Source organism: Dipodomys spectabilis, unplaced genomic scaffold (genome assembly GCF_019054845.1).
Source record: "Dipodomys spectabilis isolate Male_0828 unplaced genomic scaffold, ASM1905484v1 ptg000173l, whole genome shotgun sequence".
Taxonomy (NCBI): domain Eukaryota; kingdom Metazoa; phylum Chordata; class Mammalia; order Rodentia; family Heteromyidae; genus Dipodomys; species Dipodomys spectabilis.
The window spans coordinates 4,548,307-4,609,254 of NW_024870850.1; the positions used below are offsets into that span (position 1 = coordinate 4,548,307).

Genomic DNA, 60,948 nt, shown 5'->3' on the forward strand with positions numbered 1-60,948 from the left:
TGGGTCCAGGAGGAAGCTGTCTGTGTGTCCATCTCTGTTGTCTTTGCAGAACTCTGTCCAGGTGTGGAACCTCTGGTGTCTCCAGTGTTGGAGGGGATGCTCATCTCAGCTGTGGTCTCAGGAAGTTCTGAGGTAGCAGAGATAGTAAACTGAGTTTGGGGAATAGAACTGGAATCTTGCACAGTGGACACTGCTGTGTCTGAAGATGTTGGACTTGTGTGGAGGCTAGAGGAGATCCAGGAGGTGCCTGAGATATCCTGTCCACTTGGAGTCTGACTTGGAGTCAAGGTACTCAAAGGTGTTGATCCTGTGTCCATCCCCTGCGTGGTGTCCTGGAGAGTGGAGGTGAGGAGTGGGGTGATGGTCCCAGGGGAGGAAGGAGCAGGAGATGGTGAGACTGTGGGGTCAGCAGTTGTGAGGGTCCCTGTGGAGCTCAGATGTGGCCCAGCTGGAGTTGGTGTGGAGGACAGGACTTCAGGGGATGAGCTTGATTGCAGGGTGCTGTGTGAGTGGGGCAGAGTCTGGGATGCAGTGGGGAGGGCGCTGGTGGCTGATGTGTCCCATGCACTGGTGCTGAGGGAGCCAGATTCATTAATCCGTGTGTGGACAGTGGTGGTCTTTTCTGCAGAAACTGTCTCATAACGAGAGGAGGACAGGTTGGTGATCTCTACTCCAGTGGTTCTGTGAGCCGAGACTGTGGATGGAGTGAGGCTGGGAGGGAGCATTGGAGCAGAGGAGAAGTCTGCAGTGGAGAGCTCAGGGAAGGAGCTGGTGGCAGCATCAGAGAGGCCAGCAGTGGTGTCCAAGGCTGAGCTGGGCTGTGTGGGTGTGCTGCTGCGGGTCACTTCTAGGGTCGATGAGGAAGTTGTCTTGGTGAACATCTCTCTTGTCTGAGAGGATGTTGGTATTTGTGTGGAAACTCTGGTGACTGCAGTGGTGGAGGGCATTCTCTCCTCTGGAGTCTCAGGAAGTTCTGAGGAGCCAGATACAGTAAACATGGTTTTGGGGACAGAACTGGAATCTGTGGGTGTCTGAGGTGAGGCTGTGGATGGATGGAGGCTGGAACTGAGCATTGGAATAAAGGAGAAGAAGCCTGCACTGGAGAGCTCAGGGGAGGAGCTTGTGGTGGCATCAGAGAGGCCAGCAGTGGTGTCCAGGGCTGAGCTGGGCTCCTCTGTTGTGCTGCTGTGGGTCAGTGCCTGGGTCCGGGAGGAAGCTGTCTGTGTTTCCATCTCTGTTGTCTTTGCAGAACTGTGTGCAGGTGTGGACCTTCTGGTGTCTCCAGTGTTGGAGGGGGTGCTCATCTCAGCTGTGGTCTCAGGAAGTTGTGAGGAGGCCGCGATAGTAAAGTGAGTTTGGGGAATAGAACTGGAATCTTGCACAGTGAACACTGCTGTATCTGAAGATGTTGGACTTGTGTGGAGGCCTGAGGAGACATAGGAGGTGGCTGAGATGTCCTGTCCATTTGTAGTCTGACTTGGAGTCAAGGTGCTCACAGGTGTTGATCCCGGGTCCATCTCATTTGTGGTGTCATGGAGAGTGGAGGTGAGGAGTGTGGTGATGGATGTAGGGGAGGAAGGAGCAGTAGAAGGTGAGACTCTGGGGCCAGGAGGTGTCAGAGACCCTGTGGAGCTTATATCAGGTACAAGTGGTGTTTGTGTGGAGGACAGGACTTCAGGGGATGAGGTTGATTGCAGGGTGGTGTGTGGGTGGGGCAGGGTCTGGGATGTAGTGGGGAGGGTGATGGGGGCTGAGGCTGTGGCTGACATGTCCCAGTCATGGGCGCTGTGGGATGCAGCTGCAAGAGTTTGACTTTGGACAGTGCTGGTGATTTCTGTAGAAGTTTTCTTGTAGGAAGAGGAAGACACAGTGGTGATCTCCATTGTAGTGGGTGTGTGAGAGGAGACTGAGGATGGAGCGAGGCTGGGAGGAATCGTTGGAGAAGAGGAGAAGCCTGCAGTGGAGAGCTCAGGGGAGGAGCTGGTGAAGGCATCAGAGAGGCCAGCATTGGTGTCTCTGTTTGAACTGAGCTCCTCAGGAGTGCTGGTGTGGGTCAGTTCTGTGGTCCTGGAGGAAGCTGTCTGGGTGACCATCTCTCTTGTCTGAGAGGATGTTGGTATTTGTGTGGAATCTTTGGTGATCTCAGTGGAGGAGGGCATTCTGTCCTCTCCTGGGGTCTCAGGAAGTTCTGAGGTGCCAGACATAGTAAGCTTGGTTTGCAGGACAGAACTGGAATCTGTGGGTGTCTGAGTTGAGACTGTAGCTGGAGTGAGGCTGGGAGGATGCATTGGAGCAGAGAAGCCTGCACTGGAGGGCTCTGGGGAGGATCTGGTGGTGGCATCAGAGAGGCCTGCAGTGGTGTCCAGGGCTGAGCTGAGCTCCTCTGTTGTGCTGCTGTGGGTCAGTGCCTGGGTCCGGGAGGAAGCTGTCTGTGTGTCCATCTCTGTTGTCTTTGCAGAACTGTGTGCAGGTATGGAACCTCTGGTGTCTCCAGTGTTGGAGGGGGTGCTCATCTCAGCTGTGGTCTCAGGAAGTTCTGAGGAGACCGCGATAGTAAAGTGAGTTTGGGGAATAGAACTGGAATCTTGCACAGTGGACACTGCTGTGTCTGAAGATGTTGGACTTGTGTGGAGGCCTGAGGAGACATAGGAGGTGGCTGAGAAGTCCTGTCCATTTGTAGTCTGACTTGGAGTCAAGGTGCTCACAGGTGATGATCCCGGGTCCATCTCGTGTGTAGTGTCCTGGAGAGTGGAGGTGAGGAGTGTGGTGTTGGATGCAGGGGAGGAAGGAGCAGGAGAAGGTGAGACTCTGGGGCCAGGAGGTGTCAGAGACCCCGTGGAGCTTATATGAGGAACAGGTGGAGTTTGTGTGGAGGACAGGACTTCAGGGGATGAGGTTGATTGCAGGGTGGTGTGTGGGTGGGGCAGGGTCTGGGATGTAGTGGGGAGGGTGCTGGGGGCTGAGGCTGTGGCTGACATGTCCCAGTCATGGGTGCTGTGGGATGCAGCTGCAAGAGTTTGACTTTGGTCAGTGCTGGTGATTTCTGTAGAAGTTTTCTTGTAGGAAGAGGAAGACACAGTGGTGATCTCCATTGCAGTGGGTGTGTGAGAGGAGACTGAGGATGAAGTGAGGCCAGGAGAGATCGCTGGAGAAGAGGAGAAGAAGCCTGCAGTGGAGAGCTCAGGGGAGGAGCTGGTTAAGGCATCAGAGAGGCCAGCAGTGATGTCCATGTTTGAGCTGGACTCCTCAGGAGTGCTGGTGTGGGTCAGTGCTGTGGTCCAGGAGGAAGCTGTCTGGGTGGCCATCACTCTTATCTGAGAGGATGTTGGTATTTGTGTAGAAACTGTGATGACCTCAGTGGTGGAGGGTGTTCTCTCCTCAGCTGTGGTCACAGGAAGTTCTGAGGTGGTAAAGCGGGGTTTGGGGACAGAACTGAAATCTTCCACAGTGAACACTGCTGTGTCTGAAGATGTTTGACTTCTATGGAGGCCCGAGGAGACCCAGCCGGTGGCTGATATTTCCTGTCTACTTGTAGTCTGACTTGGAGTCAAGGTGCTCACAGGTGTTGATCCTGTGTCCATCCCCTGCGTGGTGTCCTGGAGAGTGGAGCTGAGGAGTAGGGTGATGGTCCCAGGGGAGGAAGGAGCAGGAGATGGTGAGGGTGTCAGGTCAGCACGTGTGAGGGTCCCTGTGGAGCTCAGATGTGGTCCAGCTGTAGTTTGTGTGGCGGACAGGACTTCAGGGGACGAGGTTGATTGCAGGGTGCTGTGTGAGTGAGGCAGGGTCTGGGATGCAGTGGGGAGGGCACTGGTGGCTGAGGCCATGCCTGATGTGTCCCATGCACTGGTGCTGAGGGAGCCAGATTCATTAATCCGTGTGTGGACAGTGGTGGTCTTTTCTGCAGAAACTGTCTCATAACAAGAGGAGGACAGGTTGGTGATCTCTACTCCAGTGGTTCTGTGAGCCGAGACTGTGGATGGAGTGAGGCTGGGAGGGAGCATTGGAGCAGAGGAGAAGTCTGCAGTGGAGAGCTCAGGGAAGGAGCTGGTGGCAGCATCAGAGAGGCCAGCAGTGGTGTCCAAGGCTGAGCTGGGCTGTGTGGGTGTGCTGCTGCGGGTCACTTCTAGGGTCGATGAGGAAGTTGTCTTGGTGAACATCTCTCTTGTCTGAGAGGATGTTGGTATTTGTGTGGAAACTCTGGTGACTGCAGTGGTGGAGGGCATTCTCTCCTCTGGAGTCTCAGGAAGTTCTGAGGAGCCAGATACAGTAAACATGGTTTTGGGGACAGAACTGGAATCTGTGGGTGTCTGAGGTGAGGCTGTGGATGGATGGAGGCTGGAACTGAGCATTGGAATAAAGGAGAAGAAGCCTGCACTGGAGAGCTCAGGGGAGGAGCTTGTGGTGGCATCAGAGAGGCCAGCAGTGGTGTCCAGGGCTGAGCTGGGCTCCTCTGTTGTGCTGCTGTGGGTCAGTGCCTGGGTCCGGGAGGAAGCTGTCTGTGTTTCCATCTCTGTTGTCTTTGCAGAACTGTGTGCAGGTGTGGACCTTCTGGTGTCTCCAGTGTTGGAGGGGGTGCTCATCTCAGCTGTGGTCTCAGGAAGTTGTGAGGAGGCCGCGATAGTAAAGTGAGTTTGGGGAATAGAACTGGAATCTTGCACAGTGAACACTGCTGTATCTGAAGATGTTGGACTTGTGTGGAGGCCTGAGGAGACATAGGAGGTGGCTGAGATGTCCTGTCCATTTGTAGTCTGACTTGGAGTCAAGGTGCTCACAGGTGTTGATCCCGGGTCCATCTCATTTGTGGTGTCATGGAGAGTGGAGGTGAGGAGTGTGGTGATGGATGTAGGGGAGGAAGGAGCAGTAGAAGGTGAGACTCTGGGGCCAGGAGGTGTCAGAGACCCCGTGGAGCTTATATCAGGTACAAGTGGTGTTTGTGTGGAGGACAGGACTTCAGGGGATGAGGTTGATTGCAGGGTGGTGTGTGGGTGGGGCAGGGTCTGGGATGTAGTGGGGAGGGTGATGGGGGCTGAGGCTGTGGCTGACATGTCCCAGTCATGGGCGCTGTGGGATGCAGCTGCAAGAGTTTGACTTTGGACAGTGCTGGTGATTTCTGTAGAAGTTTTCTTGTAGGAAGAGGAAGACACAGTGGTGATCTCCATTGTAGTGGGTGTGTGAGAGGAGACTGAGGATGGAGCGAGGCTGGGAGGAATCGTTGGAGAAGAGGAGAAGCCTGCAGTGGAGAGCTCAGGGGAGGAGCTGGTGAAGGCATCAGAGAGGCCAGCATTGGTGTCTCTGTTTGAACTGAGCTCCTCAGGAGTGCTGGTGTGGGTCAGTTCTGTGGTCCTGGAGGAAGCTGTCTGGGTGACCATCTCTCTTGTCTGAGAGGATGTTGGTATTTGTGTGGAATCTTTGGTGATCTCAGTGGAGGAGGGCATTCTGTCCTCTCCTGGGGTCTCAGGAAGTTCTGAGGTGCCAGACATAGTAAGCTTGGTTTGCAGGACAGAACTGGAATCTGTGGGTGTCTGAGTTGAGACTGTAGCTGGAGTGAGGCTGGGAGGATGCATTGGAGCAGAGAAGCCTGCACTGGAGGGCTCTGGGGAGGATCTGGTGGTGGCATCAGAGAGGCCTGCAGTGGTGTCCAGGGCTGAGCTGAGCTCCTCTGTTGTGCTGCTGTGGGTCAGTGCCTGGGTCCGGGAGGAAGCTGTCTGTGTGTCCATCTCTGTTGTCTTTGCAGAACTGTGTGCAGGTATGGAACCTCTGGTGTCTCCAGTGTTGGAGGGGGTGCTCATCTCAGCTGTGGTCTCAGGAAGTTCTGAGGAGACCGCGATAGTAAAGTGAGTTTGGGGAATAGAACTGGAATCTTGCACAGTGGACACTGCTGTGTCTGAAGATGTTGGACTTGTGTGGAGGCCTGAGGAGACATAGGAGGTGGCTGAGAAGTCCTGTCCATTTGTAGTCTGACTTGGAGTCAAGGTGCTCACAGGTGATGATCCCGGGTCCATCTCGTGTGTCGTGTCCTGGAGAGTGGAGGTGAGGAGTGGGGTGATGGTCCCAGGGGAGGAAGGAGCAGGAGATGGTGAGACTGTGGGGTCAGCAGTTGTGAGGGTCCCTGTGGAGCTCAGATGTGGCCCAGCTGGAGTTGGTGTGGAGGACAGGACTTCAGGGGATGAGCTTGATTGCAGGGTGCTGTGTGAGTGGGGCAGAGTCTGGGATGCAGTGGGGAGGGCACTGGTGGCTGAGGCTATGCCTGATGTGTCCCATGCACTGGTGCTGAGGGAGCCAGATTCATTAATCCGTGTGTGGACAGTGGTGGTCTTTTCTGCAGAAACTGTCTCATAACGAGAGGAGGACAGGTTGGTGATCTCTACTCCAGTGGTTCTGTGAGCCGAGACTGTGGATGGAGTGAGGCTGGGAGGGAGCATTGGAGCAGAGGAGAAGTCTGCAGTGGAGAGCTCAGGGAAGGAGCTGGTGGCAGCATCAGAGAGGCCAGCAGTGGTGTCCAAGGCTGAGCTGGGCTGTGTGGGTGTGCTGCTGCGGGTCACTTCTAGGGTCGATGAGGAAGTTGTCTTGGTGAACATCTCTCTTGTCTGAGAGGATGTTGGTATTTGTGTGGAAACTCTGGTGACTGCAGTGGTGGAGGGCATTCTCTCCTCTGGAGTCTCAGGAAGTTCTGAGGAGCCAGATACAGTAAACATGGTTTTGGGGACAGAACTGGAATCTGTGGATGTCTGAGGTGAGGCTGTGGATGGATGGAGGCTGGAACTGAGCATTGGAATAAAGGAGAAGAAGCCTGCACTGGAGAGCTCAGGGGAGGAGCTTGTGGTGGCATCAGAGGGGCCTGCAGTGGTGTCCAGGGCTGAGCTGGGCTCCTCTGTGGTGCTGGTGTGGGCCAGTGCCTGGGTCCAGGAGGAAGCTGTCTGTGTGTCCATCTCTGTTGTCTTTGCAGAACTTTGTCCAAGTGTGGAACCTCTGGTGTCTCCAGTGGTGGAGGGGCTCCTCATCTCAGCTGTGGTCTCAGGAGTTTCTGAGATAGCAGAGATAATAAACTGAGTTTGGGAAATAAAACTGGAATCTTGCACAGTGGACACTGCTGTTTCTGAAGATGTTGGACTTGTGTGGAGTCCTAAGGAGACCCTGGAGGTAGTTGAAGTGTCCTGTCCGCTTGAAGTCTGACTTGGAATCAATGTGCTCACAGGTGTTGATCCTATGTCCATCAGCTGTGTAATTTCCAGGAGAGTGGAGGTGAGGAGTGGGGTGGTGGTCACATGGGAGGAAGGAGCAGGAGAAGGTGTGGCTGTGGTTCCAGCAGGTGTGGAGGTCAGATATGGCACTACTGGAGTTTGTTTGGAGGACCGGACTTCAGGGGATGAGCTTGATTGCAGGGTGCTGTGTGAGTGGGGCAGGGTCTGGAATGCAGTGGGGAGGGTGCTGGGGGCTGGGGCCAAGGCTGACATATCCCAAGCTTGTGTGCTCTGCGATGCAACTGGAGGATTCCGTGTGTAGACAGTGGTGGTGATTTCAGCAGAAGCTGTCTTGTAAGGGGTGGAGGACATGCTGGTGGTCTCCACTCCAGTGGTTCTGTGAGATGAGACTGCAGATGGAGCAAGGTTGGGAGGTTGCGTTGGAGCAGAGGTGAAGTCTGTACTGGATTGTTCATGGAAGGAGCTGGTGGTGGCATCAGAGAGGCCAGCAGTGGTGTCCAGGGATGAGCTGGTGTGCCCAGGCTTGCTGCTGTAGGTTAGTGCTGTGGTCCGGGATGAAGCTGTCTGCGTGAACTTCTCTGTGGTCTGAGCTGATGTTGGCATTTTTGTGGCAATTGTGGAGACTCCTGTGCTGATGTGCATTCTCAACTCAGTTGTGGTCTCACGAAGGTCTGAGGTGGTTACATTAGATGGTAAGGTTTGGAGGACAGAAGTGGAATCTTCCACATTGGACGCTGATATGACTAAAGATGCTAGATTTGTGTGGAATCCTGTGGAGATCCAGGAAGTGACTGAGGTATCTTGTCCACCTGTAGTCTGACTTGGAGTCAAGGTGCTCACAGGTGTTGATCCTGTGTCCATCTGCTCAGTGGTGTCATGGAGAGTGGAGGTGAGCAGTGGGGTGATGGATGCAGGGGAAGAAGGAGCAGGAGAAGGTGAGGCAGTGGAAGTTGCAGGTTTTATGGTCCCTGTGGAGCTCAGATGCGGTCCAGCTGGAGTTGGTGTGGAGGACAGGACTTCAGGGGATGAGCTTGATTGCAGAGTGCTGTGTGAGTGGGGCAGGGTCTGGGATGCAGTGGGGAGGGAGCTGGGTGCTGATGCCATAGCTGTTGTGTCCCTGGCTTGGGTGCTATGGGACTCAGAGACAAGACTTTGATCTTGGACAGTGGTGGTGATTTCTGTAGGTGCTTTCCTGTGGGAAGAGGAGGTGATCAGACTGTTTTCCCTTCCAGTTTGTGTGTGAGCAGAGATTATGGATGGCGGGAGACTGTGAAAGAGCATTGGAGGAGAGGAGGAGCCTGCACTAGAGAGCTCTTGGGATGAGCTGCTGGTGGCATCAGAGATGCCCGCAGTGGTGTCCAGGACTGAGCTGGGCTGCACTGGTGCACTGGTGTAGGTCATTGCCTGGGTCCGGGAGGAAACTGTCTGTGTGTCCATCTCTGTTGTCTTTGCAGAACTCTGTCCAGGTGTGGAATCTGTGATGTACCTAGTGGTGGAGGGGGTCCTCGTCTCAGCTGTGGTCTCAGGAAATTCTGTGGTAGCAGAGATAGTAAACTGTGTCTGGGGGATTGAACTGGAATCTCCTACAGTGGACACTGCTGTGTCTGAAGGTGTTGGACTTGTGTGGAGGCCTGAGGAGACCCAGGAGGTAGCTGAGGTGTCCCGTCCACTTGTAGTCTGACTTGGAGTCAAGGTGCTCACAGGTGTTGATCCTGTGTGCATCTCCTGCATGGTGTCGTGGAGAGTGGAGGTGAGGAGTAGGTTGATGGACGCAGGGGAGGAAGGAACAGGAGATGGGGAGGCTGTGGGGCCTGCAGTTGTGAGGGCCCCTGTGGAGCTCAGATGTGGCACAGGTGGAGTTTGTGTGGAGGACAGGAGTTCAGGGGATGAGCTTGATTGCAGGGTGCTGTGTGAGTGGGGTGGGTTCTCAGATGCAGGGGGGAGGCTGCTGGTAGCTGGGGCTGTAGCTGAGGTGTCCCAGACACCTGTGTTGTGGGATGCAGATGCAGGAGTTTGTGTGTGGACAGTGGTGGTGATATCTGTAGAAGCTGTCTTGTAAGGGGAGGAGGACATGTTGCTATTCTCCACTCCAGTGGTTGTGTGAGCCGAGACTGTGGACAAAGTGAGGCTGGGAGGCATCATTGGAGCAGAGGAGAAGTCTGCACTGGAGAATTGTGGGGAGAAGCTGGTGGTGGCCTCAGAGAGGTCAGCAGTGGTGTCCAGGGCTGACCTGGGCTGTGGATAAGTGCTGCTGTGGGTTAGTTTTAAGGTGGATGAGGAAGTTGTCTGTGTGACCATGTCTCTTGTCTGAGAGGATGTTGGTATTTGTGTGGAAACGGTGATGACAGCAGTGGTGGAGTTCGTTCTTTCCTCAGCTGTGGTCACAGGAATTGCTGAGGAGGCCAAGACAGTAAAGTATGTTTTGGGGACAGAACTGGAGTCTTCTAGAGTGGACACTGCTGTGTCTGAAGATGTTGGACTTGTGTGGAGGCCTGAGGAGACCCAGGAGGTGGCTGTTGTGTCCTGTCTACTTGTCATCTGACTTGGAATCAAGGTGCTCACAGGTGTTGACCCTGTGTGCATCCCCTGTGTGGTGTCTTGGAGAGTGGAGGTGAGGAGTGGGGTGATGGATGCAGGGGAGGAAGGAGCAGGAGAAGGTGCGGCTGTGGAGCTTGCAGGTGTCAGGGCCCCTGTGGAGCTCAGATGTGGCCCAGCTGGAGTTGGTGTGGAGGACTGGACTTCAGGGGATGGGGTTGCTTGCAGGGTGGTGTGTGACGGGGGCAGGGTCTGGGATGCAGTGGGGAGGGTGCTGGTGGCTGAGGCGGTGGCTGAAGCGGTGGCTGATCTGTCCCAGGTACTTGTGCTGTGGGATGCAGCTGCCTGAGTTTGATTTTGGTCAGCGCTGGTGATTTCTGCAGAAGTTTTCTTGTAAGAAGTGGAAGACACGGTGGTGATCTCCATCCCAGTGTGTGTGTGAGAGGAGATTGTAGACTGAGCAAGGCTGGTAGGGAGTGTTGGAGTAGAGAAGAATTGTGCAATGGAGAGCTTGGGGGAGGAGTTTGTGGCAGGTGTTGGGCCTGAGTGTGCAGAGAGTGTTTGGTTCCCCCTTGTGTTGCTGGACGCGGAGTAGGTTGAGGTGGCGAGGCCTGGTGTGGGTGTTGGATCCATAGAGGTGACATTTGGATGGCTGGTCCCAGGGGACGTCTCGGAGGTCACGTGAGGAGGGACGGTGGTGTTTTCCAGGGTGGGACTGGGCGCCTCTGATACTCCGCCGTGGGTTGTTGTGGTCTCCCAGGCTGTTGAGGAGACCAGCTCTGGGGTCTGAGAATTAGTCAATGCCAGTGTGGACACTTGGCCATGCCTGTTGGGTGAAGTACTTAGGTTTTTATGAGCTCTGCTGCTCCACTGTGGAGTCTCTGAACGGGTGCTGAGCCCCTGTGTGGTGTTTGGGGTGGCCGAGGCACTTTGTCCTTGTGAGGTGGAAGCAATAGGGAAAGGCGATAATAACTACCGTGGTTCAAGCACTGAAGTTGAGTTGTGACACAAAATTACATTAGGTTGGTTTGCGTACCTGGGGCCTAGGGAGGGGTTACAGTAGCCCGGTTACAGAGCACATCTGCTGCAAATGTCCTGAGGTAGGACCTACAAATGAATTAAACCTGAGCTCTAAGCCGTGGCTGGGCCACTTATAGGCCGAGGGTGATCCAGCGTTTTCATTCACGGCTGTGTTCCTCAGTTTCCTTATGGGTAAAATGAGGATGATGACACTGTGTCTTAAAGTCAGTGAACATGTGCATAATATTTAGAACTTGACAGAGTAACCTCTACATGAATGGCAGATAATTGTAAGAAAATTAAGACTAACAATACATATGTAATATATAATATATAATACATTAGATTATTACTATATAGTCTATAAATACTGTAATATTTATATACTGTAGTATAATATAGTATATGCTATATATACATTATACTATATATACTATATTGTATATATATATAATGTATGCTCTATATACTGTATGTGTACTATATACTATATACTAAATATACTATATATACTATATAGTAGATATGCTATATAGACATATATAACATATATATAGACATATATAGCATATATACTATATAGTATATATTATAGTATATACTGTATTATATACCAGGTAGTATATATAATTATAAAATATTTATACTCTATAGACTCTATAATATGTATACTATAATATATACTATAGTACATGCTATGTAGAGTATATATAGTGTATATAAACTATACTATATACTATATACTATATTATGTATATATTATATATTAATATATTAGTATAAATATATGTGACCTATACTATATATAATATAAACAATATATGTATATATGCTCTACTGTATAGTACATAGTACATATTAATATACAGCCTATATAGTGTACATAGTATATATACGCATACTATATAATTGCTTTGGAGTCTTAAGAATTTTCACATACTACACATCACTTGTATCCTTTTTTTTTTTTTTTTGATCATGGGCCTGAACTCTGGGCCTGGGTGCTGTCCCTCAGCTCTTCAGCTCAAGGCTAGCACTCTACCACTTCAGCTACAGAGCCAAAGGCTTTTCCTGTTTCTGTGGTGCTGAGGAATTGAACCCAGGGCCTCATGCATGCAAGGCAAGCACTTTACCACTGAGCCACCTTCCCAGCCCTTGCCATCCTTTTATGAGTCACCTCTGTTTAATTGTTTCTTTCCACATCATCTCTCAGGGCTAATTTTATCACAGCATGATTTTAGTTGAGAAATCACAGGGGAGAAATATTTCTAATGTAACCCTTATGAATCTCTGTGAATTCATACCAACATGAAATGTATACAGAAACCCTGTGATTTTTACAGGAGGGCATTGCTTTTGTATCTAATCCACAATTTTACCTGTAATACTGGTTAAATTAGATACCCAAATTTCTACCAAGAGTCCTAAGTACTTTGAAAAGAAACAAAACAGAAAAGGAAGAAGTTTGTGGATGAGGTAGGCCACTCTAAGACCGCAGTTGGGAGATGAGATGAGAGAATTGCTGATGGTAGATTGGAGTGGCTAAATTTTTTGTGAAACTTGTCTAGGATTTGCATTTTAGTCATAGTCCCCACCTTCTCCAAGGAAGACCACACACACACACACACACACACACACACACACACACACACACACACACACACACATCTGTAACCATCTATGCAATGGGTTAGCATCTTCCAAGTCTATCCAAGTATCTGTCATATCTTTGGAGAACAAAGTGGTAGACCAGTTGTCCCCACCAAGTGATGTATGGCTCCCTGTCATCCACACAAGTATATTTACTGCACCCCTCCTCCATGCAAGATATAACGAGATGCAACATCTGCAGAGCTGACTTGCGTGACTGGTTGTTAGAAATGCTACTGCTACCCCTAGTGGGTGGAGGTGCCAGGATACTGTTCAGCCTCAACCTCAGACAAAGAATTATGAGGACCCATATGTATGGCCATTTGTAATGGGATGGGAAAAACCCTACTGTCGTGAGATTGGTCCAGGCTAAAGCCCTGGGACTGTTGCCATGGAGATAAGTAGGTGGGGAGATAATTTAATGGGGTTGCAACAGCATCAAAAAAGTGAGGAAATGGGGGGTGGGGGAGGATCGGAAGGTATGTGAAGGGGAAACAAAGGAGGAGGCTACAATGCTTGATAAGAAATGTACTCATTACCTTGCCCATGTAATTGTAACTCCTCTGTACAGTAGTTTCACAAAAAATAAAATAAATACTAATAGTAAAAAAAAGAAAAAGTGAGGAAAGTGCAGAATGTGGTGGTGTATGCCTGTAATCCCAGCTACCTAGGAAATGGAGAAAGGGAAATTGTGGCCTGAGGAAGTCCTGGTTTTCCTGTCTGGAAAACATGCTAAAGCTAAATGGGACTGGGGCATGGTTTAAGGGTAATAATGCTTTTTTAGCGAGTGCAAGGTCCCAAGTTCAATCCCTGGTACCTTAAAAAATACAAATACCGGATACCAGTGGCTCACGCCTGTAATCCTAGCTACTCAGGAAGCTGAGATCTAAGGATTGAGGTTTGAAGCCAGCCTAGGCAGGAAAATCTGTGAGACTCTTATCTTCAGTAAACTAAAAAAAAAAAAAAAAGCCAGAAGTGGTGCTGTGGCTCAAGGGGTAGAGCACTCACCTTGAGCAAAAGAAGCTCAGGACAGTGCCCAGGCCCAGATTTCAAGTCCCAGGACCAGCAAAACAAAAAAAAAAAACCATAATTACATACCTACATAAATTTGAAAGAGTTTCTGAAAGTGAGAGTGTCCTAGTATAAACGACATCCAGTGTGTTTAAATGAGGCAAAGGGAAGTGATTTTCTAGACGTGTTTTCAAAAGTTGAACATTTCTGTCTGGCAAATGGACTAAGTTCTTGAGGTCCCATTTCTCAGCCTGATAACCATAGTTAATAATAAGGAGATGTGTATTTCAAACTTGCTAAGGTTCGTAATGTTCATACTATTTAAAAATGATAGATTGATGAGCTAACAGATATATAAATTAATTACTCCACCTAGCTGGGCACTGGTGGCTCACACCTGTCATTCTAGTTACTCAGGAGGTTGAGGTCTGAGGATCACAGTTCAAAGCCAGCCCAGACAGGAAAGTCAGGGAGTGAGACTCTTGATCTCCAATTAACCACCAAAAAGCCAGAAGTGGAGCTGTGGCTCAAGTGGTAGAGCACCAGCCTGAGTGAAAAAGCTCAGAAACAGCACCCTAGGTCCTGAGTTCAAGCCTCAGGACTGGTACACACACACACACACACACACACACACACACACACACACACACACACACACACACACACACCAAATAAATACTGAATCATTCCACATTGCACACATATAGTAACACATCACATTGTGTCCTTTGTGAAGTCTGTCACCACAGAGCTGTCTGTATCAGAATCTCTTGGGGGGTCCAATAGCAAGCACCAAACTGCTTGGGTTCAAAGTTCAGCTATGCCAGCTTCCAGCTGCCTAGTTCTGGGCAAGCGACATCACAGATGATGCCCTAGTGCTCTTATCAATAAAATAGCAGTGGTTACAGATACACTTTGCTGGAGTATTTATGAAGAATCAATGAATTAATATTGGCACAGGACTCCGACTGAGTCTACACTGATTTGAGTAAAGTACTTAACATAATGTGATGATGATGATGATGGTGGTGGTGGTGGTGGTGGTCGTGGTAGAGATTACTACTATTTTTTTTTGGGGGGGGTCTGGTCGTGGGGCCTGAACTCTGGGCCTGGGTGCTGTCCCTCAGCTCTTCAGCTCAAGGCTAGCGCTCTACCACTTGAGCCACAGTGCCACTTCCGGCTTTTTTTCTTTTTTGCTTATGTGGTGCTGAGGAATCGAACCCAGGGCCTCTGGCATGCAAGGCAAGCACTCTACCACTGACCCACCTATTACTACTATTTTTTAAGGAAAGAAGCAATAGGAAATCACAGTCACTGATAGAAAGTGGATTCGAACAGCACTGGTATGACAAACTAGAACTAGAGTAGAATCAGCCCTCCCAGTCCATCCTTTTATCTTTGGATTCCACCAGCCATAGCTGAAATTATTTAGGAAAAAAAAATAGCAAATCTAGTGCTGGTGGCTCACAACTGTCATCCCAGCTACTCAGGTGGCTGAGATCCGAGGGTCATTGGTTCAAAGCCAGACTAGGCAGGAAAATCTGTGAGAATCTTATCTCCAATCAACTACCAGAAAGTTGGAAGTGGAGCTATGGCTCAAGTGGTAGAGGATTATCCTTGAGTGAAAAAGCTCAGGGACAGTGCCCAGGCCTTGAGTTCAAGCCCCAGGACCAACACACACGCATGCACACACACACACACACACACACACACACACACACACACACACACACACACACACCCTCCCACACACACCCCAGGTACATGCTTGTGATCCTAGCTACTTATGAGGCAGAGATCAAGAGGACATTATTTGAGATTAAACTTCACAAAAATGTCACAAAACTCCCATCTCAACAAAGAGCGGAGTATGGTGAAACGTATCTGTCATCCAGCTACATGAGAAGGATAAATAGTAGAATCACTGGCCAGGGCAAAAAGCAAGATCCTATCTCAAAAATAAGGAGAGAAAAGCTAGGTGCTGGTGGCTCATGCCTGTAAACCTAGCTACTCAGGAGGCTGAGATCCGAGGATGGTGGTTAAAAGCCACTCTAGGCAGGAAAGTCTGTGAGACTCTTTTTTTTTTTTTTGATTTTGCTACAAAATTTATTTATTTATTTATTTGTTTGTTTGTTTGTTTTATTGTGAGAATACAGTACTGAGGAGTTACAATTACATGGGCAAGATAACGAGTACATTTCTTATCAAGCATTGTTGCCTCCTCTTTGTTTCCCCTTCCCATCCTTTCCCATACTCCCCCCACATCCCTCCACCTGATCCTCTCCCTCCCCCCCCCCCCCCCGACTGTGAGACTCTTATCTCCAATGAAAAGCAGTGGTAGGGTGCTAGCTCTGAGCAAAATGCTGCTTAAGGACAGTGCCCTGGCCCTGAGTTCAAGTCTCAGGAAATAGAAAAAAAAAGTAGAGATAAGAGGCTGCTGGGGGGATATGGATGAGGTGGTAGAGCACCTGCCTAGCCAGTGTGAGGCCCTGAGGTTAAACCCTGGTACTGCTTACCTCTGAATTGACATGTGTTTATTAATTGACATGTGTTTATTAATTGTTATTCTGTAGACAATATAACATAACAATAATGGCCATATCATGGACGTTATATTAGGTATTATAAGTAATCTAAATGATGATTGACAATATATAGGAAAAAAGATATAAACACATATCCATAAAAATAGAAATGTATGTTTATTTAAATTTATGTAAATAATTTATATATAGGTATATATAAATTATGTATTATTTTAATCTATTATCTATTAATTTGATATGCAATTATACAATATATTACTTATTATGTATTATGTTATATATAATACATATAAATAAATATAATATATAAGAGGCTTGGGTGTCTGGGGTTTGGAATCTGAGAGGGTCCTGGAACTGAGGAAAGACAGGGGTATACTCTAGTTTGGGGGTACAGGGAAGGGGAACAGCAGAGTTCCAAATACTAATGACAAGAAGTTCCGGGAAAGATCTTGGAGGTGGTTAAAGGGGTAAACGAAGCAGATGACAGTTGAGGACCCATAGGGGAGGCCCTGGAGGGCGGGCGGAGAGATCCAGCCTCCACCCCAATGCAGTGCAGTATTTGTTTCTTGACAGTTGGAGCCACAGAAAGATGTGGTCAGACCAGCCTGGGCAGCCCCCCAGGACCTCCCCTCATGGACAGGACAGGCAGGGCACCCAGGAGCTGGGGATGAACACCAGCCCCTGGCAGCAGTGCAAGTGTTGAACCCTCCTGTGTGTGTGTGTGTGTGTGTGTGTGTGTGTGTGTTCTGAGCTTTGAACTCAGGGCCTGGGTGCTGTCCTTAAACTTTTTCATTCAAGGCTGGTGCTCTACAGCTTAAACCATAGCTCTACTTCTGGCTTTTTGGATGGTTCATTGGTGATCAGTCTCACAGACTTTACTTCCCTGGGATGGCTTTGAGTTGTGATCCTCAGATCTCAGCCTCCTGAGTCACTGGGATTACACATGTGAGCTACCTGTACCCAGCTTGAACCTATTACTACTGACCAGTACTCAACTCTGATGGCTGGTCCTGTGCTCACAGAAGTGGCCTGTGGGGGGTGGGGGGGGGGGTGGGGAGCTGAGTCCTTTCTTAAGCAGTTGCTACTTCTTTCTCCTGCTCCCTGCCCAGGAAAGTGAGAGCTAAGTGAGGGCTCTCCTTGTAACGTGAGGATAGAGAATGAAGGCTAGAGAATAAAATAAGCAATGAGAAACCAGCAGGAAAGCCCTCATACATATGCACATGTGTGTACATGCAAGTGCACACACACAATACTCTCCAATGCACACACACAAACACACACAGCTTCACACATTCACAAAACACACAGAGACACACAAAGACCCTAGCAGATATCCACTTCCTCTCCCCATGGCAGCCAGGAAGTCAAGTCTGAGAGCTTCTGGTTCCTTCCTGGTTCTGTACCCAACTCAGTTCACAGAACCTTGGCCTCCCCGGGACAAATGCAACAATGAAAAAATGCACATCTCTAGGTATGGTTTGAACTGGGGACTTGAACTCATAGCCTGGATGCTGTCCCTGAGCTTTTTTTTCCCACTCAAAGTTAGCACCTCTACTACTTGAGCCACAGTTCCACTTCTGGCTTTTTGGTGGTTCATTAGAGATATGAGCCTCACTGTCCTGCTTGGGGTGGCTTTGGACCTTGGTCTTCAGATCTCAGCCTCTTGAGTAGCTGGGATTACAGACGTGAGCATTGGCACCAGGCCCTGGTTCTCACTCTGTTGATCTTCTCCAGCTCATTCTAAAGGATACTAATTCTTACTGGCATGGCTCGTGGTCTGTTTCCCTCTTGCTAGCATGACAGGTCCAGACAGCAGAGACCTTTTACTTTGCTTACAGATGTGTCTCCAGCAGTGTGGAACAAGTAAGTGCCTGGCACACAGCTGTGACCCGGTAAACATTCAAAGAACAAATGCATCACCAAGGGTGGTGTATGAATATCCAATGAAGAAGAGAGCCCTTCAGAGACACTGAAAGTGTAACTGAGGCTTAAACATTGCCTTTGCTGGGAAGTTCTGATGACCGTACTTGGGCCTTCAGGTTCATGAAAAGCAGGAGCAAAGCCTGACCCCTGTTTCGTCTTTGTCTTTGTTCTAAGTCAATTATTTACTTTAAAGGTCCCTCAGGAGCTCAGGGCAGACCGAGCTGGTCATGACATCCTTAGGAAAAAAAAGGGACCAGAAAAGCCTCACTCCCAAACTGACAACTGTGAACCCTCCAAACAAAACCCCCCAAAATTGTGTATAATACTCAGGGTGCCTCCTGGATCAGGACATAAGGGTCTCTGCTTGTTCCGCTTCATTGATGAGAACTATAACAACTCTGGAGCCCAGGAGAACCAGGGCTGAGATGATGATGGCCAGCCAAGAACACATCCACGACAGGGCTGTTTGATTACATTTTGCTTCCTATCCCCCCAGTGCGCACCACACCTGTAGTCCCTGCTATTCAGGAGGCTGAGATTTGGGGATTGTGATTCAAAGCCAGCCTGGGAAGTGAAGTCCATGAAACTCTTATATCCAATGAACCCGCTATAAGCCAGAAATGGTACTGTGGCTCAAGTGGTAGAGGGCTAAGTCTTAAGTGAAAATTAAAGCTAAGGGACAATGCCCAGGTGCACTCAAAGAATTAAAAATGGCAATACCACATGGCCCAGTAATTGTACTTTAGGATATAGATTCCACAGGAAATAAAGTGTTATGAAGAGATATCTCCACCTTCACCTTCATGGAAGCATTACTCATAACCACCAAGGTGAGAGAAAGGATCTGAGAGCCTGTGGCTGGGCAAATGGAGAACAAAAAATGATATCTACATGAAAGGGAATATTATTCAGCCCTTAAAAAGGAGTCCTGATGTTTGCAATAACATAGATGGACCTAATGAAAACTGTATAATGAAAGCTCTCTAAGTTCTGGAGCTCTGCCTTGCAGCATGGCTCTGACACACTTAATATTTCCATACTGTGTGCTTGAAAATTTGCAGAAGGAGTTGTTCCTTCCTGTCCTCAACACTCACAAGAATAGCCTCGATGGATCTGTGGATTGGCGTGCGGGGAGAAATAACTTCGCAATATCTACCTCTGCGTATCAAAAACCTCAGGCCAGCCAGGTGCCAGTGGCTCACAGCTGTCATCCTGGCTACCCAGGAGGCTGAGATCTGAGGATCATGCTTTGAAACCAGCCTGGGCAGAAAAGTCCCCATGAAACTCTTATCTCTAATTAACCACTCAAAAACTGGAAGTTGTGCTGTGGCTCCAGTGGTAGAGCACTAGCCTTGGGCACAAAGAGGCTCAGGAACAGAGCTCAGGCCCTGAGTTCAAGCCCCACTACCAACAACAACAACAACAAAAAACAGAAAAAAAACCCTCAGGTCGTGAGCTTACACAGCTATGTTCATCACTATGCTATGCACAATAGCCAAAGTGTGCAAACAGCCCAGATGCCCCTTAGTGGATGAATGTGTCAAGAAAATGTGATATATATATATATATATATATATATATATATATATACACACACACACATACACACATACTATATGACATATGTAATATGTCATATATTATATATAATATAATGTATAATATAAATATAATAAAATTCCATTATATATGCTTATTATATATGTGTATATAAATAATGTATATAGATTATATAATGTAAATATATAATAGAATTTTATTATGTTTATATTATATATGTAATGGAATTTTATTCAGCCATCATAAAGAATGGTACTGCATCTTCGCAAAGCAATGGATAGTCCTGGAGAGGGAATAACATGATATTAAGTGAAGTGAGTCAGGCTCAGAGAGACAAGGATGGATGTTTTCCCCCCTCTCCTGTGTAGAAACTAGATCTGATTTATCCATGTACCAGGAAATCCAATGAGGTTGTGTGCAAGTGTACACAGACGTATTAACTGAAGGCTGGTGTTTACAGAGAATTCAAATGGTGTAATTCCTTAGAAAAACAAACTCACCGTCCAACAAGATGAACACCAGGAAACTGGCACCTGAAAGGTGTGGGGTGAGGCCAAAGGGAGGGGCCGATGGACGAATGAAGAGAGGAAGGAGGGAGAATGGGGTCATCATAGTCAGTGCACATCTTTGAAATTCAGAATAGTGAGGGAGGGGTTGAGCTGGGAGGGTTGGGAGGGGTGGTATAGATTCAGATGTCTTGTCTTCATAAACCCACATATTAGCTGGCAGCTCCTTTGTACTACCACTTTAAGAACCCATGGCTCACGCCTGTAATCCTAGCTTCTCCAGAGGCTGAGACTTGAGGATCATGGTTCAAAACCAGCCTTGGCCGTGAGACTCGTATCTCCAATTAATCAGCAAATTAAAAAAAAACAAAAAAAACAAACAAACAACAAAACCCCACCAGAAGTGGAGCTGTGGTTCAGGAGGTAGAATGAATATTTGGGACAGCATCCAGGACCTGAGCTCCAGCCTCAGTACTGGCACAGATGGGGGAAAAAGAAAAATATATATATATAATTAAAGGGAGAAAAAGAAAACCAAAGAGACATCATGTTGTATATGGTACAGGTAAATATAGTGATTTTTTTTGTCAGTCGTGGGGCCTGAACTCTGGGCCTGGGTGCTGTTTCAAAATGTGGGTGCAGAAAGGCAGACTCAGTGATATTATTGTTGTTGTTGTTGTTTTGTGCTGATCCTAGGGATTGAATTCGGGGCCTGGGTGCTGTCCCTGAGCTTTATCCACTCAAGGCTAGATAGAGCTCTACCATTTGAGCCACAGCACCACTTCTGGCTTTTTCAGCTTATGTGGTGCTGAGGAATCGAACCAAGAGCCTCATGCATGCGAGGCAAGCACTCTACCACTGAGCTACCTTCCCAGCCCAATATACTGAATTTTTATTTGTCAAGAACATATGGATGCTTGCTGATGGTTCATGTCTATACTCCTACATATTCAGGAGGCTGAGTTCTGAGGATTGTGATTCAAAGCCAGCCTGAGCAGGAAAGTCTGTGAGACTAAAAAACAAAATGCAGACAAAGGTCTTAGGGTGTGTGTGTGTGTGTGTGTGTGTGAAGTGGTAGAACACTTGCCTGGAAACTATGAGGCTCTGAGCTCAAGTCCCAGTATGACTTGAACAAACCAGAACAAAACCAACAAACAAACACAAGCCAAATGCTGGTGCTTTGTGTTTAAAATCCCAGCTACTGCTGGGTGCTGGTGGCTCACGCCTATAATCCTAGTTACTCAGGAGGCTGAGATCTGAGGATCATGGTTCAAAGCAAGGCCAGGCAAGAAAGTCCATGAGACTCTTATCTCCAATGAACCACCAGAAAACTGCAAGGGGCGCTGTGGCTCAAGTGGTAGAGGGCTAGCCTTGAGCTGAAGAGCTCAGGGACAGAGTTCAAGCCCCACAACCAACTGCCTCACCCCCAATTAAAACCCTAGCTACTTAGGAGGCTGAGCTCTGAGGATCAAAGTTTAAGGTCAGTCCAGGCAGGAAAGTCTGTAAGACTCATCCTGAATGAACCACCAAAAAGCTGGAAGTGGAGGTATGTGGTTCTAGTAACAGAGCTCGTCTTGAACAAAAAAGCTCAGGGGCAGTGCCCAGGCCCTAAGTTCAAATCCCAGGGTTGGCACATCATCATCATCATCATCATCATCATCATCATCACCATCATAGCAGACAACCCTCTGCACCCTGTATTTCAGCTGAACACATTCTCCAATACTCTTAAGCCCACCACAAACCCAACAGTTCCTGTCTCCTTGAGCAACCAATTAAAATGAAAGAATAGGATCAAATAAGATCAAATAAAATAAGGACTATGGCAGTTTTTTTTGGATCTTGGGAGGGAAAGAATCCAGGAAGGGGGGGAAGGGCAGGGTCTAGGAAGGACATCATCATTATCATCATCATTGTCATCATCATCATCATCATCATCATCACCCAGTTGCTAAGTCCTGGAAGGTGTGTGAGTAGTTTTTTTTTGGGGGGGGGTCCGGTCGTGGGGCCTGAACTCTGGGCCTTGGCGCTGTCCCTCAGCTCTTCAGCTCAAGGCTAGCGCTCTACTACTTGAGCCACAGCGCCACTTCCGGCTCTTTTCTTTTTGCTTATGTGGTGCTGAGGAATTGAACCCAGGGCCTTGAGCATGCGAGGCAAGCGCTCTACCACTGAGCCACCTTCCCAGCCCGTGTGTGAGTAGTTTGATTTCAGGACAATCCTTATTGGAGCCCCTCCCCCCCACACTATGGCACTGTGGGAATGCTGGGGGTGGGGGTGGGGAAGGTCTGGCTGGCCACCCCTCAGGTGACCTGTCCTCTTGGGGACACGACTGGGGGTGGGTGGGGGAGGGGCTGGGCTTTTCAGAGCTAACCTTAGCAGCAAACCCTGTGTAAGCCTTGGGGACAAAAGGCTTGTGGCTACGTGCCTGGAGACCTGTGGGGGTGGGGGATGAGGATGGGGGGACAAACCTCACCTGAGCCGGGTGAGAGGTGAGATTATTTCCTCCCTGTCCGCCCACCATTGAGGCCATTGTTTGCCAGCCTCCAGAGTGACATTTCCATGACATTCCATGGAAACTCTTTTCTGGGGTCTGGGGTTGCTAGCCAGCCATTTGGGTGAGTTTAGAGTTATGGGGTGGGGGAAGGTGAGGCTTGGGGGTTGGGATGTGTCTCTGCTACCATCACCCCCAGCTTCTGTGTGTGTGTGTGTGTGTGTGTGCACATTCAAGCTCTGCCATGAGGCCAGAGCATTTTCTCAAGGCCTGAATGAATCCCACCCCAAAATAAAATCACCTTGACCCCCCCCAAAACGAACAAACAAACAAACACGTCCTTAAACCCTCCGGCCACCCAGGCACTGGTGACTCACGCCTGTATGGAATCCCTAACTATACAGAAGGCTGAGATCTGAAAAATCCCAGTTCGAACCCAGCCTGGGGAAGGAACGTGCAGTGAGACTCTTGTCTCCAAATTAACCAGCAAAAAGCCAGAAGTGGAGCTGTGGCCCAAGTGGTAGAGCTCTAGCCTTGAGTGGACAAAGCTCAGGGACAGCACCCAGGCCCTGAGTTCAAGCCCTAGGACCAGCACAAAACAATAACAACAACAACAACAATATCACTGAGTCTGCCTTTCTGTACCCACACTTTGGCTGAGCACCCCTTTCCAATACTGTAAGCTCACACTTAACCAACCCAATAGTTCCTGCCTCCTGACCTTTGCCCACCCTGTCACCTCGGCCAGAAATCCCTTTTCCTTCCTCCACTCACCCACCTCAAAAATTCCCTGCCTGCCCCTACACATGTTCCGTGCCACCCCTGCCTGGCCTACTGCCCTCCATTCCCATCAGTGCCCCTAAACCTGTGCCTGGGTGACCACACATCCGACTATTTTGCCCACCAGATGGAAGCTTCTGGAAACCCAGGAACTGTAATTTGTTCTCCCCTTCCTCCACCAAGAGGTGAATTCAGCTAGTGGAAGAACCCAGATTTCAGTAATGCCTCCTCCCCCAAATAAAGTTGTGAGCTAGCCAGTGAATAAAAGAGTGTCTAGGGGTCTCTACCTGCCACCAACCTTGGCATCCCTTGGTTTTATACACTTGCCTAAATCTGTGCCAAAGAAAGAGAGAGAGAGAGAGAGAGAGAAAGAACCAAAGCAGCCTATTCATGCACTGGTGGCTCACGCCTGTCATCCTAGCTACTCAGGAGGTTGCGATCTGAGGATCACAGTTCAAAGCCAACGCAAGCAGAAAGTCCCATGAGACTCTTATCTCCCATTAAACACCAAAAAGTCACCAGTGGAGCTGTGGCTCAAAACGGTAGATCACCAGCTTTGCACCCTTGCACGCACGTGCGTGCGCACAGACACAGACACAGACACAGACACAGTTCAGGGACAGCACCCAGGCCTTAGTTCCAGCCCCAGCATGGGGTACATTTGCATTTAGAGACATTTTTCTATTTTCTGTTTCTACTTTCTATTTCTGTTTTCTATTTACTATTATCAAAAGATAATAGTAATAAATGAAAAGCAAAAAGAAGCAGCCCTCCCAGCTGTCCTGCATGGTGGAAGGAGGCTTGGTTAGGGGGTGGCTGCCTCCCCACCCCAGTGGGTGGTCTCTGCTCATCTCTTCCCAGGGGCTTACCTGGCTGGCAGGTGAGCAGGAAAGTCGCAGCCAGGGCCAGTAGGGACCGGAGTTGGGGGGCCTGGCTGTGTCCCCCGCCCATCCTTTCTGCCCGTGGGGGGGGGGGCTGAGCGTGCTCCTCACTCACAGAGCGAGGCCCGGCCACTGTGCCCAGCCCAGCCTTGGCGTGGGTTTAGAAAGCTGGTAATGGACACACCTTGCTGGGCCTCCCAAGAGGGGCAGGGCCTGCCTGCCTGCCCCAGGAGACGCAGCAGCTGGGGACATGGCCGCTAGCAAAAGGTCATTTGGCATTACCAAGAGAAGACCCAGTGGCCAACACCCAGGCCAACGCCCACCACGAACAGATACTTGAAGATCTGGGGTCCAACTAAGAGATGACCCCTGCAACAGCCTGAAGGCTGCCCCTCCCTCACTTCCCCTGTTTCCCCCCCCCCCACATCTGCCCCTCCCACCCCCACATTCTACCTGTGGTCTCCCTCCCTCTCTCCCTCCCTTCCTTTCTCCCTTCCTCCCTCCCTTTCTCTCTCCCTCCCTCCCACTCAGAGACTGGTACAGCCAGACTGCAGTTAGGTGGGCCCTCCCTGGGAGTGGGAGGGGTGTGTGTAAGGGAGGGGAGGGGAGTGAGGAGGCACTGTGGCTGCTTCCAGAAAGTTCTGGAATGTGTGGGAGTTACCTCCTCTCCCCCCACGCACCCCCAGGTTGAATTCTCTCATGAGAATCACTGGCTGCCAAAGGAAATGAAGGCTGATTTATCCCAGTTTTCAAGAGCCCCCTGCCCCTCCCAAAGAGACTCACCCCTGCCTCCATCACCCCACCCCACCAAGCTGGGGGGAGGGCAAAGTAATCCCTCAGGACAGGTGGGTGAAAAAGGTTGGGGCACCCAACAGGGAGAGGATTTGTAATTCTGCTTCCTCTTTGGGGAGAGCTCAGCTGCTCCTTCTCCTTCTCCTTCTCTTTCTCCTCCTTCTCCTTCTCCTTCTCCTTCTCCTCCTCCTCCCCTCCCCTTCTCCTTCCCCTTTCCTTTCCCCTTCCTCTTCCTTTTTCCTTCTTTTTTTTTTTTTTTTTTTTTGCTTTTGTGGCAGTCCTGGGGATTGAACTCAGGGCTCGGGCCCTGTCCCTGAGTGTTAGCTTTTTCATTCAAGGCACTCACCACTTCAGCTTTTTTGGTGGTTCATGGAAGATAAGAATCTCACTACCACCAATCCTCAGATCTCAGCCTCCTGAGTAGCTGGGCTGGTGAGGTGGGTCAAATGGCACTTGGCATTTAAGGTGTGGACAGGGGCAGAAGCTGAAGGTGCCAGGGGAGTGGGTCAGGACTACAAAAGTCCTGCTCTTGTGTCTTGTGCCTGGAGTCAAACTCCAGCCAGCTGGGTCAGTGCTTCTCTGGGCCCAGTCACCAGGATTCCTGAAATTTCCTGTTACTTACTGCTCCTTGCTGGCCCAGTACCTTCCCCCCCCCTCCCTCCCTCCCTCCCTCCCTCCCTCCCTCCCTCCCTCCCTCCCTTCCTTCCTTCCTTCCTTCCTTCCTTCCTTCCTTCCTTCCTTCCTTCCTTCCTTCCTTCCTTCCTTCCTTCCTTCCTCTTCCTTCCTTCCTTCCTTCCTTCCCCCCTTTCTCCTTCCATCTATACTTCTTCCCCTCCTTCCCTCTCTCCTTCCCTCCCTCCCTTCTTTCCCTCTCTCCCTTCCTCCCTTCCCTCTTTCCTTCCTCCCTTCCTTCTTTCCTTCCTCCCTTTCTTCCTTCTTTCTTTCCTTCCTATGTCACTAAAATGCTGGAGCTGGAAGAAGCTGGAGAGAATGGAGTTTCCACAGAGGAGAAAGAATGAGTTGAGAATGTCAGACCCAGACATCAAAAGGGGAGCTAGAGAGAGGTCTCCCGAGTTCAAATCCCCACAGCGGCCTAGTGTGACAACTTTTTGGTATACCAGACACCAGGTGAGCAGAGAAGAGGGGGCGCAGGTTGCTGGTAGTCTGGGGATTAAAATCCAGCACCTGAGAATGGCATTTATTTAACCTTTTGTCCGGGTCACACCTTTTCTCAAACCTCCTGAGTCACCGGGGCTCTGAAGTCTTTCTGCCAGACTGGACTTGTGGTCAGCTGCAAGATGCAAGAGGCAGGCAGATGTCGCCCCAAGTCGCACAGCAGGACACTGTGCGCAGATTTAAAGCGGAATAGAGTCAGATCCTAACTGGGAAAAGGAAGGCACTGAGGAAACTTCCAGAACCACAGCTGTCCCCTTGCAAACCATTTTGGTTGTGCTGATGGAGAAGGGGAGGATTTGTCTCGATGATATTTAGTGCATGGAGATCATAGTCAAGGACTTTGTCTAGGAAACACACACACACACACACACACACACACACACACACACACACACACACGAATAGGAAAGAATTATATCTAGCCCTGCCTGAGTACGATGGCTCCCACTTGTAATCCCGGCCACTCAGGAGGTGGAGATCAGGGGGGATTTTTGTAAGTCTGAAGTTAGTCTGAACAAAGAAAGTTAGTGAGAGCCGCCTCCCACCCCATCTCAACAAATAAGTCAGCTGTGATGAGCTCATCTGTAATCCCAGCTATCCTGGAGGGACACAGTCAGGGAGAAACTTTAGTCTCAGGTTACTCCGCCAGAGGCAGTTGAGGAGATGGAGGGGTGGGATTTTCTGGGGAGGGGAGTTATTAGTGGGAGGAAATGAAGTCCCTGGGAATGTGTGACCTCTCCCCTCTCCCTCCCTCCCCCTTCCTCTCCCCTTCTTCCTTCCTCATCCCTTCCCCCTTCTTTTTCCTCTGCCCCTTCCTTTCCCCATCTTCTTCTCCTTCCCTTTCCTCTGTATCCCTTTACCCCTCCCTCCCCTCTCCCTCCTATTTCCCTTCTCCCTCTCCCCTCTCCTCCCTCTCTCTTCCTTCCTTCCCTCTCCTTTCTTCCTTCCTCCTCCCCACTTCTCCTCCTCCTTCCTCTCTTCCCTTCTTCCTCTTCTCTTCCCCTCCCTCTCCCCCTTTTCCTTCTCCCCCCTCCTTCTCTCCCCCTCCCACTCCACTCCCTTTCTCTTCTTCCTGGTTGCCATAGGGTGAATGATCCTCCTTGGATTCTAGCCCGTCATGATGTCTGTTGGGTGTCCCCACAGGCCGTACAGCGCCAACCACACTCCCAACCTCTGTAACCCTGGGCTGCAGAGACTCTCTCCTCCCCTCTCCCTGCATGGCACTGGTGCTTCATTTAAAGCCTGGGGTGCAGATCACAGAATGTTTGTGTGCGTGTGACTGCCACAGCAATGATTTTAGACATTAATTTGAAAAAAAAAATACAGAAGGCAGAGTGTGATTTTTGAAGTCAGGCTTCTCTGAATAAGACAGACAGACAGACAGACAGACAGACAGACACACACACACACACACACACACACACACACACACACACACACGCACACACGCACACACCTGTAATCCTAGCTACTCAGGAGGCTGAGATCTGAGGATCAAGGTTCAAAGCCAGCTGGGGCAGGAAAGTCGTGAGACTCTTATCTCCAATAAACCACTCAGAAAACCAGAAGTTGTGCTGTGGCTCAAGTAGTAGGGTGCTTGCCTTGAGCCGAAGAGCTGAGGGACAGCGTCCAGGCCCAGAGGTTAAGCCCCATGACTGACAAAAATAATATATATATATCATATATATATCTGTCTTATCTATGATATATATAAGATATATTATGTATAAGATATATATCTTACATATGATATATGATGCATTAGCTATATAAAAGATATATATTATATATTATTCCAGTGTTATGTATCTTATTATGTATATGGTATATATTGTATATGTATATATATCACTGGAATAATAGTGTCTCCCTGTCTCCTTCCTCTTTGCCTTTTCCAAACCTTGGCCTAAATTCACTGCAAAAGCCCTCCAATGGCCCAACCCCAAGATCTTTGCACGTGCTATTTCCTCACCATAGTCTCCTCCATCACCTCCTTCCATCCCTCAGGTTCACTTGGGCATGTCTGCTTCCCTCCACGCTGCCCTGGGTACATCTGCTTAGTCTAACCCTGTGTCGGCTCAGAAGTGACCTCCTCAAAGAAGTCTGCCTGACCACCCCTCCTGATTCTCCACAGCATCTCTTCCCTCCCTTCCTCCCCCTTCCCTGCCTCCCCACTTTCCTTTCTTCCCTTGAACACATCGATATTCTAAATGTCCATTCATTGTATTATTTATTTGCTGCATCTCTCTTAGTCTGGGCTGTATCCCCACACAGGGCTCACAACAGACTCTCAAATAGTTGGCGAGGAAGATGTGTGCAGTGGTGTGTGCTTGTAGTTCCAGCCACTCAGGAGGTCGAGGCCAGAGGGATTGCTTGAGCCCAGGTGTTTTGAGACCTCATTTCAAATCAACCATAATCACAACAATGACAAAGTATTAGTTCAATGAGAAAAAATAAGTGTAAAATCCTACGAGTCCCTGGGTGAGGCGGTGCAGGGAATCCCTTGGGGGAAGGAGGAAGGAAGCTTGGTGAAATGCTTCTGGTGCTTTCTGGAATGTTCTCAATGATTTCTTGGGTCCTGCCTGCTGCCTCACCTGAGCCCACGCCCACCCGCCTTCCCTCCTTCCTTCTCTGCTCTGACGTGAAGAACTTCTTGACTCACACCAGCGATCTGAGCACCCCAGCGTCCCCACCCTGTTCCAGCTCATCTCCTCTGGCCAGCACGGTGACCTTTCAAAAATGCAGAGCCGGCCTGTCCCCACCTTGGCTCTGGATTCCTCTGTAACTTCTCACAAGCAAACCCAAACTCTGCAGCCTGCTGTGCAGGGCCTGCCTTGAGTGGCTGCCCGGCCCAGGAGCTGTGTTTATTTCATGCCTGGGGTGGGCCTTTCAAAACAGACCACCAATAAAGCAGACATTGGTGCTCATGCCTGTAATTCCAGCTATTCAGGAGGCAGAGATCTGAGGATCACAGTTTAAAGTCAGCCCAGGCAGGGAAAATCTGTGAGTCTCTTATTTCCGATAACAGCTGGAAGTGGAGCTCTGGTTTAAGTGGTACAGTGCCCAGTCCCTGAGTTCAAGCCCCATGACTGACTAAAATAAAGTCCACAAAATCTCAGTGTGAAACCCATCAGATCCTCTAAGTCCTACTTGCCACCATCATCAAACCTCCATGTTTATGGCACACGATATTCTACAAAACATTTATCAAGCCTTTCCAGGTGATCTGGAGATTCAATGTCCTGACTTGCTTTGGATCTTTTTGGTAGAAAGCAAACACTTCCTAAAGGTAATCAATAGTAAGAGCCGGCATACAGTAAGTGATCAGTGAGTGTCCGGGTGAGGAAGAAGAGGGAGATCTGATCATGTCCAGAGAGAGAATGGTATGGAGTCTCCCCATCCCTAAGCAACACAGCATCTACTGTTGGTTCAAGGTAAATGCCCACAATGTCATTTAAAAGAAGATAAAGTCAGGAACTCCAGAGGGGTTTTCTGCAAGAAAACAGATGGAACTGGGAGACTATGATAAGGAAAATAAAACAGACTGAATGATAAAAATCACCACACATTGTCTTCCATACTTAGAGACCAGATTTAAAAGAGAAAGGAAGGAAAGAAGGAAGGAAGGAAGGAAGGAAGGAAGGAAGGAAGGAAGGAAGGAAGGAAGGAAAAGAAAGGAAGGAAGAAAAGAAATATAAATTTGATAGCTGAAAGAAAGCATTTGGGAAGAAGGAGAACCATTGGGAGAGAAGGTGATGGAGGGGGTGTATTTCATTCTAGTCCGAGCTCTGCAGGTCTGGAAATGCCACAGTGATACCCATTAGTTTGTTTTGTGTCAGTACTGAAACTTGAACTCAGGGCCTGGGTGCTGTCCCTGAGCTTTTTCACTCAAGATTGGTGTTCTACCACTTGAGCAACAGCTCCACTTCTGGCTTTTTTTTGCCAGTCCTGGGGCTTAAACTCAGTGCCTGGGCACTGTCCCTGAGCCTTTCTGTGCTCAAGGCTAGCACTCTACCACTTGAGCCACAGCACCACTTCTTGGTTTATGTGGTAGTGAGGAATCGAACCCAGGACTTCATGCATGCTAGGCAAGCACTCTACCACTAAGTCACATTCCCAGTCCCACTTCTGGCTTTTTTTGTTTTTTGGTGGTTCATGGGAGATTAAGAGTTTCACAGACTTTCCTGCCTCAGCTAGCTTTGAACCCTGATCCTCAGATCACTGCCTCCTGAATAGCTGGGATTACAGGTGTGAACCACCAGCGCCTGCCTACAGTTAATATACAATTAATATACATATACATATATATGTGTATATATATATACACATATATATGTATACACACACACACACACACACACATATATATAAAAGACAGAAATAAAAAAAACTCAGAAACTATTTTAAAACAACCAAAGGCAATACAACAGCCATATTACCAAGGTGATATCTCGTTAGGAAAAACAAAAATAAAAATGTAAAGTAAGCACTTACCATTTCTGGTCCTGGTCTGGGCATGTGGAAGGTGTAGTTGGGTATGAGCTGTGGGCCTGGAGCTACCTGGGACTCTCCCTGGTCTCTGGGGACCCCTGCCCCCCTCTGAGGTTTCAGATGACGCCAAAGGGACTGGATTGGGCCCTGCCCTTGTGTCCGGCTTCCTCTTGCTTGGCTGCTCTCTGGCATCTACAGAGGACTTGCTTGTGTTCTCCACTCTGGATGGTGACCATGTCTCCAGGGGTCCCCCAGGACCGAGGGGCCCTTGTGGGTGCAGCACCCCTGCAGAAAGCTGGGCTCCCAGGACATGAGTTTTACCCAGGATCCCTGGGGCTGTGAGCAGGCTCAACAGAGTGCCAGTGTCCAGACATGCAATGCCTCCTGGGAAGGAAGGGTGTGGGGTGGGGAGAAGGGAGAAGGAAGGTTAGTGTGACCTTTGCAGCAATGTAGAAAATTCTGGCTTGCAATTGTATTTTGGGGTGGAGGGGCAATCTCTATCAACAACCCTTGCATAACAAATTCCCATCATTACAAATGATTCTCTTTTTCTTCCTTCTTCTTTTTTTTTGTTAGTCTTGGGGCTTGAACTCAGGTCTGGGCACTGTCCCTGAGCTTCTCTGTGCTCAAGGCTAGCACTCTACCACTTGAACCACAGCGCCAAGTAGTTTATTGAGCAGATCTGAGTAGTTTATTGGAGGTAAGAGCCTCATGGACTTTTCTGCTGGAGCTTCAAGCCATGACCCTCAGATCTCAGCCTCCTGAGAAGCTGGGATTACAGGCATGAGCCACAGTGCCCAGTGACTTTTTTTTTTGAAGTCTTTCAATTTGTTATTACAAAGGTGATATAAAGAAGGGTTACAGTTCCATAAGTCAGGTAATGAGTCCATTTCTTTTTGGGCCATGCCAACCCTCCCCCCTCCCAATGACTCTTAAAACAGAGACACGTTTGCTGGGTGCCCGTAGCACAGGCCTGAAAGCCTGGCTGCTTAGGAGGCCTGGGGACTATGTCTTGCTTTAGCACATGGCATTGGGGACAGCTCAGACCCAGACCACTGGATCTCTCAAAGGCCCCTGAGTGCCAGGGTTGGGTGGCGCCCACTCCGCTTGTGCGGCGGGGTCTTCATAGGCTGACTGTGGCCACCTAGCTCCTTCTGATTTCTCTCTTTTGCTTTTCATGAGCCAAAAGAGATAAATAGGCCTTTTCTATTTATCAGCCGATATATCTCAGGTGTCTTGTTACAGCGACAGAAAGTGAACACTTTCCAGCACAATTATTATTATTATTAGTTATTATTATTATTTGTTGGTCATGGGTCTTGAACTCAGGGTCTGGGCACTGTCTCTGAGCTCTTTTGTTCAAGGCTAGCACTCTATCTCGTGAGCCATAGCCCCACTTCCTGTTCTTTGGTGATTAATTGGAGATGAAAGTCTCACAGCCTTTCCTTCTCAGGGCTGGCTTCAAACCAGGATCCTCAGATCTCAGCCTCTCGGATAGCTAGGATGACAGGCGTGAGGCAAGGCACCCAGTAGATTGGAATTGTTGTGTGTTTGTGTTTTTGCTTCAGGCTTTGTCTCTCTCAGGTCATTCTCCCTCCCTCTTTTCCTCCCTCCTTCTCTTCCTCTCTCATTCTCTTCTTCCTTCTTCTTCCTTTTCCCTCTGTATTCCTCTCTCCCCAGTTCATTTTCCTTTTCCTTCCTTCCTTTCTTTCAATTCCTTCCTTCCTTCCTTCCTTCCTTCCTTCCTTCCTTCCTTCCTTCCTTCCTTCCTTCCTTCCTTCCTTCCTTCCTTCCTTCCTTCCTCTCTCTTTCTCTTTCTTTCTTTTTTTCTTTTTTCTTTCTTTCTTTCTCTCTCTCTTCTTTTTTTTTTTTCCAGTCAGGGCCTAGGCATTTGTTTCTAAGCCTTTTCTGCTCAAGGCTAGCACTCTACTATTTGAGCCACAGTGCTGTGCCACTGGTGGCTCACACCTGTAATCCCAGCTCCTCAGGAGACTGAGATCTGAGAATCACGGTTCAAAGCCAGCCCAGGTAGGAAAGTCCATGAGATTCTCATCTCCAATGAACCACTCAAAAAAGGCACTGTGGCAATGAGAGTCTCATGGACTTCCCTGCCTGGGCTGGCTTTGAACCATGATTTTCAGATCTCAGTCTCCTGAGGAGCTGGGATTCCAGATGTGAGCCACCAATGCCTGGCCCCATACTATCCATTGAACAGCTCTCAGTGGAGTGTCCTTTGGTCATCTTCATTTCCACATGCTTCTGGCTGTACTTCCGACTTCTTCTTTGAGTGCAAGGAGAAAACGTTGAGAAGAAAGGGGGAAAAAAAAACTAATTTAAAAAGCAAACAAAGCAGGAAGGTATGGGAGCCGTGGAGACTGTGTTCTGCATGGCTGACTTTGCAGTAAATAGCACTCATTGGTCTCTAAGTGTGGCTTTGGGGACGCAAGCGAGGCCACTATCCACCCAGTTCTGGGAAACACTTGTGTGTCACAGAATGGTTGTCATCTGATCAGGGACACTGGAGTGGGAGACCAGAGCCCGTCCTGGAGTTAGAGGGGGGGTGGTAGGAGGAAGATGAAAGAGCAACTCTCCTAGTTATTAAAGTTAACTGAGCCACGGTCACTCAGACCCACCCACCCCACGTACAGAGCCTTCTCCTGTTGCTTGTGTGGCCTGGTATCTGCAGGAAATGCGAGATCATGAACAGATCCACAGGACCAACCCCTCTCCCCATGAAATGACGCCATCTCTGTCTCCAGCAAGTCTCCCTTGTTCTATCTGCCAAGGGTGACAGCTGCAGCAACTCCTGTAGTTCCCCCCACCTCACCTGTATACGTTTCCCTCCACCTCAACTGCTTTGAAACCAAACACCACTGCTCTTCCTTGCTCACTATTGTTTTTGGAATAAATATGGGGTTAAGGACCCTCGTCCCTGGAAGACCACCCACCATTGTGGAGACCCCCACAATCCCTCAGGAGCCTCCCATTTGCCTCTACCCCATGTGCACAGTAGTTCTGAGCACCTATGAGAATGTCACAAATCACTGTGACGCGCCCTATTGCTATGCCAAAAACAAACTTTTTTTTTCATGCTTTTTAGTTCAGGTCCTTGTTCCCTAATTGTGGGGTTTTTGTTTTGTTTTGTGCTTGGGCTTGAACTCAGGGCTTGGGCACTGTCCCTAAGTGGTTTTTGCTTAAGGCTGATGCTCTACCACTTGAGCCACTGCTCCACTTCCTGTTCTTTGATGGTTCATTGGAGATAAGAGTCTCATGGACTTTCCTGGGCTGATTTTGAACCTGTAATCCTCAGATATCAGCTTCCTGAGTAGCTGGGATTACCAGTGTGAACCATTGGTGCCCAGCAATTACTACTACTACCATAATTATAATTTTATACTTAAAATTATTATTGCCAGTCCCGGGGCTTCAACTCAGGGCCTAAAGGTTATCCCTGAGCTGCTTTTGCTCAAGGCTAGCACTTTACTACTTGACCCACAAGCACCATGGGCTTTTTCTGTGTATGTTGTACTGAAGATGACAGGCGTGAGCCACTGGCGCTGGGCCCATCTTTAATTTTTCAAGAGAGGATCTCACTAGGTAGCTCAGACTGGCCTCAGTTGTGTTGTACAATGCTCCTGTCTGGAATTACAGGCACTCATCACCACACCTTGTCTATGTGCAATTCATGTAAAGAAAAAGGGCTATAGTTTTTACAGTTCTCATAAGGAACCATGGTCTTCCCCCTTCCTCAAAAAAAAAAAAAAAAGAGTTGAGCACTTACAAATTCTTGCCCTGAGGAATTGTCTTGATTGATGATGTATTAAGGAGATATAACAGGCACTATACACTTAATAACCATGACACTTTGAGTTCCAACTGGCCAAAACAAACAAACAAACAAAATCCTAACAAAACATACCACCACAGGAATGCCTAATGATTATATTAATCATTACGATCATTAGTCATAGTTAGACAAGAACCATGATTGCAACAGCTCATTTGTTGGTTTTTTTGTATTGAATGTTGATGTTGGGCTATTTTCACCTCCATAATCCCCTGTTAATCTGCTCTTACAAATAAGGATTAAATTGGAGAGTGAGAGACTTTCTATTTGTCTGCGTTTCTGTTTGTCCCCGGTTTCTATTTGTACAGGTTGGTTAAGGAAACAGAGCCTCCAAAAAAAAAAAAAAGAAAGAAAGAAACCAGCTGCCTGGAGGGGGAAGGGAGATAGGGGTAGGTGTGGGGGTGACTCCAAGCATCAATCAAGTCCCAATGCAGGGCAAGCCATGCTCCCTCCTCAGCAGGTGCATTTTTTGTGTGTGCCGGGGAGGGTTGGTCATGGGGCTTGAACTCAGGACCTGGGCACTGTCCGTGAGCCTCTTTGTGCTCAAGGCTAGTACTCCACCACTTGAGCCACAGCACCAATTTCAGCTTTTTTGACTAGTTTATTGGAGATAAGAGTCTCATGCGGGTGGGGTGGGGGTGGAGGGGTGGGGGGAAATTTTCTGCCCAGGCTGGCTTTGAACCACGATCCTCTGGTCTCAGTCTCCTAAGTAGCTAGGATTATAGGCATGAGCCACTGGTGCCTGGTTGGCAAAGAGCTCTTAGACTCAGGGGGGACATTGGGACAAAAGTAGAAGGTAGATCTGGAGAAGGAGAAAGAGAGAGAAAGAGAGAGAAAGAGAGAGAGAGACAGAGAGAGAGAGAGAGAGACAGAGAGAGAGAGACCCAAGGAAAGGTTTAAGTAGGATCCTTGTTCTATTCTATAGGCCCTCCCTCCTGCCCCCTCCCCCTGCCAGATATTCCTTTTTGTAGTGTGTAGTAATTTTCCAAAGAGGTTTCACCTTGGTACCTCATACATGCCTATACAGTATTTTTTTTATTAATTATTTTATTTATTTATTGTGCCAGTTCTGGGGCTTGAACTCAGGGCCTAGGCCCTGTCCTTGAGCTAGCACTCTACCACTTTGAGCCACAGTGCCACTTCCAGCCTTTTCTGAATAGTTTATTGGAGATAAGACTCTCATGCACTTTCCTGCCCCGGGGTGGCTTCAAACCTCCATCCTCAAATCCCAGCCTCCTGAGTAGCTAGGATGTGTCATCCTAGCTCACTGGTGTGAGCCACCAGTGCCTGGCTTCTTCCTCCTCCTTTTTTTTTTCTTTTTGGTCTACCTCCTCCCCCTCTTCCCTTTTTTTCTGTGTCTGTCTGTCTGTCTGTCTTTATTTTTCTCTGTCTGTCCCCCCCACCCCCACCCAGTGTCTTTCTCTCTTCTCCCTCTGTGACTTGTGCAGAGGAGCTCTGTGTGTGTGTGTGTGTGTGTGTGTGTGTGTCTATTTCCCTCCTCTCCCTTCTCTCTGTGGTTTTGGGGACACTGAGGCTCGGTGTCCATCACGCTCTGTTCCTGACAGCCAGGCCTGGTCAGTCTGCCACGCTGCCCCTCCTTCACCTGTGCCCATGGGGTGTGTCCGGCCTGCAGCTCAGGACCGGAAGGCAGTCCTGGGAGCAGCGGAAGGCTGGGTGGCAGGGAGGGGCTCAGCCTTTCTTTAATTTAAACATGTTACTGTTCTCCTTCGACAGTCACAGGGGAGTCCCAAACCTGACTTGAAACCCTTCCACATGCAAAGATGGAGATGTGTGTGCTTTGAGCAGGGAGGCCTGAGCTCTGCTTCTTCCTGGGGGGGTGGGAGTGGGGGGAGCTTGGAGGAAACTGAGGCAGCCTGGGCTGGTGACACTCCCTTTTCCATATTTCAGGTTCACAAAGCACAGATAGGACCACCTTAAAACCCCTTGGTTTTTATTTGACAGTGGAACTTTGAAGTTGGGGGACTGTGGTGGTGGGGGGAGGGGGAACAAGGCTACAAAATTAGAATTAAATGAATGAGAAAGTTTCTTGCCTGCTCTTCCTTTCCTAGCCAGGTTATCTGGTTTTTGATAAATGCTTGAATGTGTCAACATGTACCATCCATCCATCTATCCATCCATTTATCCATCCATTTATCCATCCATCCATCCATCCATCCATCCATCTATCCATCTGTTCCATCTTTAACTGACTTTCTAAACATGGGCCAGATTCTGATAGCATTATAATAACATTTATAAAAAGGAACCCTAGTTTAAACAATCCTTATTCGGGGTCTCCTATTTATTCTAGCAGCTGTTGGTTTACTTTTTCCAGAATTGATGTGCCTGGACAGAAGTGAACACAGAGAGTGAGAGAAGCTGTGCAGAAACTACCCCTCTCCCAGACAGAACTACAGTGCAAAGACTCCGTGGCATAAACCAGTGGAAACAAAGGCCAGAACAGCTGGAGGAAGAGGCCAAAGGAGAGTGAAGCAGGTTTTTGTTTTGTTTTTTTTTTGTTTTTGGCCATGTGGGGAATAGTTGGGGGGTGGGGGTGGGGAGTCCTGAGAAGGACTTAAGATGGAACAGGAGAAGAATGAGAGATTAGTTTTTAGAAGTAAGTGGGGGAGGGGGGTTGAGTTGTTTTCAACCTCTCAGATCCTTATTCTCTTTGCTCCTTGAGGGACCCAGTTCCTGGGAAATATTTGTTGTCCCCGACTGCCAAAAACAAACAAACGAAACCAACAAGCAGGGCTGGGAAGGTGACTCAGTGGTAGAGTGCTTGCCTTGCATGCATGAGGCCCTGGGTTCGATTCCTCAGCACCACATAAGCAGAAAAAGCTGGAAGTGGCTCTGTGGCTCAAGTGGTAGAGCGCTAGCTTTGAGCTGAAGAGCTGAGGGACAGTGCCCAGGCCCAGAGTTCAGGCTCCACTACTGACAACAAAACAAAACAAAAACAAACAAACAACAAGCAACGTTTCCCTCTCGGTTCTTAAGAGAACTTTATCTTATCAGATAAAGTTATAAAGTTAATGGCTGCATCAAGATGGACAGGCTTTTAAATTAGAGGCTTAATTCTCTCCTGGGTTGTAGTTTTTAGGGGGAGGGTAAGCACCCAGCTTCAGAGGATACCTTGATTTCCAATTGCAAAACTATTGCTTGTCATCATGAAAAAATCTGCTCCCCCCCTCCCCCACCCCCAGCCTCCGAAGGAAGCAATTTAGTAAACTCACTCAGCCTCCAGCCAGCGAATCTAAGATGACTGGGGTGGGGGGCGGGGGGGAGGAAGGAGGTGTCAATTCTATCTTAAACACACAGATAAAGAGTTCAGCTCTGGTGGCTCACACCTGTAATCCCAGCTACTCAGGAGGCTGAGAGATCTGAGGATTGAGGTTCAAAGTTAGTCTGGGCCAGAAAGTCCTATTGACTCTTATCTCCAATTAACCACAAAAAGCCAGAAATGGAGTTGTGGCTCAAGTGCACCAGCCTTGAGTGATAAAGCTCAGGGACAGTGCCCAGGCCCTGAGTTCAAGCCCCATGACTGACAAAAAAAATCAAACAAACAAATAAGTTTTAAAAAATTGATCTATCATATGATCCTGCTCTAGAACTCTTGGGTCTATAACCACCAAGAGAATCAGCTGACCCTAGAGATGGCTGCACACTCATGTGTGATGGGAAACTATGTAATGAAGGTAAGAGAAACAGGTGTGTATCAAGAGATGAATGGGTAAAAGCAAATGTGCTATAGCTACATAATGGAATATTACTTAGCCCCAAAGAAGAACAAAATGATATTGTCTGCAGGAAAAAATAAATGGGTGGTAAAGGAGAAGATAATGCTACGGGAGACTATCTACACCCAGAAAAATGAGCTATACATATGTGTGTGTGTGTGTGTGTGTGTGTGTGTGTGTGTGTGTTTTACTTTTCTTATATGTGAAAACAAAGAAAGTAGAAGAGAAAAGAGGAAGGACAGGGTGTGTGTGTAGAGAAAACACGAGAGGGTAGAAGGAAGAGTGCACAGGATCAAAGCAGACCATACACAGATCTGGAAATGTCACTGGGAAATCCATTCCTGGTTCAGCATGGGAAACAAACAATGGTTTTTAAAAATCGGTGTATTTGCTTTCTTCTGTGTCTACTTCAGAGTTATTATCTTTTTTTCTCCCTCCCTGTGGTATTGGGAATGGAATCCAGGTCCACACACACACTAGGCCACTGCTGTATGCATATGCATCCATGCAGAATAATATCAGTTAACCATTGGGTCGTCTCAACAGTCCCTTATGCAAAATGAAATACCCTGTCCTTCCTTCCTTCCTCCCTTCCCTCCTTCCCTCCTTCCCTCCTTCCTTCCTTCCTTCCTTCCTTCCTTCCTCCATTTCCTCCTTCATTCCTTCCCTTCTTTTTCTTCCTTCTTTTCCTTCCTTCTTTCTTCTCTCTTTCCCTTTATTCCTTTCTTTCCCCCCTCCCTCCTTCCTTTCTTCCCTCCTTTCTTTCTTCCTTTTTCCTCTTTCCTGCCTTCATTTGTTCCCTCCTTTCTCCCTTCCTTCTTTTTCTCCATTCTTTCCTCTTTTTTTTGTTGGTCATGGGGCTTGAACTCTGGGCTTGGGTGCTATCCCTGCGCTCTTCAGCTCAAGGCGAGGGCTCTACTGCTTGAGCCACAGCACCACTTCTGGTTTTCTGGTAGTGTATTGGAGATAAACATCTCACAGACTTTCCTGCCTGGTCTGGCTTTGAACTGTGATCCTCAGATCTCAGCCTCCTGAGTAGCTAAGATTACAGACATGAGCTGTGGGGTGCACCTGGCTTAAATACAATGCTTATCAGAACCACCAAGTCTGTAAAGTTGGGAGTCAATCCCAGTGAGGGCCAAGGTAACCCCTGGCCACCATATTGCCCACTCCCACCAGACAGGACCCAATCACAAGAGCAACATCAATGGAAAGCTTGATTGTACACCAGGCCCTTTTCCCAGGTCATTGGACACAACAGTATGCAAAACCATGTTTCAGTAAAGACCCTGGGCTCTATTTGTAAAGAAAACAAAAAAAGACAGGAGAGGGGAAGAGGAGGAGGGGAGGGGAATTTTGGGATAGAAGTTGGGGGCCACAGAGGAGGTGTGGGTGAATACACAGGCGTATGCGCGCGTGCACACACACACACACACACACACACACACACACACACACACACACACACACACACACACACACACGGTAGACAGTCCATTGGAAGATGGACTCCCTCCCCATACACCAGGCAGCTGGAGCCCCTTACCTGTCACCACCAGGCATCGGAGCCCCAGCAGCACCAGGAACCACTGCCAGCCTCCAGGGGGTCCCTGCCGGGCCATTCAAGGCATCAGGAAGATGTGGGGGCCACTTCTGACCCCTGGGTCCAGCCCCCAGGCCCAGTTCACAGACATGGCGGCCACCCCTCCTTCCCCAGGGCACCAGCAGCCGGGTGGATGGGATCCAATGGGTATCAAATGTATGCCAGTGGTCTAATCCCCCAGAGGGGCGGGGCGGGAAGGGCCTTCGAACCTGTTCCCAGGCTGGGATTGGCTCCCGGGGATTTGAGCAGCCTTTCTGGATTAAGGAAGAAGACAGAGGTGACATCCATGTGAGAGCCAGGGAAAGGTCCCCAGCCTGAACTGCAGAACTGGAAGTGTCCTGTGTTCTCTGTCCACTAACATTTTAGTTTTCATGTATACACATATGTGAATATCTATACACCTATATACATATATTTACACATGCACATCTATACACACACACATATATATTTACACATATCAAATATACATGTATCTACATGCATCCATATGTATGTTAGGAAAATGGAGGAGAAAGAACAGGCCGTACTCAATCTCAACAGGTGAGGACTGTGTATAAAGGAACAGCAGCACTCCTGTGGGAGTGGAGGTTGTGCAAGGAGGTGGGGTTGGAGTTAGGCTTTTATTTAGTTCAGACCAGGAGAGGTGACTACAGGTCCGGGCAGAAAATGGGGTATTGACCTACCTTTGTGGTTACAACCGTTAACATGGGGTATAGTTGGTGTACATAGTGATAACGGACTCATTAACAGGGCTCAGAAGGGAGAGATCTTATCTCCAAGGACTCTAGCTTTTTGGTGTCCAGACAGCTCTAACTTAAACACACTTAGGGGAGTAATTTATACATCTGTCTTGGCTTGATGATTCGACCTTTCCAGGGTCTAGTTCTTGGGCCTTCTGAGTATTCCAACCTTTTAACCCTTTCCTGGTCTCACAGCTAGACCTCCGAGTTCCCTACAGGTTAGGTCCATGATGAAATGTGGGGTCATTCCTTTATATTCCTTCTTTAGATGCATAAGAAGATTAGATCAAGAGGGGAGAGGTAAGTCCTTCAATATATATATACATATGTACATATATTTCTATATACACATATACATATATTTATATATGAATGTATATATTTATATGCATATGTATAGTACATGTATTTATATACATATATGTATATAAATAAATATATGTGTATACATATATAAATAAAATATGTGTATAAATAATAAACAAAATATATATAGAGAGACAGACAGACAGACAGACGGACAGACAGACAGACAGAGAAGGAATGCCAGTCCTTCTAGGGCCTGAACTCAGTGCCTGGGCTCTGTCCCTGAGCTTTTTGGCTCAAGGCTGGCACTCTACTCCTTGAGCCACAGGTCCACTTTACAACCTTTTGGAATAATATTTTTAACTGGACACAGGGCTGAAGCAGCTCCATCATTAGGATTTCAGTGATAATGATGTGTATATATGGGATCCAATATGTTTTACTTATAAATGTAAACCAATCTCAGATGCTCCAATCAAGGGACTATCTCTGTCACCTCTCATCTGTCATTAAAAAAAATAGCAATGCACGCTCTTTGCTATTCGGAAATAACATAAATGACATAAATATAGTGTTGTTAATGTGAATCATCCTCTACTTCTTCAACCAGACGCCTGATAGTGGCTCACACCTATAATTCCAGCCACTCCTCAGGTGGTTGAAAGCTGAGGATCATGGTTCAAAGCCCAGCCTAGGCAAGAAAGTCTGGGAGACTCTTGTATCTAATTAACCAACAAAATAAGCTGGAAGTGCAGCTGTGGCTCAAAGTGGTAGAGTGCCAGCCTTGAGTGAAAAAGCCAAGTTCAAGCCTTAGGACAGACAGACAGATAGACAGACAGACAGACACACATGCATGTTTGTAATGAACTCCGAGCCTCAGACATGCTAGGCAGAGCTCTGTCACAAGCCATGGCTGGAGAGATGAGACCAGCCAAGCCAGCAGAGATGGGGGGGGGGGTGTCTCTAGGGTCCCCAGTCCTGGGGTGACCAGGTTTTGGCCCCTCCCCCTCCTTGAGGAATGCAGGAATCCCTGCCAAGTACTGGCATTTGTAACTGAGCTGTCCCTTTGTCCCCATGCTGCCCTTCCTTTGTCTATGGGAAGAGGAGGTGGTGGCCATAGCTGCCTTGTTTCTCTTTGGTGCAAACACCTGTGCTCAACTGGTCTGGAGGAGACACCAGGGGAAGGGAAATGCATTCCCAGGATGTGGTTTGTCTCTGTCCAAATACCACCCTCATGGAGGTCCAAAGTTAATACCCTGGCTGGTGGTATCTTTGAGGTCCTTTAGCCAAGGCCCAGGAAGGCAACTGTGACCTGCTCTCATGCATTTGCAGAAACAAAAATGTTGGATTTTACTGGACGCTGGCAGCTCACGCCTGTCATCCCAGCTACTCAGGAGGCTGAGATGTGAGGGTCACAGTTTGAAGCCAACCCAGGCAGGAAAGTCTGTGAGACTCTGATCTTCAAAAAGCTGGATATGGAGGTGTGGATTAGTGTGGCAGAACATTAACCTTGATCAAAAGTGAGCTCAGAGCTGGGTGCTGGTGGCTCATGCCTGTAACCCTAGCTACTCAGGAGGTTGAGAGCTGAGGATCACAGTTTAAAGCCAGCCTGGGCAGGAAAGTCCGTGAGACTCTTATCTCTAATTAACCACCAGAAAACTGGAAGTGGTGCTGTGGCTCAAGTGGTAGAGCGCTTGCCTTGAGCTGAAAAGCTGAGGGACAGCGCCCAGGCCCAGAGTTCAAACCCCATGACTATCAAAAGAAAAAAAAAAGTGGGCTCAGGGACAGTACCCAGGCCCCGAGTTTAAGCCTCAGGACTGGTATTTAAAATAATAATAATAATAATAATAATGGTTGGGATGTAGCTCATTGGCAAAACGCTTGTCTAGCAAGTGCAATGTCTTAGGTTTGATCCCCAGCACCAAAAAAGAATGCGCTCACACGCGCGCGCGTGTACACACACACACACAAACAGAGTTAATAATAATAATAAAATAAAAAAATTGTGAACCTTTCTCTTCTTAGAAATGAATTTTTGCTGGGTACTGGTGGCTCATGCCTGTCGTCCTAGCTACTGAGGAGGCTGAAATCTGAGGATCGTGGGTTGAAGCCAGCCTGGCAGGATAGTGAGCCTCTTATTTCCAATTAACTACCAAAAAACTGCAAGTGAGGCTGTGGCTCAAAGTGGTAGAGCACTAGCCTTGAACAAAAAGAGCTCAGAAACAGCGCCCAGGACCTGGGTTCAAGCTCTATGACCAAATAGAAAAGGAAAAAAGAAAAAAAAAATAGAAATGAGTTTTCAGCTTCCATGTATGAATGATAAGAAGGCTGATTTCATTACCCTCATTTTGGAAGAGATTGGAGGAAAGAGGGTGGGACTTCCTGTCCTGCACAGCAGCAAGTTTTGTGTTGGAAAGTGGAGATGGTCCTCTTTCCTGAGGCTCAAACACCTGGTTGTTACCCTAGGATCAAGTCAGCCTCTGCCTCAACCCCGCCCCCGCCCCCAACCCTCTGACTGACTGTAACAGATGACTCATCCCTGCTTTCCCAGCATCCTTTGCTTTCATTTCCTCCCTCCTCCTCATGAAGGCTAGCAAATTTCCTCATGAAGACTAGCAAATTTTAATCACCTCTGGGAGTGACTCCTGGTCTCCTGGTTTAGTTTCAAAAGAAAACTGGTCACTCTTTTGTATATGTGTGTATGGCATATGTGTCTGGCTGTCCTTGAACTTAGGACAGACTTGAAGGCTTGAACTTAGCTTTTTCACTCAAGGCTGGCATTCTACCACTTGAGCCACAGCTGTACTTCAGGCTTTTTTGTTGGTTAATTAGACATGAGTCTCACAGACTTACTTTCCTGCCTGGGCTGGCTTTGATTTTTTGTTTTTTGCTTTTGGTGGGTCCTGGGGCTTGAACTCTGGGCCTGGGTGGTGTCCCTGAGCGCTTCAGCTCAAGGCGAGTGCTCTACCAATTGAGCCACAGTGCCACTTCTGGTTTTCTGGTGGTTAATTGGAGATAAGAGTCTCATGGACTTTCCTGCCTGGGCTGGCTTTGAACCATGATCCTCAGATCTTAGCCTCTTGAGTGGTGGGAATTACAGGTGTGAGCCACAGGTGGGAATCTGGTTTAGGAAGAAGTAGAGGATGACTCACATTAACCACACAATATTTATGTCATTTCTGTTATTTCTAAATGGTGAAAAGTGTACATTGCACATGTATTGCTATTTTTTAAAATGACAGATCAGACAGGTGTCTGTCTCTCTGTCCTGGGGCTTGAACTCAGGGCCTGAGCTCACTGTCCTTAACGCTTTTATTTTTCTTTTTTTCTCAAGGCTAGTGCTCTACCACTTGAGTCACTACTCTGTTTCTAGCTGGTTTGGTGGTTCATTGGAGATAAGAGTCTCAAAGACTTTCCTGCCCAGGCTGGCTGCAAACCATGATCCTCAGATCTCAGCCTCCTGATTGGCTAGGATTACAGGTCTCAGCCACTGGCACCAGAAAATTGAACACTTTTTGATGGCATTGTTAACTATTGCCCCCAATACTAGACCCAGCAAGGAGCCTTCCCAGGGTATGTCACACTGGCTTCCAGGAGTGTAAGTCTGGATTTCCTTAGTTCAGAGTCCACTTAGAACGGAACAAGTAGCTTTGCCTTGCTTATTGTCTAGGTGTCCTGTCACCTGAGGTGACTTTTGTCCTTGGGAGAGCAGTGTGGAGGTGGAGTGTTTTTACACATGTACAATTGGTTTAGGTCAGTCTGAGGATTCTGGTTTGAAGCAGCCTGGGCAAGGAAAAAAAATCCATGAGAATCTTATTTCCAATGAACCAGCAAAAAACAAAACAAAACAACAAAAAAATACAACAAAAAACAGTCAAAAAGTAGAGTTGTGGCTCAGGTGATAGAGCACCAGCCTTGAGCAGAATAAGATCAGGGACAACTCCCAGATTCTAAGTTCAAGCCCTAGGACCACACACACACACACACACACACACATACAGACATATATACACACACACACAGACACACACACAGACACACAGACACACAGACACAGACATATATACACAGACACAGACACAGACACAGATACACATACACACATAGACATACATACACACACACACACAGACATAGACATACATACACAGACAGACACAGACATAGACAGACAGACAGACAGACAGACACACACACACACACACACACACACACACACACACACATCTCAATATCTTTACCTTGTGTGGAAAACAACTTTTCATCCAAAGAACTTGAAGTGGGGCCAGTGATGTGTTTCTGCTGCCACCGTGTGTCTGTGTTCAGAACTGCACCCACCAGAGCACCAGCCTTGTCTATATGCCTAAAGCAGTTAAGTACCAAAGTTCAGCTTTGAAAATTGTCTCCTTCTAACTCCATCCCAGGACTCTGAAGGTGGCCCAGCTCTCCATAGAGAGTCTCTCTGACTCTCTGTCTCTTTGTGTGTCTCTCCCTCTCTCTGACTTTCTCTCTTAGTCACAGTCGCTCTATAGATAGGTCTCTCTCTGACTGTATCTCTGACTTTCTCTGTCTCTGTTTCTCTATGGCTAGATCTCTCTCTCTCTTTCTCTTTGACTCTCTCTGTCTGTCTCTGTCTCTCTATGGCTATGTCTCTCTGACTCTGTCTCTCTGACTTTCTCAGTTTGCTCTGTCTGTCCCGCTATGGCTAAGTCTGTCTGTGTGTCTGTCTGTCTCTCTGTGTGTGTGTCTCTCTCTCTGGCTTTCTGTTTCTTTTCCTTTCCCTCTTGCAGTGAGTTGATTTCATATCAAATGTTCTTTTCTGGTGGCTGACCTACACCATCTGTATGTGTGTAAATACACTCCACACTTCCCCCCGCCCCCCGCCCCAGGATAAAAGTCACCTCAGGGTTGCGTTTCTTAGACAGGACACCTAGGTGATAAGCAAGGCAAGGCTACTTGTTCAGTTCTAAGTGGACTCTGAACTAAGGAAATCCAGACTTACACTCCTGCAAGCCAGTGTGACATACCCCGGGAAGGCTCCTTGCTGGGTCTAGTATTTGGGGCAATAATTAACAACACCATCAAAAAGTGTTCAATTCTCTGGTGCTGGTGGTTCACAACTGCAATCCTAGCTCTTTGGGAGGCTGAGACCTGAGGACTAAAGTTCAAAGTCAGTCTGGATAGGAAAGTCTGGGAGACTCATCTACAGGGAACCACTCCCACCAAAAAAAAAAAAAAAAGTTGAAACTGGAACTGTGGTTCAAGTGCTAGATAGAGCACTAGTGTTGAATGAAAAACTTCAAGGGCAGTGCTCAGGTCCTAAGTTCAAGCTCCAGGACTGGTGCGCGCTCACGTGCGCGCACGCACAACATACACACACACACACACACACACAAACAGAGCACATTTCCTTCAGTGCTTCTTTCATTCAAATTTCAAAGGAGTTTGTCTCTCCACCCATACAGCTCCAGACTTTACTCCAGGACCCCAGAGTTTTCCATTGACTCCCTGAAAAACTCCTGCTTGTCCCCACCAGGAGAGGTCTTCCTCCTGCCCCCGCCCCCACCCTGATCATCAGGAAGACGATGTGATTTTCCTATTGACGAGTTTCTTCAGGGACCCCTTCAGGTCTCTGTTCCTCAGACTGTAGATAAAGGGGTTCAGCATGGGAGTGACGGCTGTGTACATCACCGCAGAAGCTTTCTCCTTCACAGCCATGCGGACGGACGAAGGGCACAGGTACACACCAATGGTGGTCCCATAAAAGAGGGTGACCACCGAGAGGTGGGAGCTGCAGGTGGAGAAGGCCTTCTTCCTGCCGCCGGCTGAGGGGACCTTCAGGATAGCCACAATGATGCGCGTGTAAGAGGCCAGGATGCAGACAAATGGTGTGGCGATCACCATGCCGGCGACAAGGAGCACGAAGATCTTGTTCACTGTAGTGCGGGTGCAGGAGAGGCGGAGGAGAGGGGTGAGGTCGCAGAAATAGTGTGGCAGTTCGTTGTGGCCGCAGAACACCAGCCGGGTCATCAGGAGGATGTGGGTGAGGGACACAAAACAGGAGAACACCCATGGGCCCCCCACCAGCCATCCACAGAGGCGTGGGCTCATGATCGTGGTGTAGTGCAGAGGGTGACAAATAGCCACAAAGTGGTCGTAAGCCATCACGGAGATTAAGACACTATCCATGATGCCGAAGAAATGGAAAAAATACATCTGGGTGAGGCAGCAGGGATAGGAGATGGCTCTGTTCTTGGTCTGGATGTTTACCAGCATTTGGGGGATGGTGTCTGTGGCCAGGCAGAGGTCCACCAGGGAGAGGTTGGCCAGGAGAAAGTACATGGGTGTGTGAAGGCGGTGGTCAGAGGAGATGGCCAGGATGATTAATAAATTGCCCACCACTGTGATCAAATACATGAACAGGAACAGGGAGAAGAGGAGAGTGTCGTGTTCTGGCTTTTCTGAAAGTCCCAGGAGGAGGAACTCAGAAGCACTGGTTTGGTTCTGGGGTTCCATGAGTACTGTTCCCCTGGAACTATGAACAAGAGATGTTACCTAAGCACCATGGAGATAATTTTAAAAACAATTCTCACTTCTTATCTATGACCCTGACAGTTTTTTCTTTCCTTTTTCTTTTTCTGTTGGTTGTAGGACTTGAATTCAGGGCCTGGGCTCTGTCCCTGAACTCTAGGCTCAAAGCTAGTGCTCTACCATTTTGAGACATAGCGCCACTTCCACTTTTCTGGTGGTTTATTGGAAATAAGATCCTCAGATCTCAGCCTCCTGAGGAGCCAGGATTACGGGCATGAGCCACTGGTGCCTGGCGGACAGTCTTTATGCTGTTGCCTTATCTTCTTTTGTATAAAGATTGAGAGAGGGGAATCTTGCATGCATTCTTGCGGAGAGAACTGTTGAAGGATGTGCTTCCAAATTAACAAAACTGAATCCAGGTGGAAGTGATATCTAAGGAGTATTAGCCAGCCAAGAAGTTAATGTATGGATTGAAAAATTACCAAGAAACAAACAAAAAAGTCATCGAGTTGTAAATACTAATGATATGAATGAGAAGCTTGGTTAAAATGGTAGGCAACTTCTGGGTGCTGGTGGTGTCTCACGCCTGTCATACTAGCTACTCCGTTAGCTGAGATCTGAGAATCAAACTTTGAAGCCAAGCCAGGCAGGAAAGCCTGTGAAATTCTTATCTTCAATTAACCACCAGAAAATTGGAAGTGGTGCTGTGGCACAAAGTGGTTAGAGCTCTAGCCTTGAGCAAAAATGTTCAGGGACAGTGCCCAGGCCCAGAGTTCAAGCCCCAGGACTGACAAAAACAAACAGACAAACAAATAAAACCCTAAGCAACCTATAAATAATACATTAAAAAAAACCCAATGACAATTGGCCAGTTGGGAAATGCAAACCAAATTGACAATGACTCCTAAAGCAGTAGAGGCAGGAAGGTTATGAATCCAAGATCAGCCTGAGCAATTATCAGCGAGACCCTACCTAAGAAAAACACAACAACAACAAAAACAAAAGGCCTGCAGGTATGGCTCAAGTGGTAGAACACTTGTCTCATCAACACATAGGCATGGGTTCTATTCCTAGTGCTACCCAAAGAAGTACAATGAGAAAACCATCTCGCCCCAGTTGGAACAGCTATAAAAGACACAAGCAATAAATGGTGCCCAGGATGTGAAGCAAAAGAAACCCTTACATACCCATTGGTGGGAAGGTTTATTCATGTAATCACTATGTAAGACTATAGGAAGACATCTCAACAAAACAAAAACAGATGTCTTCTAGATCTAGCTAGCCATGCTGTGGTTTATAACAAAAGAAAGCACGTCACATGCAATAGACATACATGCACACCCACATATATTGTAGCAATATTCACAGGAGCCTTGTTTGAGAATCTGCCTAGGTGTCTGTCAATAGATGAATGGAAAGGAACATTGCTTATACTCAATGGTTATACACAATGGAATATTACTCAGCCATATAAAAGAAAAGAATGAATCCTGTCATCAGCAGCAAAGTATATGGGACCCCAGGGCATTGTGTTAAGGGAAATGAGTCTGTGTCTATGGGAAGACAAGAATTGCATGTTCTCTCTCTCTCTCTGTCTTTGTCTCTCGGTTTCTCTCTTTCTCTGTGGAAACTAAAGAGGTAGCTTGCACGCAGAAAGGTTGTTCAGAAGTGTACTGGGGTAGGGGGAAGTTGGGCGGAAGTGAGATGGTAGAAAAGGTTGGGTGGATCGATTCATGTGCACATGTGTGGAAATAACACACCCCCTGTCATTAGCGTGTGCAGATAATATGTGCTACTAAAATAAAAAAAGCTAGACTAGGCAAAGGTGGGCACTGGTGGCTCACACCTGTCATCTTAACTACTCTTGAGGCTGAGCTCTGAGGATCACGATTCAAAGCCAGCCTGGGCAGGAAAATTCATGTGACTCTTATCTCCAATAAAATACTCAGAAAAAGCCAGAAGTGGTACTGTGGCTCAAGCGGTAGAATGCTAGCCTTGAGCAAACAAGCTTAGGGATAGTGCAGGATCTGACTTCAAGCCCCACGACTGGCAAACCAAACCAAAACCAAAACAAAAAAAACAACAAAAAAATCAGAATTGGAACAAAACAGCCAAAGACTAGTCGTATTCTATAGGCTTGCATTTCTCCATCAAGCATACATGACTGAAATTTAGTACTGTCATTACCATCGTGAACATAGAATGCATAACTTCTTTTTTTGTTGTGTTTTTGGTTTGGGGGCCAGTCCTGGAACTTGAATTCAGGGCCTGAGCACTGTCCCTGAGCTTTTTGTACTCAAGGCTAGTGCTAGTGCTCTACCACTTGAGCCACGGCTCTACTTTTGGCTTTTTGGTGGTTCATTGGAGAGAAAAGTCTTACGAGACTTTCCTACCTGGGTTGGCTTCAGACTGTGATCCTCAGATCTCAGCCTCCTGAGAAACAGAGATTACAGGCGTGAGCCACCGCACTTGACTGGATTCATCAGTGGATGAATTCAGTCGTTAGATCAGAGCGTCATGGTGTGACTGCCCCTGGAAACTGCTCTCCTGACCTCCCAGGCATTCCTCAGTCCAGTTGGGGTGACAAGAAGATGAACCATTTCACCCGTTTAGGTCAGGAAAGAGGACATAGTCAGCCCTCTATCTCTGCAGGTTTATACATCCACAAACTCAACCAACTGTAGATAAAAACGATTAAAAAAAAGAGGTCGAATCTGAAGTAAGTCAGACAGAAACACAAGGATTGAAATCTGAATGTTAAATAACAAATAAAATCACTAGCAAAGCCAGGTGCCTGCAGCTCATGCCTATAATCCCAGCTACCCAGAAGGCTGAGATCCTGTAGGATCTGTAGGATTTGTAGTTTGAAGCCAGCCCCAGTAGGAAAGTCTATGAGATTTATCTCCAGTGAACTGCCAGAAGTGGAGCTGTGGCTCAAGTGGTAGAGCACTAGCCTAAGCACAAAAGGATCTGTGCCCAGGTCCTGAATTCAAGCTCCAGGACCAGCACACACACACACACACACACACACACACACACACACACCCACACCCACACCCACACACACACACACACACACACACACATATACTCACGGATGAGAAGTTGAGGAAGATGGGTGGAATGAGGCTGGATTTTGTTAGTGAGTGTTAAACTTATGCAAAGTCCCTGGTCTCTATGTACAATGAACATATGTGAACAAACTAGAAAATATTCAAAAACTGCATATGTATTGGATATATAGAGACATACAGACATTTTGTCTTGGCATTATTCCTTAAATAATATACATACTATAACAATTATTTCCCATGCATTTGCAATGCATTAGTCCTCAGTCATCTAGAGGTGATGTACAATCTACAAAAACATGTACATTGGTTATATGTGTAATTTCACTATGTAATTTTTACCCAAAAGATTGAGAATTTGAGTATTTTAGAATCCTCAGGGTATCTTAGAACCAATCTCTCACTAAATATAAAGATGCAAAGAGAAAATTGCTTCTATGCTTCTGCATTGCAGGCTCTCTCTCACAGAGCTATTGGACAAAAAAATACAAGAATATTGTCAGGTACTGGTGGCTCACGCCTGTAATCCCAGCTACTCAGAAGGGTTGAGATCTGAAGAGTGCAGTTCAAAGCCAATTGGGACAGGAAAGTCTGTGAGACTCTTACCTCCCGTGAACCAGTAGAAAATTGGAAGTGGAGCTGTGGCTCAAGTGGTAGAGAGCTAGCCTTGAGCACAAAAGGATCAGGACAATGCAACACACAGGTCCTAAGTTTGAGCCCCAGTACTGGTACAAAGAAATGTAAAAAAATAAAAAAAAGACCCAATAAAGGGACCAAGCTAATCTCTGCCTCTAGGCTGTGCTGCAAATCATGTTTCTTGAGGAACTCAAGTGGGTTTTGATAAGGTGGTCCACAGGTGATGTTGCAGAGTAAAGGTTTGTAGTATCAAAGCAAGTGGTACTGGGTGCCAGTGTCTCACATCTGTAATCTTAGCTACCCAGGAGGCTGAGGTCTGACTGAGGATTCTGTTTTGAAACCAGCTTGGGCAGGAAAGTCCATGAGACTTTCTTCTTCTTCTTCTTCTTCTTTTTTTTTTTTTTTTGGTCTGTTGTGGGGCTTGAACTCTGGGCCTGGGTGCTGTTCCTGTGCTCTTCAGCTCAGGGTGAGTGCTCTACCACTTGAGCCACAGGGCCACTTCTGGTTTTCTGGTGGTTAATTTGAGATAAGAGTCTCACAGAATTTCCTGCCTGGGCTGGCTTTGAGCCACGGCTCTCAGATCTCAACCTCCAGAGCAGCTAGGATTACAGGCATGAGCTACCAGCTTCCAGCCCCAAGAGACTTATCTCCAATGATTCCCCAGAAAAATGGAAGTGGCACTGTGGCTTAAAGTGGCAGAGCACTAGCCTTGAGCAAAAGAGCTCAAGGACAGTGGCCAGGCCTTGAGTTCAATACTCAGGCCCGACAAAAACCAAAACCAAAATCAAAAAATGCTGATGTAGGTCAATCCAGGTGTGTAACAGTGAATATTTCATTGGATAGGTTTTAAACTGGGAAGTTTAAAACCTATGTCTGAGGTCCTGCCCCTTTCTTTCTTTCTTTTCTTTCTTTCTTTCTTTCTTTCTTTCTTTCTTTCTTTCTTTCTTTCTTTCTTTCTTTCTTTCTTTCTTTCTTTCTTTCTTTCCTTCCTTCCTTCCTTCCTTCATTCCTTCTTTCCTTTCTCTCTCTCTCCCCCTATTACTTATCACTTACTGGACTTTTTCTCGTTCTCTCGTTCCCCTATCACTTACAACTCTCTCTCTCTCTCTCTCTCTCTTTCCCTCTCTCCCTCTCCCTCTCTTTTCCCCCTATCACTTACTGGGCTCTCTGTCTCTCTGTTTCTCTGTCTCTGTCTCTCCCTCCCCTCTCCCTCCACCTCCCATTACTTACTGGGATGTCTTTCTTCTTCTGGCCACCATCACTCAGGCATGGATTGGGGGGGTCTAACTTCCTCCCTTCCTGCGTTCAGGACCACATACTCTGGGCCAGAAGGATGCTGCGTGGAAGCAACCCCGCACAGGGATCCTCCTGGCCCAGACTCGAAGCGCAGCTCATATGGGGCATAAATGGTAGGAACGGAGGGAATATTTACAAATTCCGGGCTCAGAAGAGGGCAAGTCCCAAAGCTCCTTGTTAGACAAATTGTCCCAAAGTCACCTTGATTCCCTCAGCAGGTTGGTTTCCTGAGCCTAGCAGGGCTGAACAAGGAGGTAAGAAGTCTGCATGGACAGAGGCAGCTGAGGGACATGCTTGAGTTTCCTAACTTTCTCTCCACCATCTCCTCTGAGAATGAGCTCATCTTCCCTCCCCAAAGTTCCTTCCAAAAACCCAGGCTTGTCACCCCAGAGGTCACCATCTCTCCAGCCCCCAGTGCCTGCAGCATTTGGAGAACCCAGTACAATAGCCAAGTTGTGGCACAGCCAATGTGCCTATCTATCAATCGATCTATCTTATCTATCATTTATCTGTCATTTATTCATCCCATTCATCTGTATGTATTTATGTATGTATGTATCTATCTATCCAGCATATCTATCATCTATCTTAATCCATTTTCATTATTTATCTGCCAAACACCCTATTATCTTACCTTTTTTCTCATTTTTTTTTATTGTGAAAATACTGTACAGAGGGGTTACAATCACATGGGCAAGATAATGAGTACATTTCTTATCAAGCATTGAGCCTCCTCCTTTGTTTCTCCTTCCTATCCCATCCTCCCCCCGCCCCCACCAAAGTTGTAAAGTTTGTTTTCAACATAATGTCTTGTACATCTCATTGCAATGGGTCCACTTGTATCCCTATTTAAACAATTTGTTTTTTCCCTTCCCCTCCACAAATTATAACAACATCAAATACAGTGAAAGCAGGGGTTATACCGTGGTGGAGGGACATAAAAAGCAACAAAGAAATCATCTTATAAATGTGTTAGAAACAATCGCATGAAAGAAAAAAAAACATTTGAATATATATCTTAGGGTTCAACTTATCTGACCTTTTCTGCTTGACTCAGACATATACTAGATATTGCAAATAAGGGAAACCATGGGACCTATGTTTCTTTGGGCCTGGCTTACTTCACTTAATATAATTTTTTCCAGTCTTTCCATTTCCTATCAAATGGGACAATGTCATTCTTTTTGATGGAGGCATAGAATTCCATTGTGTATATATACCACATTTTCTTGATCCATTCATCTACCGAGGGGCATCTGGGTTGGTTCCATATCTTAGCTATGGTAAATAATCCTGCAATAAACATAGTTGTGCTGGTAGCTTTAGTGTGGTCTTGTTTGTAAACATTTGGGTAAATGCCCAAAAGTGGGATTGCTGGGTCATAGGGGAGCTCTATGAGGAGTCTGTTGAGGTACCTCCATACTACTTTCCAAAGTGGTTGAACAAGTTTACACTCCCACCAACAATGCAGTAGGGTTCCCTTTTGGACATATCCCCTCCAGCATCTGTTGTTATTAGAGTTCTTGATTATAGCTGTTCTAACAGGGGTGAGGTGGTATCTCAATGTTGTTTTGATTTGCATTTCTTTTATGGCTAGAGAGGTTGAGCATTTCTTCATGTGTCTATTGGCCATCCTTCTTTCCTCTTCAGAGAAATTTCTCTTTAAGACTTTAGCCCACTTATTTATTTATTTTTTCATTTTATTTATTTATTTTTTTGTGAACATACTGTACAGAGGGGTTACAATTACATGGGCAGGATAATGCGTACATTTCTTATCAAGCATTGCAGCCTCCTCCTTTGTTTACCCTTCACATCCCTTCCCAGCCTCCCCCCTCAAGCCCACTTATTTATTGGGCAGTTGTTTCTTTGAAGATTTGTTGTTGGGGGATTTAATTTTTTGAGTTCCAGGTATATTTTAGATATGAGACCCTTGTCCGTTGTATGGCTAGTGAAGATCTTCTCCCAATCTGTGGGCTTTCTATTGGTCTTGCTAGCTATGTCCTTTGCCATACAGAAGCTCTGCAATTTCATGCAATCCCATTTGTCCAACCTTTCTTTGATTTGTTGTGTTTCTGGGTCTCTATTAAGAAAATTTCGGCCTGTGCCAAGGAGACCTAGGGTTTCTCCTATTCCATCCTGTAATGTTTTCAGAGTGTCTGCTTTGACTCCAAGGTCTTTGATTCATTTGGAGTTGATTCTGGTGCAGGGTGATATATAAGGATCTAGCTTTAGTTTTCTACAAGTAGTTAACCAATTTTGCCAGCACCATTTACTGAAGAGGCTGTCTTTCTTCCATTCTATTTTTTTAGCTCCCTTATTGAAGATTAGATGGCTATAGGTCTGCAGGTTCATTTCTGGGTTTTCAATTCTATTCCATTGGTCCTGAGGTCTGTTCTTGTGCCAGTACCCAGCTGTTTTGATTACTATGGCTTTGTAGTAGAGTTTGAAATTTGGCATTGATATTCCTCCAGCACTGTTCTTTCTGTTGAGGATCGGTTTTGCTATTCCGGGTCTTTTATTGTTCCATATGAATTTTTGGATTGCATCTTCTATTTCCTTGAAGAATGAGGTTGGAATTTTGATAGGTATTGCATTGAATTTGTAGATAGCCTTGGGAAATATTGCCATTTTCGCGATGTTGATCTTTCCAATCCAGGAGCATGGGAGTTTTTGCCACTTTCTAAGTTCTGTTTTGATTTCCTTTTTCAAGTTTTTAAAGTTTTCATCATAGAGGTCCTTCACTTCTTTGGTTAATTCCTAGGTATTTTATTTTTTGCGGGGTTATTAGTAATGGAGTTGCTTTCCAATTTCAGCCACACTTTTCTTATTGTTGGCATACTTATTATCTTATCAAGATCTCTCTGAACTGTCTGTCCTCAGAGTAAGTAGCTTTATCAAGTATCAATCATAGATGTTATCTTCTATCACTAATGTATCTACTCTATCTTTCTTCATTATCTATCATTTATCTTTCACACTCAACAGAATAATATTCAGCCAAAAAGAAGAATGAAAGGGGGGGAGGATTGGTTGGGGGTGTGGGGGAGAGGCTGGGAAAGGATAGGAAGGGGAAACAAAGGAGGAGGCTACAATGCTTGATAAGAAATGTACTCATCTTGTCCATGTAATTGTAACCCCTCTGTACAGTATTTTCACAATAGAAAAATAAATTAAAAAAAGAGAAGAATGAAAGGATGTTTTTTACAGGAAAATGGGTGGAATTGGAGATCAACGTGTTAAGCAAATAAACCAGTTTAGAAAGACAAATATAAAACAAACAGTCATGAAAGTACACAGGAGACTTTTCGGGAAGGGACAAGAGGGTGTAGGGAGGTGATTGAATAGAAGTACATTGTATTCTTGTGTGAAATGATTTTAATTAAACCCCTTAGTCTGTAACGGTAAAAAAAGTCAATTAGACTTTCAAACAAAGAAAAAAGAAGGAAGGAACAATCCAAACATCTTCTTGCTCTATAATATTATTATATGTGTGTGTATGTATGTGTATACCACTCCTGGGGGTTGATCCCAGGGCCTAGGCGCTATCCCTTAGATTTCTTATACAAGGCTGGTGCTCTACCACTTAAGCCACACCTCCACTTCTGGCTTCTTGGTGGTTAATTAGAGATGAGTCTCATGGGCTTTCCTGCCAGCCAGCTTCAAACCAGGATCCTCAGATCTCAGCCTTCAGAGTAGCTAGGATTACAGGCATGAACTGATAACACCTGGAAAAATAGTGTTATTTTTAATTCTTCCCCAACCATTGCAGAAAAACAGTATCAACATTCTCACCCAAATATCATTCGTTTCCTTTAAAAATATTCTTGAGATTTTTATTCAGTCTCCCAAATGATTTAAACAGGTATCTTTTCCTTTCTCTCTAGGTGTATGTGTATACATATAGATACTTTCCTAGCAATTTAGAATATTTCCCAAGCTGTCTCCCAAGTTAACTAAAGTTCACACATACATGCACACACACACACACACACACACACACACACACACACACACACACACACACACTCATCACCAATAATGTATCTGAAATTGCAGCTGGGATATGATATTCTTTCCACTTCCTGAAGCTTGTTAATATATTTATGCTGATTTTTGCCTTTGCCTCTTGATTCTACTATTGTTTTGAGTCTGCCACTCAAATACTTCCTGTGACAAGCATCATCTAATAGGGTGAGCTAGAGCATGCAGAATCATCAGTGTCCAAACTCAGGCTGTTCCCTAGCCTTCAAAGACATAGCCCCAGCAGGCACTGGTAGCTCACCCCTATAATCCTAGCTACCCAGGAGGCTGAGATCTGAGGTTCATGGTTTGAAGCTAGCCTGGGCAGGAAAGGCCGTGAAACTTTTATCTCTGATTAACCACCAGAAAGCTGCAAGTGGAGCTGTGGCTCAATGTAGTAGAGCACTAACCATGAGCTGAAGGGCTCAAGGACAGTGCCCAGGCTGTGAGTATAAGCCCCATGACCACCACCAACAACAAAAAGATACAGCCTCACAACAATGCACGTTATGACTGGCATGAAGGGACTTAGCTTGATTCAGAGCCCTGGAAATAATAGCAGCAGAGAGGGGATTGGGGGTGAAGTGTGGGGGAGGATGTATTTTTCTCCCTCTTTCTCACATACCTTCCGGTAGTCCCCCTGGAAAGAGAAAATGAATTTGGAGCTGGGTGCCAGTGGCTCACGCCTGTAACCCTAGCTACTCAGGAGACTGAGATCTGAGGATTGCAGTTCAAAGTCAGCCTGGGCGGCAGAGTCCGTGAGAGTCTTAGCTCCAATTAGTCACAGAAAAAGCTGGAAGTGGTGTTATGGCTCAAGTGGTAGAGTGCTAGCCTTGAGCAAAAGGAGCTCAGGGACAGTGCCCAGGCCCTGAGTTCAAGTCTCAGAGCCAGCAATCAAAAAAAAAGAAAGAAAGAAAGAAAAGAAAAGAAAATGAATTTGGTCCACAGTAAGACAGACTCTATGTAATCAAGGAAGTGCTGTATAGCTGTCTACTGGAGATTCCTCTCTCCTGGCACCAAATCTTGTGCCAAATCATTGCAAAGCAGATGGTTCCTCAACCCAAATCACAAGTGTCAGAGCAAATGGTCATTTTCAATATTATCTTCAGCTGACAAAGAGGCAGCTTCTGATTGGCTTGGGGCTGCCTCAGGGTATGTGGTAGTTTTTCCAGGCTCCCTTTGGTCTCAGGGAGCATGGCTGGCAACAGAGAGAGATATCTGTTTCTTCAGCATATCTGGGGGCAGTACTGTTTTCCTCCTTGTCTTCAGGAAGCTGGGTCATATATCCTTTCCCAATGAATTCTAGCCCCATGTCAAGTTTCTACCCATTGCTGGTATCATGCAAGTAGATCTTGGGCCAATTGAGAGCCTGGACTGGACATAGATAGAGATCTTGGCCACCAAGAGCTTCCAATCAGCATCCCAAAATATCATTCTTTGTTTTGTGTGTGTGCTGGTCCTGGGGCTTGAGCTCAGGAGCTGGGTGCTGTCCCTGAGCTTCTTTTTCTGAAGTCTAGCATGCTCTACCACTTGAGCCACAGTGCAACATACAGCCTTTTCTGAGTAGTTTATTGGAGATAAGAGTCTCATGGGCACTTTTCTGCCTGAGTTGGCTTCAAACCGTGATCCTCAGATCTCAGCCTCCTGAGTAGTTAGGATTATAGGTGTGAGCCACCAGTGCCTGGCTTCATTCTTGAAATTTATTTGGAGCATTCTTTTGTTATTGTTTAGAATATATCACACTAGTGATGCATGGCCAGGTCTTTTAATGTTACCAAGAGAAAAATGTTCTTTTTTTATTGTTAGGCCTCTAGCTTGATTGGACTCAGTTTAGTTTTTTTCTTTCTTGTTTTTCTTTTTCTGTGCCCATCTTAGGCTTGAACTTAGCACCTGGGCACTGTCCTTGAGTTTTCTTTTTTCCAGTCCTGGGGCTTGAACTCAGGGCCTGGGAACTGTCCCTGAGTGACCTTTGCTCAAGGCTAGTGCTCTACCACTTGAGCCATAGTATCACTTCTGGCTTTTCCTGTGCACGTGGTACTGAGGAATGGAACCCAGGACTTCAGGCACTCAACCACAAAGCCACACTCCCAGCCCTGTCCTTGAGTTTTTATGTTCAAGGCTAGTACTCTACTACTTGAACCACACACAGCTCCATTTTTGGCTTTTTGGTGATTCACTAGAGATTGAGTCTCATGGATTTACCTGACTGGGCTAGTTTTGAGCTGAAATCTTCTGACCTCAGCCACTTGAGTAGCTGGATTACAGGTGTGAGCCACCAACACCTGGCCAGAGGATGCAATTTATTAGAAAAGAGTCCTGTCTAATGTGCGTAAGGTACAAGAAGTAAATGTGGGACTAAAACCAAGCCAAACCAAACCAGGGAATTAGAGGATGAGGAACTTAATCTCTGGGGTCAGGAAACGAGAAATCCTGACTAATTCTTTTTTGTTGTTGTTCTACTCCTGATCCTTAAGGACAGGCTCCCCCGGGACGAGGAGGAGAGTAGAATTTCTCCTTAACGAGGTGCTCTGGATGTTGAATCTCCAGGGATGCAGGGACTGTCGCAACTAGCAGGTGATCCTATCTCTTCACATCTCCACCTTGGCCAAGAAGCCACACCTGGAGGCTCCTTCCAGAGCTGTTCCATCTTAAAAGGAGCTCACAGCCTAGTCAGTGTGGTTACCAGGGTTGTGAACATCTCCATCTTCTCCATCGAGGGAGACACTACCATCATTCCCCGGGGGAGCCATTGGTGGGGCAAGTGAAACCCCTGAGGGAATGGCTGGGAGACAGGGGAAGGGGGACCATGCAGTTCAGTTGGGGTAAGAGCCCAGGACAGGTGCACACAGACACACACAAGGCAGTCCTGCCGAGGACTTCCTGTGTATGGATGATGTGGATCCCATGGGGCTAAGAACTAACAACTCTGTGACACTGGAAGTCCTTCCGATGACCAAGAATTGTGCCATAGCTTTAGATAGATTATTTTGTCAGTTGTGTGGTTTGAACTCTGGGCCTGGGTGCTGTCCCTTAGCTCTTCAACTCAAGGTGAGTGCTCAACTACTTGAGCCACAATGCCACTTCTGGTTTTCTGGTGGTTTATTGGAGATAAAAGTCTCACAGACTTTCCTGCCCGGGCTGGCCTTGAACTGCGATCCTCAGATCTCAGCCTCCTGAATAGCTAGGATGACAGGCACGAGCCACCGGTGCCCAGCTTAGAAGATAGATTCTTGTTTTAAACCATAAAATGTTCTTGTTCTGTATTACAGACTTAGACTGGGACTCAGTATGAGACAGTGCAGGTTCTCGTGAAGATGATGGGAAGGAGCAGAGGCTGGAAGGAAGGATGGACAGAAAGAATACTCAGAGAGCTGTATGCTTTCGATTTTATTAATGTACATAAATGTACATTTTAGAAAAGTTTTTTTGTGTGAAAATACCATATAGAGGAGTTACAATTACATGGGCAAGATAATGAATACATTTCTTATCAAGCATTGTTGTTGCCTCTATAAATGTACATTTATTTTTAACTGCCAGTCCCGGGACTTGAATTCAGGGTCTGGACAGCTGTCTCAGCTTTTTAGCTCAAGGCTGGTGCTCTACCAATTGAACCACAGCTCCACTTCTGGCTTTTTGGTGTTTAATTGGTGATAAAAGTCTCATGAACTTTCCTGCCCAGGCTGGCTTTGAATCATGATCCTCAGATCTCAGCCTCTTGAATAGCAAGATTATAGGCATGAACCACTGATGCCCAGCTTTCCTTTGTCCTGTGTGTGTGTGTGTGTGTGTGTGTGTGTGTGTGTGTTTTGAGGCACTGTTCTCAGTCTTTAGAAACTTGGATTTCATATGGAAGTGTCACCAGATCAAGATGAAGGTTTGTAAAGTTTCCCTGTAAAAGTAGGGCCTCTTCACTTAGGGTCTTTGACTTCAATCACAGAATAAGAATTTCTTGCCAGTCACCAGTGGCTCACACCTGTAACCTAGCTACTCAGAAGGCTGAGAACTGAGGACCATGGTTCAAGGTCAACTGGGGCAGGAAAGTCCATGAGACTCTTATCTCCAATGAGCCACTCGAAAACTGGAAGTGGCACTCTGGCTCAATGAGGTAGAGTACTAAAAAAGCTCAGGGACAGTGCCCAGGCCCTGAGTTCAAGCCCCACAACCAACAGCAACAACAACAAAAAGCATTTCTGGACCAGTCGTAATGGAAAGAGAACTTGGCAGAGCTTTATTGAGTATGTAAGGAAGCAGACAAAAAGCTGACAGAGGCAACCTCTAACAGTGTGGGTGCTCTCGAAGGAGAGACAGAATGAGCCCTTTGACATCAGCGGTATTTCTGTGATAAAGGCAGCATCTCACTTCAGGTTTTGTACATCGGTGTTTATCTTTGCTCCTAATCACTTCTGGTGTTACACTTTTTACCACAGGGGCTCAGGGTCTCTGAGACTGACCTGTACTTTAAATATATGACCATTAATTTTGGGTATCTTTCTCTCTATTTTTTTTGTCGGTTGTGGGGCTTGAACTCTGAGCCTAGGTGCTGTCCCTGAGTTCTTCAGCTGAAGACAAGCGCTCTACCACTTGAGCC

General features: G+C 47.2%; 1 protein-coding gene across 1 annotated transcript; it reads right to left on the reverse strand.

Annotated features, from left to right (window-relative positions):
- Positions 1 to 46,374: 46,374 nt before the first annotated feature.
- Positions 46,375 to 47,316, reverse strand: LOC122119832 (olfactory receptor 24). The gene has a single exon (XM_042693904.1). The coding sequence runs from the start codon at positions 47,314 to 47,316 to the stop codon at positions 46,375 to 46,377; it is 942 nt and encodes a 313-aa protein (XP_042549838.1).
- Between the last annotated feature and the right edge of the window lie 13,632 nt (positions 47,317 to 60,948).

Excerpts from the sequence above, each read along its gene's own strand:
- LOC122119832 (XM_042693904.1), bottom strand. The coding sequence starts at position 47,316 with ATGGAACCCCAGAACCAAACCAGTGCTTCTGAGTTCCTCCTCCTGGGA.